At 42.8% G+C, this 72,089-nt stretch overlaps 1 protein-coding gene across 1 annotated transcript; it reads left to right on the forward strand.

Annotated features, from left to right (window-relative positions):
- Positions 1-21,051: 21,051 nt before the first annotated feature.
- UBE2QL1 (ubiquitin conjugating enzyme E2 Q family like 1) lies at positions 21,052-52,922 on the forward strand. The gene is made up of 2 exons (XM_030551668.1): positions 21,052-22,758; positions 51,542-52,922. The coding sequence occupies exons 1-2, from the start codon at positions 21,934-21,936 to the stop codon at positions 51,671-51,673; spliced, it is 957 nt and encodes a 318-aa protein (XP_030407528.1). The 5' UTR covers positions 21,052-21,933; the 3' UTR covers positions 51,674-52,922.
- The last annotated feature ends 19,167 nt before the right edge of the window (positions 52,923-72,089 follow it).

A 72,089-nucleotide genomic window follows, 5' to 3' on the forward strand; every position in this document is an offset into this window, starting at 1 on the left:
ATTCACAAAATCTGAATTAGTATCTAGGATCCCTATGCAATTAATTGGAAGAGACAGCCCCCTCAGAATAGGATTGACAAAAGCCAATGTGCTGTAGGCGGCCCCTTGCCTACACTAGCCAATGGGATGTGCCAAGCTGATGGGTATGTGCCAAGTCCAACCCCTCTTTTGAAGATAGCCCCCTAAGTCTGTACTGCAGGGAAACACCTCCTTCTCTTGGTGTTAGGTGCCTATGCCATTTCAGAAGGAAGCTGGGAGGGTCCTCCATCATAACTTTAAGCCCAGTGTTTAGTGTGTTTACCTGAGATGTGGGAGACCCCTGGTTTAAGTCCCCCCTCCACATAGGGGGAAGAAGGGATTTGAACATGGATCTATAACATCACAGATTAGTGCTTTAACCACTGGACAATGGGATAGTCGGATGCAGGGCTTCCTCGGTCTCTCCAGTTGAAGATGTTCCACTTTCAATAAATAATTTTAAAATATTTTAATTGAAACAGTTAGATACATATGGCCTTTTGTGAATGTAGCCTTTGCTGCAAAAAGTTATGAACAATAATAAGATGTATAATTCTTCTGTAAATTAGCACAGGCTTTGAGCATTCTAAATTTATCAAGTAAATAACTTAATATTGAGAAATACTTTTCTTTCTCCTGAAAAAATCAATACTATATAATAATTAGCATCATTTACAAATGCCAGGTAATTATAGTTTGACAATATTCCTGTTTTTTCCTTTTTTGTTATGGATAACACTGTAGCTCTTTGCACTACTTTTACTTTACCTTTTTATTTTTCCTTTGTTATTGTTATTCATATTTTTTTGAATATCTCTGTTTCTCTATTCTACAGAAACTAATGAAAGTAGGAAGCATACAATATAGCTAGTGGCTTCTCTACAATAAAATTTTGCCATTTGAAATGCTGAGAAGTGAAAACTCACTGTTAATTGCTATGACCCCATACAATGGGCTCTGGAGGGAGTGAAAGTTCATGGGGTTATTCTTGTGCAGTTTTCTCTAAATTCTTCCATCAAAAGCAAATATTCTAATTAATTAATTATGTGTGCACCCAGCCCCATCTCAGCCCATCCCACAACCCAACATTTAATTATGCACCTCCACCCCTGACTCCACATCAGCTACCAATTTTGTCCCACAAACACACATCAATTCTGCCTGCCTCAACACCTCTTCTGTCCCACACATCTACTCCTCCTGCAGCTCCTGGGGTTCTTCATCCTGCCCCTCAGCCAGGTCGGGGCAGTACATCTGCAGAAGGTTCCTCTTCTCTGCCTTCCCAGGCCTGAAGGGAGGCAGGCAGCTCCATGGGTTCTTTACTCCCTTCTAAGACTTGGAGTTGCAGGGTTGAATTGGAGAGAAGCAGAAAGGAGCCAGCACATTTTTCACAGGAGGATTGGAGAGAGGAGGGCAAAGAGACACTGGAGCTGCTGGAGTCTCTGTGAAAATGTTCCCTTTCTCTGCCTCTCTCCTCAGGAGCCCACAGTTTTAGGGTAGGATAGGGGACCTGTCTCCTCCAGCAGCTCTGACCAGCTGTTCTTTCCCAGGAAGGCAGCCAATCAGTGGATGTGTTTTGCATAGGTAGGGCTGAAAAATCCCATTTAAACTGGAGCTTCTCACAGCATCATGAAATTGGCTCCAGCGGGGGCTAAAATTGCAACTGAGTCACGAGAGTTGGCAACACCACTCATAGCACAAAAACAAAGTAAAATTCAATTAAATTAAAAGGTGGCAAATTCAACTGATAAAAATAAATACTTTTTTTACACAATGCATCATTAAACAGTGGAACTGATTGCCACAGGATGTTTTAAGGCCAAGAATTTAGCAAGATTCAAAAAGGATTGGACACTGTGAAGGGGTCAACTTACTGCAGGTGCCTCCTTGTTGCTGGGTATAGCATAGTAGCTCTCTCTCTACTGGGGGATCTGCTGGTGGCTGCACCACCTCTGCTGTGGCCTGCCTCTTCATGTGACTTGGCCCTCTGGTCAGGTCACTTCCAAGTCTCTCCCCTTCCAGGGTAGTCCATGAACAAAAAGCAGAAGGAATTAATGCAAATTAACTGAATAAATAAGAGATAGTGGGAAATGACTCCATCTCAGGGTGTATCAGGAACTGGCCCTCCCTTTTCTCAGGGAGAGGCCTTCAGGCAGCCCTTTCCTCAAGCACGGAGGGTTGAAGGTCTGATCTCTTCCCAGGTCTGCTCACAAGTGAGCTGTTCTTCTCCCCTTTTAAGCTTTTCCTCCAGCCTATATATGCTTTCCAGATATGGCGGGGGAAGTGCTGGCTGAACCCAGAGCAGCTCCTTAACCCTTGTTCTCCAGTGTGGGGTTTGTGTACCCATTGCACACTCTCCCCCTTCAGAGGGCATCTGGAAACTGGGGCCAGCCGATTGACCCCTTCCCTCCGTGCTTTCCATGAAATAAATCAGCATTTTGGAGAGCTTTTCTTGCTCTGTGCTGAATTTGAAGGGTGTACAGCTGGAGGGACAGTTACAAGCACATAAACTGGGGGTTCATGTCCTTCATGGCATTTAACCACCTTAAGGGGGCATGATCGGTTTCAAGCTTGAATGGATTTCCCAGGTGAATCCTTCCTTCTCTATCACGGAATATATGCCCACACCTGAGGGAACAGTTTGCAGCTCAAATATAGTTCAGGGTGTTCCTCTCTATTTGTTTTTTTGGGACAATACTGCACCTAGTCCCATTTCTGAGGCTTTGCAAAATGAACTCTTTTGAGTAGCCAGGACTGAACAGGATAGGCTCTTCACACAGATGGGCTTTCAACTTTTGAAATGACTTTTCATGGGCCTTGGACCAGTGAACCTTCTTGGGGCTACTGTCCTTAAAATAGGTATGTGAGGGGGGCTCCTATGGTTGAAAACCCTGGCAGAAATCAGCAGGGGTAACCTATGAGCCCCCAAAAATCTCAAATGTGTTTCTTTGTGGTTGGGGTAGGGCTTTAAGGGCCTGGACTTTGTCCATAGGGCTGTGACTGAAGTACAGCAGCAACTTATACTAGATGTTCCTCCCAACGTTAGCTGTAGATGACCACATTATCTAAATAGACTGCTTCATATAAGCTATGTGGTTGAAGAACTTGATCTATGAGCCATTGTAATATCTCTGGGGCACCACAGAGCCAAAGGGCATAGTATTAAAATGATAGAGGCAAAACAACATGGCAAAGGCAGGTTTCTTTTGTGATTCTGATGTGAATGGGATCTGCCATATTGCCTGGTTAGGTCTAACACGGTGATATATCAGACCTCACCTAGCCGGTCTAGTAGTTCTTCCACGAATATGGAAGGGGCATGGGTGAACATTGAATTTGGAGATGGCTTGACTTTTCTAAAGGCTATGCAAAACTGGGTAGTGCCATCTGGCTTATAACCAGACTTCACCATTTGTTGCAGGATTCTTCAATGGCCTCTGTTTCCAACATCACATGGACCTGGGAGACTGTACACGAGTGCGGCCGGGGCTCAACTCTCTGTGGGGGGATGAGGGGAGCCACGCTGGCCCATTACGCACCGGTGGTCCAGGAAACTAGTCTGGCAGTCCTCGCGGCAATCGCCTGCCCTGTGGGGCAAGGGGCTCAGGCTCTTGGGCAGGGCTAAGCAACAATAACAGTTTAAGGCCCGGCCCTAGGTCAGGGCGGGGCAGCAAACACTGGCTTCGGCCTCGTCAGGCCAGGGAGAGGGGGAGTCTGCCACCTCGGACTGGGGTGGCAGGGGGCACGCAGGCCCTCTCTCTCCACTGCGTCCCAGCCTGGGGCCCTAGCAGCTGCTAATGATCCGCTGCTCAGTCAGTGGGGATCCTGGCTGCAACACACTGACATAGGTTCTGGTAAGTCTGCAGCCAGACTGGGGTCGGCTGCCCCCAGGCTACTTCCAAACTCCCCCTTGGGACCTACCTGGGTCCTAATGTCAGCCTCTGCAGGGTCCAGGAGCATGGGTTCGTCGCAGCCGGGGCTGGGTGGTAGGTCCAGCAACTCCTCCAGATAGTTGGGCCAGGGCAGCTCTGGAAATTCCTCCGGATAGCAGGCGCGGGACAGCTCCGGAGGCTCCTCCAGGTAGCAGGCACGGGGCAGCTCCGGGGGCTCCTCCGGGTAGCGGGCACGGGGCAGCTCTGGGCAGTCTGGGCGGCCAGCCTGGGCTGCAGGAGTTTCCCAGTTTCGAGCTCCCTGGGGGATGTCTGCTCTTTCCGGCTGCTGGCGCCTGACTGAGCTCTCAGGGCTGGCCTTTATAGTTCCAGGTCAGCGTTTGACCCTTTGAAGGGCGGGCTCAGAGCTCCTTAGCACCGCCCACTCTGGCCTCTGGCTGGGCTCTTCCTCCCCTGGGCCGGAGGTGCCTCACTACAGAGACAAACACTGTTGAGAAGACTTTTACGAGGCTTCTCACTTAGGCCTTCTGTTCTGGGTAGAGGTATTCCCTCATCTGTATAATGTCTGGGTCCAGTGAAGTGGACACCTGGGGACTGGGTCTGACTCAGGGGAACAAGGAGCAATAAATAACTTCTCTTGCTCCTTCTATGGCTTCAGAAGATTAACATGGTAGACCTAGGTTAATTTCCTCTTACTGGGCTGCCTGATTTTGTAGTCTACTGGCCCAAATTGGGGTACTACTTTGTATGGGCTTGCCATTTAGGGCAAGTAACTTAGACTATATACTTGGAAGTAGAAGAAGAACCGATTGCTCAGCTTAAACATGCACCTATACACCCTTTTGTTATAGGTTCGCTCCTAAGACCTTAGGTTGTGCACTAAGGAGGTTTTCTGTGGCAAAGGACCGTAGGATTTCGAGCATCTCCCAAAGTTTCGAAATATACTTTACCACATTCTTCGTCCTAGAAGATTGTTCCTCCCACATCTCTTGGACCAGGTCAAGAATTTCCTGGCATTGTCTCTCATGTAAGAGTTCAAATGGGGAGAATCCAGTAGATTACTGGGGAATTTCTCAAATAACAGAAGAGGGATCAGCTGATCCCAACGTCAGGGATCCTGAGCAATAATTTTTTTTAACATTCTTTTCAGGGTCTGGTTGAATTGTCCAGCCAGACCATCCATTTGTGGGTGATAGACAGACAGACATAAAGACTTTATTGTTAATAGATTGTATACTTTTTTCAGCTCCTAAGATGTAAGGATGGTGCTGTAGGCCATAAGGCCAGTTTACTAGCTTGCTATATTGCACAATGTTTTCTTTTGGTTTGATTCATATTATTTTGTTATCGTATCTTATTATTAGTGAATCGTAGTATTTTCTTGGGTTTTGTTTATGTTGATCTTATGTTGTTCATAAGATTTATCCATAATAGTTGGCTGTAATGCAAGTAGCCTACAGGCCTGTATCCTGTATGATTAGCTAGAGGAAGTTAGTCTAAGTCAGGGGTTGGCAACCTTTCAGAAGTGGTGTGCCAAGTCTTCATTTATTCACTCTAATTTAAGGTTTTGCGTGCTAGTAATACATTTTAAACTTTTTAGAAAGTCTCTTTCTGTAAGTCTATAATATATAACTAATCTATTGTTGTATGTAAAGTAAATAAGGTTTCAAAATGTTTAAGAAGCTTCATTTAAAATTAAAATAAAATGCAGAGCCCCATGGACCTGTGGCGGACCTGTGCCGCCTTCGGCACCCATGCCATAAGTTGCCTACCCCTGGACTAAATATTTGCAACCTTTGGCATAGATAAATGGTCTACCAGACACCTCCCTTTACTTTGGGGAACTGAACGGGGAACTGAACAAAGAACTGAATCTGTTTACCTTAGGTCTGGAGCAGACCGGTAACCGCAGGGCACACTGCAGGACATGGAAGTCATGAGTTAGGCCACGGGTAATAGTTTTGGGAATGAGATGATCAATACTGATATGTATGAGTATATGTCATAATATTCTAACCTATAGAGTAAGTGTACCCGAAGATTTATGTGGGTGAGGAAATAAGATTTGAGCATGGTAGGTTGGGCCTCGATTCTTGCAGTGGGCAGCACTGGGACCCTATAAGAGGGCAAACAACTATGCAGAGTGGTCGCTTTTTCCTATCTTCTATCAAGCTATCAGCTCAGCTTCACAACACACCCTAGCTACTCAACACTCGAACCTAATCCCTACCAATTTGGGAAGCCTGGACCATCAGTTTCTCAGGCATGCTAGAGATGACGCTGGTCCTCTGTATCCTACTACCAGGTCTTCAGGTATGCTAGATTAATAGTCTTTTAGAATAGATATTTACCACCAGAGGTCATAGAATTGTAATACTTCTTTGTGATTCTGTGTTTTGTAACATTTATTCTTATTTCATTCATTTTAAGAAAGACCTTAACAAGTTGGTATTGTCTTCAGTATAAGTGTCCTTGCCATACATCCCGAGAGACCTCTTACAATATTGAACTCTCTGTGTTCTCTATCCCTGTAGTCTGAATTGGGACAAGAACCTTAAATATCTTCTGATCAGATCAGTGGTGAGCCATAATAAATTAGTCCATAAATTCAGGTCAACAGTACCTTGATTAGTGAGGATCTTCTTAGGTACTCCTACTTTGAGAAAGCCTTTTAGCAGTTCCACTACAATAGTCTTTTAATGGGGTTTGCACAGTTGGATTGCCTCAGGATAGCTGTTAGTGAAAAATCAACTATAACAAATATGTGCTTTTACCTAGCTGCACTTTTTTCTAAAGGCCCAATAATGTCCATCCTGACCATTTCAAATGGAATGCTGACAAAGAGAGTGGGACAAGAGCGACTTTTCTCACTCCGATAGGTCCTATTGGTTGGCATTGGGGTAGGATTTGCAGAAGTCTTTAATTTTTTGTGGAATCCTGGGCCAAAAGAAGTAATTCAGAATCCTGGCCAGGGTTCTATCTGTTTTCCCAGACCCACTTCCGACCGCCTTTGTGGGACCATTTAACACGAATATGGAAGGGGCAGGTCTACCATCACCCACCAGACCCAATGGGATACTGGATCCCCAGGAGCGGGTCATGCAACATCAAACTGAGAACTATCTGCTGCAGTCCCAAGTGGTGCAGCTCCCAGTGGAAAATCAGACACTCCATGAGCAGCTACTATGGTCCCAGGAGGAACTTTCTGTATATCAAGACTGGGCTAAGCCACATCCCTCTGAACTGAACCCTGTGGTATTGAATATTTTGATGGGGACCTCCATGATTTCAGGGAGTTCCTGAACCAATGCTGTCTCCTTTGCCAGTTCTGCCCTCGAATGTATCCCAGGGTAGGATTAGTGATCAGTTTGCTTACTGGAGAAGCTCTGGATTGGGCTTCCCCCTGTTGGAATAAGGCAGTCTAAATAGCTTCTTTTGGCCTGAGTGCACCAGAAAGTTAAAAAGTTTTGCAGTTCCTGCCCTGAATGCCAACTAGTAGGACCAATGCAGGGGATTGGAAGGGAGGAGGGAAGAACCCCTCTCATCCCCTTCCCCATAGTCAACATCCCCTTTGAAAGGATTGGAATAGACATCATTGGCCCCTTGGAAAGAAGTGCAAAGGGGTACAAACACATATTTGTAATAGTCGATTATGCTGCCTTCTATCCTGAAGCAATCCCACTGTGCAACACCAATGTAAAGACGATTTCTGAAGAATTGCTGAAAGTCTTTGCTTGAGTAGAGGTACCAAAGGAGATCCTCATGGATCAAGGCTGCTGAAACAGGTCTGTGATCTTCTAAAAATAAAGAATGTATGCACATTGGTCTATCACCCATAGACTGATGGTCTGGTTGAATCATTCAACTAGACCCTGAAGGAGATGTTAAAAACAGTTTATGTCTTTGGACCTCTGTCATTGAAATCAGCTAATCCCTTCCTCTCTATTTGGGAAGTCCTCCAATTGTCTATTAGGTTCACCCCATTTGAACTCTTGTATGGGAGACAAGCCCAGGGAATTCTTGATCTGGTCTGAGAGATACATGAAGGGCAGGCTCCTTGGACTGAGAATGTTCCACAGTATGTGCTGAAGTTCTGGGAAAGGCTTGAAACCCTCGGAACCTTTGCCAAAGAAAAACTTCTCGATGCTCAGCAGACCCAGGAGTGAGCCCACAACAAAGGGGCATGTGTGCATGTATTTAAACCAAGTGATTTGGTACTCCTTATGCTCCCAAGTGTGGAGTGCAAGTTACTTGAGAAATGGCAACAACCCTATGAAGTGGTTCACCAAGTTGTGCCAGTTAACTATGAGATTAGGCAGCCTGACAAGAGGAAACTCCCACAGATATATCAGGCTCACCTTCTAAAAATCATTGAAAGAGCAAGAAGGCTTATTTCTTGCCCTTTACCCACTAAGCCAGAACTGGGGTCTCACGAGCCCATCTCAATGGCCTCAGACTCTGTACAGATGGAGGAACACTTCTGCACAGAACAGAGGGCCCAGATGAGAAACTTCGTAAAAGCCTTCTCAACAGTGTTCTCCTCCCGGCTGGGGCAGACCCATCTAATGCACCATCACATTCAAATGGAACCCAGGCAGTTTGTCCATGAGAATCCCCCAGCCACTCTCCAAAAAAATGTGAGAGGCAATGAAGCAAGAAGTCCAGGCAATATTGGAGCTGGGCATCCCTGAAGAGACTCACATTGATAAAGCCTGGTCATATTATTCTCAAAGCTGGATGGCACCATCTAGTTTTGCATAGACTTCACAAATATCAATGTGCTCTCCAAATTTGATGCCTACCCCATGCCCTGAGTAGACAAGCTATTAGATTGGTTGGGTGAGACCTGGTATATCACCACATTAGACCTAACAAAGGGGTACTGGCAGATCACACTCACACCAGAATCACATGAAAAAACTGCCTTTTCCACACCATTTGCCCTCTATCAGTTTCTGACTATGCCCTTTGGCCTCCATGGTGCCCCAGCAACATTTCACCAGCTCATAGATCGAGTTCTGCAATCACATGGCTTGACTCTCTTGATTTCCTGTGCTCCTTTACAATTTTTGTGAATTATATGCTTTTTGTTTGTTTGTTTTTGGAGTTTGGGTGTTTTTAGCGTTCAAGTGACATATACACACTGTTCAAATTTTGTTCTTATGACATAAGTATCCCAAGGCTGCCTACATTATGCCCAAGGCATAATTGAGTCCCTGCAACTGTCCATCATTGGCAGGACACAAAGTTAGTACATCCCAACAAAGTTAGTGCATCCCAACCCTTGGACTGTACCTTCTGTGTTGTGCCATGTAGAAGCATAGCACAGGATCTTAGCCTCGAGGGTATGTCTACTCTACAAGGTAGGGTTGTGATTCCCCTACTTCTCATGTACATGTTTTTGCACCAGCTCTCATTGAGCTAGCACAAGTATAAAGAGCTGTGTAGCCATAGTAGCACTGGTCACGGCAGTGTAGGCACAGCTGAGCCATGCTGCATACATACCGGTTTCAGGCAGGTTTGTACTTGGCATGGCTCAGCTGTGCCTACACTGCTGCTACCAGCGCTACCATGGCTGCACTGCTAATTGTATTCATGCTAATTTGAGCTAGTAGGAGTATGTATACACAAAAGTAGGGGAATCAAACCCCTAGCTCATAGCCCTAGAGTATGTCTGCACTGTAATCTGAGGTATGAATGCAGCATGTCCTAGCTTTATCTGCTCTAGCACAGCTTAAAATAGATACCGTAGCATGGACTTCAGTGCAGGCTGTAGAAGCCCACTGAGGACTCTGAATAGTACATACAGGTCTGTTGCATCTTATGCGGATTTAACATGCAGTAAGATGAGACAGACCTGTACTCATATAAATAGCCTGTGCTGAAACTTGTGATCTTATGTCGATACTGCTGTTCTTAGTCATGCTAGCACAGATAAAGCTAGTGTGAATATATTTACCTGTCCTTTAATCACACCTCATATTTTAGTGTACACATACCCTTAGTGTATACTGTGCAGAAGAAGTAGTATGGGAGGAACAACCCTGGAGGGGCTTGAAGAAGCAGATAAGAATCAAATCAAGACCAGCTTGGATCTGTGAAACCAAGGGTCCAGATCTATTTCCTTCCAGAAAAGAGTGGATTTACGACCTGATCCTGTAAGGTGCTAATCAGCTCCTCAGAAGTAGTTAATGCCTTCCATTACTATTAACTTCAATGGGCACTTTTAGGGCACTCTGCACCTCCAGGATTTGATCACATCTTTTAAGATTGAGCCTTTAAAGTCAGCTTTATATGTCTCTAGACAGTTTGTGTGTGATTGTGTGTGTGAGAGAGAGCGATAAGGTCCTTAAGCCTCTTATATGCTACTCTTGTTGATGGAGAGGTCATGTGAGTGCAGGTTGTGTAAGCTGAGTGTCAAAGAAGGGCTAATTAAGTGCAGGCGATGGGCAGGTTGCATGGTGGTTTGTGACAAAGTGGGTTGGTGAAAGGGAGGTTTGTGACTGTACATGTTAGTTTTAAAGTGATTTGTAAAATAAAATACAATTTGCTGTACCCCAGTGGTATGCACTGGGGAATTTCCACATATATGTGGCACAAACCAGTGTTTAAAATGAAATAATTAACATGCTGGCATGTTCTCCTTTCTCCTCAGCGCTCCAAACTGCCTGAAGATTTTCTAGCCACTTGCTCAGCTCTGAAGTCAGGATTGGTTATTTCCTCCCTTCCAGCTCTCCTTTTCTGCCTGAGATACCCAATACAATGGAGGAACCTAAATGAGTTAAATAAAACTTTAAAAAATGTATTTATTATTTTTGCTTTTGAAATATATGTATTACTTTTGCTGCCCCCACCCCATCTTTTTCCATTTCTTTCTTTCTTTTCCTCTTTCAGGAACTTGCAGAGGGGAAGTCATGCCCTGATTGGCCACAAGGGGGCACTACCTAAACAATTCATTTACAAATTTGCTGGTGAATGCAGGCATCAGCCTACTCCCTGTGGAAGGGAGCAGGTCAGGACTTTAAAAAAGTATCGCCTCCCCAGCAGTATGGATATGGAGCAACTGTCGAAATGGATGATGCAGCAGAAGGTTCAACTCAGCAGCAGCAGCTACAGCAACTCCTCCAGCAGATGGTCACCCAGTACCAGCAGTTGATCCAAGATTTAGTTGTTCAGTAGCAACAGCAACAACAGCTGGTGCAGCAGGTGGTGACCATATTGCAGCCTCCCAGAATAGTCGGTCTTCCGGCACAGATCTGACAGAGGCCCCAGTACCAGTCAAACTAACAAAAATGAAACCTGAAGATGATCCAGAGGCCTTTCTCAGAAGGTCTGAATGAGTGGCAGTGGCAACATGGTGGCCACATGAGTAATGGGCAATCTTACTATCCCCATGCTTGACTGGAATTGCACAAAAGGCCTGTTGTGGGTTAGACTCAGTAATATCATAGGATTATGCATGAGTCTATGAGTCAAACTGGCCATTTTAGATTAGTTGGTTATCTCAGAGGAAACATTGAGACAGTAATTTTGGGAGGAACAATATCCTTTGAGTGCCCAGCCCCACATGATGGCATTGAAACTGGAAGACTGATGTTGGCAGTGGCACAGACCCAAGACAATGGTAGGGGTTCAAGTAGTGGAAATGATTCTGCTCAAACAGTTTACACAGGTATTCCCTGCCAGGGAAGGAGGCTGGGTGTTACACCACTAGCTTGAGACAATAACTGAAGCAATCCAGCTAATGGAGATCTCTATGGTGGCTAGGACAGCAATACCCAGAAAGGGACCCTCTTGGGCCAAGGGATAAGCTCTGGTGAACAAGAATCCTGGCCAAGGGGATCTGTGTCCTGAAGGACTCTACCTACCCAGGGCCTCCCTAGCCAGGATTTAGGAAGCCAAGGAAGTTGCGCAAGTCATGAACAACTCAAACTAAGGAACTGGAATAGTCTAGCTGAGGGTCAGCTCAAGAATCCTCCAACTCTCCCCAGTCTCAAAAAAGGGAAGTCCTGGGGTCAGGCACAGGGAAGGCCCATGCAAAAGAGATTACTGAGAAATGAGTGGGAGGCCTCCATACCAGCAACAAGGTCCAGGATGTTTATTTTATGTGTGGCCTCCCCTGGCACTGGTACCAAGGCTGCCTGTTTATGGAATGCAGTTTTGGCAAGTCTGGACTGCATAGGGCCAAACAGGTTGGCTAGGGCCAGCTAAACTAACCATCCTGGTTAAACAGATAGAAGTAATGGGCCTTGTGGTCTCAGGGACACAGAGGGGCCAGACCCTCATGAAGAAATCATCAGTACCAGCTCCAGGATTGCCCCACAGCACCATCTACTTACAGTGTTTGCATGAGAATGTAAAGCCATATCCCCACACTCAATTTCTGCTATCCACGGGGGAGCATACAAGACCCCTAATGGCCAGCCTCATGACATCACTCAGTTATCCAGTCATTATTGACAGAGACTGGGAAATTTGGGGGACCTCCAAATGGCATTCTTGGGATCAGCCCAGAACACAGAAGCCTCACTGCTGGCATCCCCTCAGTTGACTTGGGGCCCAATAGGCCTCATTCATATAGCATATAGCTCAGGCCAGAGGGCAAGAGTTCCAAGCAGCTAGTTGCTTCCTTAGGATCCCTGTCATTCCTGCAGCTTATGGTTACCCCCTTATCCAAATCTGAGATCCCCTGATTAGGTTCTACAAAGTTATTGAAGAACAAAGAGGAGATGAGACTTTAAGCTGATCCTATGTACTAGTGGTCATTTTTAATGGGGAGATAGTGGACCCCCTGCTATCTGAAGTATTCTTCCATTTTGAAATTCAGGGTGAGTGGTTGTACCACCTAGAGAGAGATCACCCGAGGAAGTTCAAACCCAGTTCCTGGTGCCCCAGATGCCCCAGTTTTTCTGGCCCAGGATATATAAGAATGTTCCAGACTTCTGCACCTCTTGCCCAGAATGTCAACTAACTGCACCCCAGAGAATGACAAAGGCTATACTAGTCCATCTCCCCTTGGTTGACATACCATTTGTGAGGACTAGGATGGACATGATTGGGCCACTCAAGAAAAATGTGGGCTGGGTATTGCTAAATCTCGGTAATCATGCATTACACTACCCAATATCCTGAGGCCTTACCATTGTGCTCCACAAACACCAAAACCACTGCAGCTGAATTGATGAGGGGTACCTCAGGAGATTCTCACACACTAGGGAACTAAATTTACATCTCAGGTATGAAAAAAACAAAGCTGACTACTGAAGATCAAGTACCTCCTAACCTTCAACTACCATCCCCAAATGACAGATGGTAGAAAGTTTTAATTAGACACTAAAAAAAATAATTTGCCACAGATACTTGTCACTGGGACCTGCTGCTTCCCCACCATCACAATCCTGTTTGTAGTACGCCAGGTACCACAATCATGCACAGTATTCTCCCCATTTGAACTGTTGTATGGGAGGCAACCGTGGGGGATTCTGGATTTAGTACAAGAAATGTGAGAGGAACTGAGTTCCCAAGGTGACAATGTTGTATAAAACATCCTTACCGTTTGCATAAGCCTAAGAGGCGTTAGGAACCACCACACAGGATAATCTCCTAAATTCATAGAGCACCCAAGAAACAACCTATAATAAAGGGGCCCACCTCTGAGTGTTCCAACAGGGAGGAGCTTGTTGCTTCCTAAATCTGATTCTCTAGTTCTGAGTCAAAACTACTGGCCTGCTGGCAGGGTCCTAACAAAATTATTTGCCAGGTAGGGCCAGTGAATTTTGAAATCAGGCAGTCAGTCAAGAGGACGATCAAACAAATTTACCATGTCAATATCCTAAAGCTGGGAGAAGCCAGGGAGGGCATATGTATAGCTTGCTACCCTCTGGAATTAGAGTTAGGGTTGCAGACAGACAGCATCTCAGACTTCCGAAGAGTCCATACTGGGGACAATCTCACTAGAGCAGAAGATTCAAGCCCAACAGCTGCCTTCTCAATGAACTCACCTCACCCCCCATCACATAGCCTGGACACTGTGTCAGGGAAAACTCGCAGCCTTTTCCCCAGAAGTTGAGAGAGATCATGGAACAAGAACTCCAATCTGTGTTGGACCTTGAGGTAACTGAGGAATCTTGTAGTGACTGGGGGAGTCCAATAATATTGGTCCCTAAGCTGGCTGTAACCAACCAATTTTGCATTGACTTTAGAAAAGCCAATGCCATATCAAAGTTACCCCCTGCCATGTGTTGAAAAGCTATTACGTCAGCTGGGTGAAGCCAAATATATCACCACCTTGGATCTTAACCCAAAAGATACTCACAAATTCCATTCACACCAGAATCTCAAAAAAAAAACCCACAACATCCTTTGCCTCCTCCTTCAGCCTGTATCAGTTCTAGACCATGCTGTGGGCCTTACACAGCGCACCAGCAACATTCCAACAGCTAATGGACCACATCCTGCGGTCCATAACCATTATGCCACTGCTTACCTCAACAATGTTGTGATGCATAGCCAGAACTGGGAAGGCCACCTAAAGCAAGTAGCTTCTGTACTTTGGTCCATTGAAGAAGATGGACTGACGGCAAACCCTGCACAATACTGCATAGGCAAAGACAAGGTGGCTTACTCGTGTATACTTTGGGGAAAGGTCAGGTGCAATCTCTTGTGGACAAGGTCCAGGCCTTAAGGGCCTGCCCCACTCTAACTACAAAGAAGCAGATGTTCAGGTTTCTGGGTTTCGTAGGTTACCACCACCAGTTTGTACTGGGGTTCTCATCTATTGTGGCCCTCTCACTATTAAGCTTAAAGAGAGTAGCCCAAAAAAAGATCCACTGGACTGAAGTCTATGAGGCAGTCTTTTAGACCCTAAAAATTTCACCTTTGCAGAATCTTATACATCCTAGATTTCACCAAGAAATTTCTCCTACAAACTGATGCCTCTGAAATTTGAGGTATTGTTGTCTATGATGGTTGATGGTGAGGAACACCCCATCCTCTACCTAATCTGAAAATTGTTCCCAAGAGAAAAGGCACACTCCATGATAGAAGAAGGGCTTATTTGTGAAATGGGCCATGGAGGCACTCAGATGTTACCTCCTTGACAATAAGTTCACTCTAGTCATGAATCATGCCCTGCTACAATGGCTTCATGCCATGGAAGACACCAGCCCCTTAAGCGTGTGGTAAGACCTATCCCTCTTAGTTCTGGATACAGCAGTGGCCTGCAAGTGCTCACCAAAATACAGATTTTTTTTTTCCTCAGGATGGAGGGAAGCTACTTGGGGAGAGCCATAACTTAAGCAATATCCTGAAGGAGAGGGAATGTGATGAGGTAGATAGGCCCCATACTAGCAATGAGGGGGTTAAAGATCCCTTATTCTGCTAAACCTGCAGCCAATATCAGATGTGGAGAGGGAAGTTAAAAGGAGAAGACATAGCCCAGTTCAGATCGACCAGGAAGGAGAGTAGAGCTCTGCTACTTCCTTGACCAGGGAAGCCTGGTTCCAGCCAATAGCCTAAGACAACTTGCTACTTAGATGAGGCATTTGGTATATTTGGGTGGGATGGTTAGGCCCAGGCAAAAGGAAAAGAAGGGACTAGTGCAAAGAGAAAAGCATGAAGCGGAATAGCGCAGTCCCTCCAACACATCCTCGGATGCCCTTGCTTTATTGTTTTCCTTTTTGTTTGGACTCTAACACCCCAGAAGGGATAGACTTCCTAGTGTGCCTTGGTTGGAGGGCTAAGACACTACAACACTGGATCTGTGAGGGGCAACACCCAACCATCAGGGACCCACAGTGGAGAAGTCAGGGCTTTGCAGGCCACAAGGGGGTGCCACCCAGACAACCCAGTTACAAGGAATATTTTGATCTGTCAGTAAACATATCATAAAAAATTGAAGCATATTGCATAAAAGATAAAGCAGTCACCTTTGTCCAGCTTGTCCTCCTCCATCTCTCCATGAACGGAAGTTGATGCCACATCATTCCATTTTGTTGTGAGCATGTTCTTTCCATTTCTGGCCAAAAAGTTTTGTCATGGGATCAGCCCAGCACATTTTTGGTCTGCCCAATAGTTGCTTGTGGTCTACGGGGCTCCAGTCACTGATGCAGGTGGTCCACCTATCGTCTTGCCTGTGGTCTACATGACCCGCCCATCTCCTCTTTGTGTTGTGAATTACCTGCTCTACATCGGTCACCTCTGTATGCCTTCTGATCTCATTCGGTATGTGATCATGGAGTGATATCTTACACATTTGCTTTTCCATTGCTCTCTGGGGGACCGTTAATTTTTCTTCCTCCATTTTTGTTGTTGAGCAGCTTTCCACTTCATATATCATTGCTGGCAGAATAGTGCAATTAAACAGTTCTTTCCTTTTCTTTATGGGCAGTTCACCATCCACTAGAGACGTCTTTATTTTGTTGAAACTTGCCTACCCTGCTTTTTTCCTCCTACTGCTTTCCCCTTTGAATGAGGTGTGTCTGTTCAGCTGCTGACCCTGATAAATATATTTGTCGACCTCCTTGATTAATTTCCTATTTATAGTGATGATTCCTGCTGCACAATGCTCATTCTGCATCCACTTCATCTTTGACACGTTCACTTCCAATCCGATATCATGCAAAAGTGTTTGTAGTTATTGCAATTTGTTCTCCAGTTCTGCTGTGCCCTTTGCCAATATTACACAGTCATCAGTGAAGAGAAGATATGTTAACTGTTCTCCATCAATTCTGATTCCTTTTCTCCATCCAATCTCTTGAACAGTGATTCCAGTATTGCTGCAAACAGATTCGGTGAGATTGTGTCGACTTGTCTTACTCCTCTATGTATAATAATAATGCAGAGGACATTGATAATGTTATCTCTGTCAAACAATTGCAGTTCATTTCTTTCAGCAGGTCAATTTACCTTGGGTCGATTCAGATTTCGTTGAGTGAGTTGAGTACAGCATTAGTCTCCACTGAGTCAAATGCCTTTTGGTAGTCGACAAATGCAATATACAATGGTACTTTGTATTCCTTGCATTTTTCGATGAGCTGCCGAATTGAGTGAATGTGATCAATTGTTGAATACCCTGAGTGGAAACCAGCTTGTTCTCTGCTTTCATGAATTTCAAGATCCTTCTTAATCTGATTGAGTATGACATGGGTGACCTTATACACTGGTGAGAGGAGTGTGATCAGATGGTAGTTGCTCAGTTCTTCTGAATTGCCTTTCTTCATCAACAGTATTGTTTTCAATTTCTTCCATGCATCTAGAACATGCTTGTTATTGATGGAGATGGTGAACCATTGCACCAACGCTTTGAAGAGAGTATCTTCCCCTGCTTTGAGATATTCTGGCCAAATATCATCCACTCCCGGGTTCTTTCCTCTCTTTATGTTATAAACTGCATATTCAATTTCTTCCCACATAACGTCGGGAACTTCTTCTGTTGCCTGCTGCAGCGGTGTATGCTGGACATTGACATACAAGGAACAGAGATCATTGTAGAATTTCGTACATATTCCCTTCATTTTGCTCTTTTCTGATGTCCTTTCACCATTTTAATCTTTCAGCACTGTGGGATAACCTGTTTCAGCCTAACATCTCTTTCGACCTTCTTCAGACACTTGTTCTTTTCAGCCACCTTTCTCAATTTCTTTTTTCTAAAGTCTTTGAGATCTTCTTTGATCTTCACGTGAATTTATTTGCACAGTGTTCTGTATTCTTCACCCATTTTTCCTTCTAATTTCATGCGCACCCTCCTTGCCATCAGATTCAGTTTTCTCACTGATCCTCTGCTTGCATCCCAGCATTTTCAATGCCTTTGCCTTCTTAGCTGGTGAGATTATCTGAGAGATAAACTCTTCATAGTCCTCATTAATGTGCTTGTTGACCTTATACTCAAGGTCCATTTCACTCACTTCCTGTGCAAATGCCTCTTTGTTGAAGTGCCACTTTTGTTTTGGTTTCTGGTTTCTCTTGACTCGGTTTTTGTAGGCATTGTCAATGCATAGTTCTGAGTGCAACATATGATGATCTGAGCCTGTGCAAATAATTCGTTCTCCTATTGTCGCTACATCATTGAAGATTCGTCTGGTATCCGTCAATACATAATCAATCTGATTCAGTGTGACTCCATCCAGGCTTTTCCATGTCCACTGCTGTTATTCTTTTTGAAATACTGTGTTCATTATGTGGAGATGATTTGCCTCTGTGAATGCAAGCAGATGTGTTCCGCAATCATTTCTTACTCCTTTACTGAATTTTTCCATATACTTTTCATTCTCACTCTCCTTTCCACCTATTATTGCATTTAAGTCCCCTTGAATGATTGTATAGGTGGACCATTTCTGCACTGCCTCCACTAGCTCTTTGTAGAAATGTTCCATTTCTTTGTCTTCTGCTTCCTGCGCAGGAGCTTACACCTGAATAATTTTAATCGTTCTCCTTCATTTTATGTGAACCATGGGAACTGCAGTACCACACAATAAATAGTCAATATTTATTCAAGAGACCAGAAATTACCAAGTGCCCAGATTCAGAGGGATATATAATACAAGTATATTTTTCATACTATTTGGTTGTTTACCAATTTGTTAATGCACGCGAGCCGATTTTGCTGGCACACGGCTGCCAGCCGGGGTCACTGCCAGCTGAGTGAATGGAACCCCAGGCTGGCAGAGGCTGAGCGGGGCTGGTGGCCGGGACCCCAGACTGGCAGCAGGCACACACCCCCCCAGCTCCCCCCTCACATGCTCTGGTTCTGCGGCTTTCGGGAGTGTGAGCCACCAGGGCACGGGGCCCTGAGCCTGCTGCGGGAGGGGCAGTGGTGGCGGCTCACACTCCTGGGAGCCGCAGAGCCTGAGCACGGCGAGGGGGGAGCCAGGAGGTGCACGGGGACCACCGCCTGCATGCATCCGCTGCAGGAGCCCCACACCCTGGGCCGCAGCTTGGGCAGGAGGGGTGGGGGGGCACAGCTGCTCCCCACTAGCAGCACCACTGCCTTTGCAGAGCTGCTGCCCCCCTGCAGCATGCTGGCTCCTCCATGGCTGGGGCTCGCTGCTGCTGCAAGCAGGACACTCTGGCTCTCTGGTGCCTCGGGAAGGCGGCTCTTCCCTGCCAAGCTGCTACAGCGGCCCAAGCCTGGCAAAGCCAGTAAGTGGACTTGGGTGGGGGGGCACCTGGGCAGGGTGGGGAGGGCTTGCGGGGGGGCTGTGCTCCCTCCAGGGAGTTCAGGGGGCAGGGAGTGGGGAACCTGGTCTGGGGAGCAGCTCCTGGGCATGGCTCGTTGGGATTTGCCCCTCAATGAACCAATGTGCGGGGGGGGGGCATAAGGTGGAAGTTTCATCTAGGGCACAAAATATGCTTGCACTGGCCCTGCCCCAGGTTAAGAACCACTGCACTAGACTGATAAGATTTGCATTTTAATTTAATTTTAAATGAAGCTTCTTAAACATTTTAAAAAACTTGTTTACTTTACATACAACAATAGTTTATAGAGAGACCCTCTAAAAATGTTAAAATGTAGTACCGACATGCGAAACCTTAAATTAGAGTGAATAAATGAATACTCGGCACACCGCTTCTGAAAGGTTGCCAGCCCCTGGGCTACAATGAGGGGCAGCAGCTGGGGAGTCAGCACACACGCGATGGCAGCCCCACTCCACCCACCACAGGAGAGGCAAGGGGGCTTCCTGGACCTGAGAGGAGCACGTGCAGTGACAGTGGTGTGAGGTGAGTGTGCTGCCAGTGGGGAGAGGGCTGGGAGGGAGTCCTCCTCTCTGGCCCCAGATGGGGGCAGCCTGCCTGCACCCCAAACTCATCCCTGGTCCTGACCCACTCCAGAGCCTGCACGCCCAGCCAGACCCCTCACCCCCCCTGCACCCCAACCCTCTGCCCAAGCCCCTCTGAAACCCCTCAGCCCCAGTCCAGAGCCCTCACATCTTCACATTATTTAAAAATATATATATTGGCTTTCAAGGCAGGTTGAGTTGGGGGCAGGACTTGGACCCGGTCTGGGCACCACCAAAAATTATACAAACCTGCTGCCCCTGTGCACCCCTACTTCCCGTGCCTATGGAGACCTGCTGGCACTCTGCATTGACTTCCCCTGGTTTGGAAAATTCTCTGATTCAGCACTGGTCAGGTCCCAAGGGTGCCAGACTAGAGGGGTTCAACCTGTATAATGCTATCTGTCAATTATTTTTAGGATCTTGATTTCTAAAAGCTCTTTTAAAATTATGGCAAATCAGACTGATGTCATTAATGTTTCTTCTGTTTGTATTCTGCATTTTACATGATATAACTTCAAAAAATGGTTATTGCAACTGGTTGTAACATTCTAAATTGTCACATGCAGTACTGCCTGACAAAACGAGTAACCTGTTAAGTTAATAGGAAGGAGGAAAAAAATAGGGATGAAAAGTAAAGGGCGACTCCAAAATTCCTTAGAGTTGTGTCAGGAAGCAGTTACTCAGATAAAAAAATATGGTTGCTGCCTATAACATACTATGATTTGCACATATTAAAGAAGTCTGCTAAGTTTCCTTCACAGTGTTTCCAAAATGGCTTAAAGGAGTTCACAAATCCCTTCCCATATACAGGCCGCTCTTCCAAACCACAGTGGAGGCCTCCCCAGGGCACACCAAAGGGCAGAGGACATCTCATTCTGTAACAAATTTATTCCTTCATCATATACTGACTTGACATCGATTTTATAGACTATACTAACAGGGACACACACACAAACACACTGGCCATTACTATGTGTTCACTGATGAACAGTTGTATTTATTCTTCAGCCTTTGCCTTCTTCCTCCCCATCTGAAAGTGTTTCTCTCTTCCCTTTTCAGTCTTTGAAGGGGAAAGCGGTTGTATGGATCTAGCACCCAGCGATCACGTTTCTGATACCCTCTGTGCAGTCACAAGCCCATGTGGCCACATTAGCCTGGGCGTTTGGGGGGAGCAGATGGGCTGAGAAATCTGTAATGGGCCGAAAAACCTGTTCGCGTTGAGGGGATGAAGAGGCGGCCGTCCCCAACCAACCCGTCACCATTATTAAAGAACATTTTAATTCTCCTCCAGCCAGTGGCTCCTGCCCCCGTGCGAGCAACAGCCTGGCCACTCCCCAGTGTCCCGCCTCCTCCTCCGCCTGCAGAGCAGCAGACTGAGCAGCCTCTGCAATTTAGCTCCGCAGAAGCGGGGAACCTGCAGAGACAAGGCAGGGCGGGCGTAGTGCGGAGGCAGCTCCCCTCCTCCCCCCGGTGCCAGGACAAGGTAAAGGGAGGGAGGGGGAAGGACGCCTTGGGCTGCGATCGGGGATTCCCTCACCCGCCTTCTCGCTGTATGACTCTGTCAGCCCAAAACAGCCCGGACACACACGCAGCGCCCCGAGCCTGGCTGGAGCGGATTCCACAACAAAGAGCCTGGGCCAAGAGCTGCCCGGCTGCCGCAGCTGAGAGGGAAACGGGGAGGCCGAGGGGGCTACTCGGGAGTCGAACAGATCTCACCGTTCGCAGGGGAAACCTGCAGCCGCCAGACTCGACAGCGACGTTCACGCACCAGCTGGAGGAGGAGGGAAATCTGGTACCTCAGCAGGTCCAAGGCTAGAGAGGGAAGGGAGGGGGCGCGGGGAAGAGGCAGCGAAGGGTAAATCCCGCGGGCAGAGCTCGTGGCGTGGCTCGATATTAGCTGCAGGTTAGTCGGGAAGCAGCCGGCCATCTGCAGGAGAACCACCTCTCCGGGGTGTGTGGAGGGGGTGGCCCCCCTTTCGAGGGGGGTTATGGCCACAGCAGTGGAGCTCTGGTGACTCCAGGAGCAGCGCTAGTGCTGCAATGCTGCCAGCAGGAGCCTCGGTGAAAGGAGGCGTCTGAGCAGAAGCAGCATTGCCTGGCCCATCGTCTTTCTGTCTCTCCCGCCCTCCCAGCTCCCGGCTCAGACGTTTCTGTCTCCTTGCTCACGCCGAGGAGCGCCCTGCTCTCTGCAGAGGGGCCACGCCGGGTCTTGCCAGGCAGCGGCTACAACCGGACCCGCCAAACACAACATGGCCACTCTGCTCCGGAAAATCGGGCTCATCCGGCTGCACAACAGGGACACGGAGGATCCCAAGCACCATCACCACCACCGCAGCAGCAGCAGCCAGCAGGGCTCCTCGCTCCGAGCCAAGGGCAGCCAGAAGAACAGCAGCAACAAGCAGCAGGGCAGCGCCGGCTGCAGCAGCAGCAGCAGCCCCAGCAAGGAGGGCAGCCCAGCGGGCAACAAGGCCAAGAAAGTGCTGGAGCTCTCCAAGCAGCCGCCGCAGCAGCCTGGCTCGGGGGGCCCCAAGGAGAAGCCCCCGCCCCACAGCGCCGGGGAGCCCGGCGCGGGTAAGGAGCCCAAGTCGCAGCTGCTGCCGGGGGGGAGCAGCAGCGGCCGGGCCGGCTCTGCCCAAATGGTGCCACCCCCGTCGGGCTCTGCCCCGCTGGCGCCCCTGGGCAGGCAGCAGCACTGCACGCAGGTGCGGAGCCGGCGGCTGATGAAGGAGCTGCAGGACATCGCCCGGCTGAGCGACCGCTTCATCTCGGTGGAGCTGGTGGACGAGAGCCTGTTCGACTGGAACGTGAAGCTGCACCAGGTGGACAAGGACTCGGTGCTGTGGCAGGACATGAAGGAGACCAACACCGAGTTCATCCTGCTCAACCTCACCTTCCCCGACAACTTCCCCTTCTCGCCGCCCTTCATGAGGGTGCTCAGCCCTCGCCTGGAGAATGGCTACGTGCTGGATGGCGGGGCTATCTGCATGGAGCTGCTCACCCCTCGCGGCTGGTCCAGCGCCTACACCGTGGAGGCGGTCATGAGGCAGTTCGCAGCCAGCCTGGTGAAGGGTCAGGTAAGGGCTGGGCACCCTGGGTTCTGTGCGGTGTCAGCTGTTTCCTTACTTGCAGGGATTTAAGCCCCCATTCCTGCACAGCCTCCTGGGCCAATGGCTCCCGTATGACCTTGGCCAGGTCAAGATACCACGGTGGAGGGTCACCTGCTGTCCCTGTTCCTCAGTGAAATGGGGATAATAACACTTCCCTACTGCACAAGGGCAAGAGCGTCAGTCATGTGGGTCAGGTGATTGGAGAGCTGCTCCTTTCAGTTCTATACAATGGTAACAGGGAGGTGGGGGGAGATCTGAAAGGAATGGCTTCATCCCCGCTTTTCTATACTTTGTCCTGTAGCTAACATTATAATTTGCTAAATATATAGTGAAAACTGCTGGCGGAGCCATCCCCAGTAGACAACCCCTTTGTGTTGAGCAAATTATCTTCCAGATTTCAGGTAACATTTGTTCTATCTTGAATTAAACCCTCCTTCCACTAGTCAGCCTAGACTGGCTGGCCTCCTGCTTTAGACAAGTATCACTGTATAAAGATACACTGCCTTGAACTGCAGCTTCCAGACTTTTGTCTGGCCTCTTCCTGCCCTCCCAAGAATTGCACAGATAAAATATTGGATGGGATAGTGGGCAATTATTGGGACTCCCTCAGCACCTGATTTTTGATAGCTCTAAACAGATTTGTCTCCTTGACATTAGTTACACTCAGGCTACAATTCTTGCTCAGTGCTGAGCTACCAACGTTGCTGTGCAGCTTTAAAATCTTGTTGTCTAAAAAACTAATCAAGTAATTGTTTACTATACATTAGGTTCATAATGGCTAGCCCTGGAAAAGATCTTTTGGGTTCTCCAGCCAGAACAGAATATGTAATTCCTCAATAGAAGATGTATTAGATATCAAATGATGTTTTGCTCTTAGCCAAGAAGAAATACTACTGTTGTACTCCCTTTTCTCTCTCTCCCTTAGAACACCATTGAAAATGAGATTTTCATGAAATATTTATAATGAATGAATATTTTTTTGTGAGATCTCTAGCCAATCCTTCTTTATGTTCATTACAATGTGCAAGTTGTCTGTGTCTATGTAAGGTGGTTTTCCTATCATGTAGTGTGTCCTTGAAATGTTGTCTTTCCACTTAGCCCACACACACAGGTTCATGTCCTCTAGCAATAGTAGACAATGCAAAATGGTGTTCTTTCTTTGAACAAAGGTAAATAAATTCACTGGATATCTTTTGGGTGGGTCATTTGTTTAATAAATAATTACATTATTGTTACAGATTTACTCACATTCACTAATGGGACTGCTTGTATGAGTAACTGCTCATCAGTAGCTTCACAGACTGGCCCATAAAGGAGGTGTTTCATAGAATATCAGGATTGGAAGGGACCTCAAGAGATCATCTAGTCCAACCCCCTGTTCAAAGCAGGACCAATTCCCAGACAGATTTTTGCCCCATATCCTTAAGTGGCCCCCTTAAGGATTGAATTTACAACCCTGGGTTTAGTAGGCCAATGCTCAAATCACTGAGCTATCCTTTCCCCCTTGAACCTTGTCTGACCATTTTGAGAAAGACATTTCCACAGTCCTCACCTCCTCCTTCAGTCTGGCTCTAGGTCTGCTACACTTTTATTCAATTAGTTCATACTGTATGCCTTGTTTCACTTGAAGATGTCAATTTCGATAGGTCATCTTGGAATTCAAAGAAATGTCTACCCATAAAAAAGAGGCTTACTTAATTTATAATAGATCCATGGTTTATTAAACCTCAGTAGTATTTGTTTTGTTATGTCCCATTACTTGTTGTTCATTCTTTTTACAGTGATCATGTTTCTCATTGTGTTTGAATAAGGATTGAGAAGTATTATGTTAAAATCTTTTAAACCAGTTCTTAAACTGTTGTAATATTTTTCTGTGGTTTGTTTCTACCTCTAAACTGAAAAGGGTCAAAGGAAGTTTTAAGGGTATAATTTTGTTTTAAATGTTTTGTTTATTCATATCATGGCTCAATATGAAAAATGTTAAATAAAATACTTAGATTACTAATCAATTAAACATTAGTCTTGAACACACTGTAAAATTTCACAATCTTCTTTTAATCACCAAAAAGATTTCTGAAATAAAATTCTGTTTTCGGTTGCAAAGAAAGGATGGTTTCTTCAAAGAAAAGCTTTTCTTTTTTGTTGAACTAAATCTGTTCAAGCCAAAATTTATTAGAGGACTGCCAGCAGTTTGATCTTAGGTATTTAATATGAAAACGTCATGTATGTATATTGATGTGTATTTGTGAGCTACAGTAAAAACGCTCAATTAAAATTACTGCCAATAATTTAATAGGCAAGTAGCCATAAAAGGGAAATTTGAAAGCCAGGCACTGTGCAATGCAAGTTAATATATATATTAACAGTAATATAATATATACTTGTAAATTATAGCCTGATAATCTGTGATAGATTACTATCCTGTAATAGAACCCATGCACTGTGTAATGAGAGCCATGTTTTTTTGTAATCAGACTCATGTTATATAATCTTGATTCTATTGCATAAGTGCAACAGCTGAAAGTGCAGACACTTTAGAATCCTAATACCATTTTCATATTTTAAACATTATCCTCTCTTGACTATTAGTTTAATGGGAACATATATCTTAAAGTCATAAGAATATAAATGTTGAAAATATGTAACCACTGATCCTGCAAAAATGTACTTGGTTAATTCTTATCATGCTGCAAGTAGTCACATTGACTTCAGTGAAACTAACTGCACAAATAAGGATGATTCATGTCAGATTAATTAACTAATATCTGTACAATGGTTTAGCATATAAAACATTGTGAAAATGCTAAATATCATTATTATTTAAATAAGGGTTTGAAAGAGTAGGCCCTTTCTATAGACTAGAAATGATAGTGCAAGAGTAAATGATAATTACTAGCATACAATTCCACTGAAGGATTATGAAGCTGTCATAAAACATGCCAGAATAATGCAACATCAGAATTCCTCATTTGAATTCCAGCTTGGTAGTCACCACTAGCCTATGCGTTAACCCTTATATTGGGCATTATCTTCAAGGGAATGTCATGCATGGAGCTCTTGTAGGATCTGGCCCAATATGAGCTCAATTCTGCTCCCACAAAATTCAGTGGGAGTCTTCGACTTTAATGGGAGGCGGATATGGCCCACAGAACAATTACAGGATCAGGATCAAAAGTATCACTTCCATTGTTAAGACTTAAGATAATATATATTAAACATTCTAACTATTAAGAATGTAGAGTATTTCACATGAAAGAATTCTAAATATATATGCCCTAGTCCTGTAAGCAGTTAGGAAAGAATGTATCTTTAATAAGACTTCTTATGTGAGCAAAATTACTCAAGTGTGTCAATGCACCATTTGAGATGTTTGCCTACTTTTTTCACTTTCACCAGTTTGAACAATATAACTAGGCTGGTTAGTTTCATTTTTTGTTTCTAGTCAAACCCACTTTTTGATATTTATGTACTATAATGCTGTTCTGTGTTAGTTTCCAACAGTGTAGCGGAAATGCTTACATTTTATGTTGAAAATAAAAATGCCTTTCAATATATTTCTCATATTAGGGTTTTGTCAAAAACAAAAACTAAGCAAGTGAACCCTAACCGTTAAGCCAGACCTATCATGCTTGATAGAGTCCAAATAACACTCATTCACCAATTCCATGAGTTTATATCTTGCTCTAAAAATTTGCCATGGGTTAGAGTTTGCCATACAACATCTCACTGGGAAACATACTTTTGTTTATTTTTACTATCTTCGTGTAAGTTGTTCCAGCCATTTATATATTTTAGAAGTGCCAAAACCAAAAAGGTTGATTGTGTATATGCCCTGATCCTGCACAGTGAGAATTTTACCGTTAACTTCAGTGGGCACAAGATCAAGCCCTGGCTTTCAAAACTCTGGTCCTGCCTAAATGTAAGCACCTGAGTAGTCCCTTTGAAGGATTGGAGCCTTCAGTTCTAACACTACTTTGGGGTTTTGTTTTGTTTTTTCTTTTTATTTTGGAAAAAAAATAAAAGATTTTGTAGGCCACAAAACTAACTAACTAACTAAATAATTACTTGTCTTGTTTAATTTTATTTTACTTGACTAGTTAGGAAAAAGAAATAGACAATCTTTGTATAGGAGGTATAATCCATATCTCAAAGAACACACATGTAAAAATAACTTACTGAGTCAACAAGATTACTACTGTTACCACATAAAAAAGGTCATGATATTGATATTTATAAATCTATCTTTGAAAGCCTTTTTAGTTTGCATATTTAAGGCATGCTCTAAATTCCATTAGATTACTGCATATGTACTATAGAGTATTTAGATTATATAATGTTGATTTTTTAGTATGCAAACTAATCTTAACACAAGAGAAGAGTTATTAAAATGAATCGTGTCATTGAGCTAAAATTGATCAGAGTAGGTCTTTGTTTATACAAAACATTTGTTGCAAATTAATATTAATAGCCTGATTGAATTTCTTTCATTGTGGAATTTACAGTTTTAGATTTATGGACTCCCAACTTTTTACATTGAGTGATAATAGCATATTTGATATGTAAAAGTAATAGGACCCAGTCTTTCCCCCATTGATGTCAATGGTAAAACTTCCATTAACTTCAGAAGGAGCAGAATTGAGCCCTTCCTTAACCACAGTGGTGTGAGTTAATGGCATGAGACCAGTTCCACTGGGAGTTAATGCTGCTTAGCACCTGGCAGGAAGTTCTCAATACCTCAAAGGGTTGGTCCCATATTTTCTGCCTTAACTCTGGATCTCTTTTTAAAAGATTGGGCCATGAGCTGTGTTATTATTATTATATATTTATTATTACTGTTATGTAACTGGTTCCTGATGTACTCATTGCTGACAGTTTGGTAAGCAAAACCTAATGGCTTGTCTACACTTAAAACGCAGTGGCTCCACTGTAGTGCTTCAGTGAAGATGTTACCTACGTTGACAGAAGGGGTTTTCCCATTTTTATAGGTAATCCACCTCGCTGATAAGCAGTAGATACGACAGGAGAATTCTCCCATCAACCTAGTGTTGTGTATACTGCGGGGCTTAAGTCAGTTTAACTGCATTGCTCTGGGTGTGGATCAACCTGATTTCCTAGTGTAAACTAGGCCTAACTGCCTGTACCAGAGTTCAAATCCTGACCCCACTGAAATAAATGACAAAACTCCCATTGACTTTAGTGGGGCTGGGATTTCACCTGAAGAGTTAAGATAGCTTTAGAAGAATACATTTGAATATCATCATCTGACACGGCATCAGGTCCTGGATAGAATATTGTTTGTTGTCTTGGAGCACTCTTGACCCAGCAGAACCTTTTACATCTATGTGGCTAGCCTTAGAGAACTGCACATGTAACTTGTAGCAGATGAAGTGAAGTGCTTTTATTTTTCTTAACAATTTGGTCTTCAGAAATTTGTAAATCATTCTAGAATAGTAAGTATTGTCCTTACAATATTAAATGCTGTTATTCACTGAATAAAGGAAATGGGAGTAGTGCCAGTCATATAACTGTAATAAAAAAGCAGAGAGTCTGCTGTAGCTCACATTTATTTAATAATATGATGCATGACTGAGATCAGTGCATATCCCTTCAAACCCTGATGCTATCTTGTTACTTGCAAACACGCATTCTTCAAAATGTATCCCAAAGCAGTTACTATTGCTATAAAAGTAATTGAACCATTTTATTTGCAGTTTTGCAAACTGGGTAAACACTGTAGATGATAATCGGATAAAATAAAGAACGTCCCTAAGGCTCAACAAGAAAATTTTAAGTCCTTAAATCAACTGAACCAAAACACCCCCATTTTATATTTTGCAGGAAAAAGTCATAACTTATTTTCTTTACTGAACTAATATAGTTTCAAGAGAATTTTTTTCCTATTTGCTACATGTTAAAAAATGTTCTGTTTGAACTGTCAAATGAAACCATGCTGCTTCACTATATAATGCTTGAATCTGTTTTGTTAAAATGATGAAAGAAGTATGGCTGTCAGTGTGGAAATAAGAAATCACAAACCACCCATTTTATTTAAAAATTGCTGAAGTAGCAGGAAAGCATTACCTAATTGTTTCAGGACCCTGGATTAGATTAGTAATACTGGGGGGCTGTCCTGCCTTTAGTCACTGTGTTTCATGTGTTCTCTATCTGGGTGAGGGGACAAAATAGTTTAAGATAATTACTAGCTAAATGATAACTCTGCAGGTTGTGGCATTTGTAAAGCTTCCCTGTTGTAAAGAATATATGCTGCTTGTTTTTGTATCAAATAGGACAAGTATGAGAATGCAGACAGGACCTAATGTCCTAAAAATAGGAAAAAACTAGCTGGGAGTGTTCTCATGTGTTTAAGTGTCTAGAGCTTGATTTAAGCTGATCAGTCCAGGTTTTTGTTTTATTTTTTTAATATGTAACATTTTATAATTCAGGTTATAATGTAAAGTGTACATTCAGGAATTTTCAAAAATAATTTGTTTCAACCGTCTATGGAATGTATACAAGAGTGTATACTTTACAAATAGAGTGTATACTATATAAATTAATTTGTTGCTAATTTATTTTTCCATTTTTAAAAGTGCATCCGTCACAGTTGACTGCGTGTATGAAACTTAAAAACACCACAACATTAGTTAATATCATTTTATTAAAATGAGATTCAATCACAGAATCCATCTGTTAAACATAACCTAAATAGTTCCCACCTTTACCCCCTGAAGCAAAAGCCTGAGCAAACAGACAGACTTTTTGATAGACTCCACCTCTTTCCAATATGAACAGTGGAAATGAATTCCAAATCCATGAGCCTTCACTAACCTCCAGACATTCAATTTAAGGATTGTTAACTTGGACCCATCAGCTAATTTCCACTGCTGCAGTTATCCCTAGGAAACTTGGTAGTCAGAGGCTTGGCGTACACTACAGATAGTTCAATGTAAGGCAGTTTACATTGAACTAACTCTGTAAGTGTCTACACTACAATGTTGCTCCTGCCAGTGTAAGTCGCCCACTACACAGACCTAATAAATGCTTAGGTTGTTGTAGTTAGGGTGACGCAGTGTCTCTGTAAACACTGCATTACTTACATGGCGAGCTGGCTATCAGCCCTGAATGGGCTCACAGCTTGGGCTGTCGGTGTCCCACAGTGATGAGGATGCACACCACTGCACAGGAGGCAAAGTGTAGACATGAATCACCACAGTAATTACTGTGGAGGATGTACGTCAACCTAATTTAGGTCGACTTAATTTTGTAGTGTAGACAAGACCTAAGATAGCCATAACCCAAGCCACACAGAGCTTTATACATTACATTCAGTTTGTGATTGTTTTCTGTTAATTGGTTATGCCTCCTGGGTTTACCCCAACAGAATGACTTCATGCATGGGTGGTGAGGACAAGTGTTTAGAACCATGATTGAGAGCCACGTTTAGTAGTATGCAAGCCTATAAGAAATGACAAAGGTAACAATCATTAAGTAGCAGGCATGTCACATGAAAAGATGTGAACTTTAAGCAGAAAAAATAAGGAATAAGGGCTTGTCTTCACTACCAGGGTAAGTCGACCTAAGTTACGCTACTCCAGCTATGTGAATAACGTAGATGAAATTGATGTCACTTAGGTTGACTTACTGCAGTGTCTTTACTGTGCTGCATCGACAGGATACACTCTCCAGTCGACTTCCCTTATTCTTCTTGGAGAGCTAGAGTACTGGGGTCAACCAGAGAGCACTCTGATGTTGATTTAGAGCGTCTTCACTAGATCCGCTAAATCAGCCCTTGCTGTATTAATTGCAGCAGCGTTGATCTCCCCGTAGTGAAGACAAGCCCTTAGATACATGAAGAAAATCAGGTATGTCGTTAGCAATCTGAGAGCTATTTTAGACTATAATTTATGAAGCTCGGATTTTAAACTTCAACTTTTATTTGCACCATTGAGATACTGGACAGTGATGTATGACCTGACAAAACAACATTGTTCATGTGCATTGTGCTGCTGGCCTGACTATAGAGTGTATTATTATGCAAATTTATTCTGTGGAGTGGGAGTGGAGACACAGGGATTCCAACTCACTGAAATAGAAGATGTCTTAATTCTTTTAAACAGAAGGGAGAAAATAATCTTCACTTTATCCCTTCAAAGTATACACAGCGAAACAATTCTAAAGATTTTTAAAATATTCTAAAGTAGTACCATATTGTTAAAAATAATGATCAAATTAGTGAAATAACTAAAAATGAGAAAAATTACTGTTTTTAAAACATACTTTCTTGGCACATAGAACTAATTCTCCCTTGCAGTACTTGGCTGATACCCTGGATAGATGATTTCTTAAGAAACACCTGCTTTTATCACAACTAATTAGATGCAATTTTGTATGAAGAGCCTGAATCACACAAGTAGTCCCCATTTACTTTAGTGGGGCTGCTCACTTGAGTGAGTTGTGTAGGATTTGCCTTTTTTGTCAAATATTGTAAGGAATCACACTTCTGAAATAAGAATCAAATCTTGAAGGCTTTACTCAGGGCCCAATTGTCCTATCTCACAGGAAAATACGTGGGAGGAGCCACAAGGTGCTATTCTGTAGGACAGGGACAGTTTGGTATGCCTGGACCAGGCTATGGGGCTACCCTCAAACCCTGGAAATCTCCTAGGACTGGAACAAATCCCAAGGGATCTACACAGGGACAGGGACTTCCATGTGGAAGCTCTGTTTCTGCAGTAGTTTTGGCCTTTGCACCATTGGAATCTTATTGCCAGGATCTTGTTTGGCCATGGCTGTCCGAGGGGCACCGCTCAATTGTATTAGTTTTCCAGTATGAGCTCCGCCAGGCTGAGTGAGAGGATGCATACCCCCACCCCGCTCCAACCTACCCACTCTCCCATACAGATCCCAATCAGCAGGATCTGGCAAAGGGGGAACACAGCTATTAGGCAGCCAAGTCCCCTTTACATGTGGAAAGGGGAGATCCAAGCAGAGGGGATCACAAAGGTACAATTCTGACTCTGTTTTTACTTAGGCAAAACGTTCATTAATTTTGGTGAATATTTTGCTTGAGTAAGAACCTAGTAAAGATTGAATGAAGATGTATAGTTTGGTCCAAAATGTATAATAAATGTAATGTACAAAGGATTGAACTGTCATGATTGTTTAATTGAATGCCAGGTTTTTGGTGATCATTATGATACTGCACAGCCTGTGTCCTCTTGGGTCTGGCCTGACACAGGTTTAAGTGGTACTTAAGTATGTGAGTAAAATAATTGCACTCCATGGGCTCATTACTACAAGGCGTCAAACACTTCTGTGCTGTTTTGAGCATCCTCAACTCTCACTGAAGTTTGTGGGAGCTGTGGGCACTCCGCATCTTTCAGGATTGAGCCCCACAGTAGTATAAAAGTAAACAGGCCTGGCTCAGAAAGAGAAATCTCTACCCTGTTCAGGCTTGCTTACCAGGTATCCACCCTTCTGTCATTACTACCATGACAACAGCATGAAAAAAGGGCACATTCTGAGAGGAGAGGGTGCGTCTTGGTGGAAATCAATTTGCACTACACCCCAGCATGCACAAAAAGCACCCATATTTTAGATAGCAAAATTACTACTGTTCTAGGGTAGGATTGAACTCTCTACACAGTTTATACCACTCCAAATAACAGCCAAGCAGTGGGGAAGAGCACACACAAACAAATTGCGCACACATACATGCATATATGCCTGCCCTCAGAAACCTTTGCACTATCATTCCATCTTTTCTCTCTGCTTTGAGGATTTTGTGGTGTTTATTAAGAGTCAGGCTACTTTGATCAAGAAGTCCTGTTCTGTACATGTTCTCAAATATCCATGGAACCTGTACAACCAGTTGCTGATGGAATAGTAGACCTGTGACCCTCTGCAAATCTAAAGTCTAGCAGTGGGTGTGAGGGAGAGAGAGTGAGCATCTCTCCTATTTTACAAAACCACTTAAAGCCTGCACCTTTTTCAAAGTCAGTTTTCCTTAGCCTAGTATGTGGAGCAGAGATGTTACTAAGGCAAAACCTGTAAATAATAGTACTAAATCCCAGATATATTAAAGAGTGCAATGTGATCAACCTAGTTTGTGGCCATTAAAATCAAAGGTTTGAATAACCACAGAGAAGAAAATGATATTCATCTAATCGAACAACTGCTTTATGACATTTGTAGAACCATTATATTTAAGATGTATGCATTTTGTAAGTAGATAGGAGAGAAGGATATTTTTGTGGTTAAGAAACTAGCCTGGGATCAGATGATCTAGTTTCAGTTCTGAGCTTTGACACAGTTTTTCTGTGTGACCTTTGCCAAGTCGGTTATACTCTGTGTTTCAGTTTGCCTTCTGTAAACTGAGGATTGTATTTCCTTCCTCTGAGTGGATTTGTGAAGATAAGTCCATTAATGTTTGTTAGGTGTTCAGATACTATGGAAGTGAGGACTGTCTACATAACTGCATAGATAGATAGATAGATAGATAGATAGATAGATAGATAGATAGATATGTATTTTTTTATTTTCAAAGTCAATTTTTGAGCAGCTGAATATACTCTTATGCATACAGCAAAGAAAAGGCAAGGAGAAAGAGGAAGCACATTCGTCTGTGGTCCTGATCCTGCCATCCATACATAAGAAAGTATTTTACTGTCATCAGTGGGAGATTTTCCTGTACAACTACTGCAAGATCAAGTCCAAAATCTTAATCCCACGGGCTGTAAATCCCTGACAAGAAATAAATGTAATATACAAAAATAAACTGATGACAAGAATAATCTATTTTAACCTTTGTGCAATGTGACATCCCGAGTCTACTGGTGGAACATGTTTTCTATTTCACTTTGCTGATATCACCATTGCAGCCAGTGAGGAACAAAATACTTTTGAGGACACCTATTGGTGGTTACATTTTTAAGTTAGATTATTCTGGAGCCATTTAATTTGTAATTGCTATATTTAATACAATTATATAAACTGTGTTTAATTTAGTGCTTGTGAAAGTGAAGGACTAGTAGCACTGGCCTTGAGCAAAACATAGTGCAGGAAGGTGATATGCAAACTTCCCAACAATCAGCTCTGCCAAGGTATCTCCAATGCCAACCTGCAAATGGAACAGTACTACTGTTTCTGTCAGAGGACTCTTTCTTTGTTTACAAAGATTGTTTATTAAAGTTTTAAAGTGATTATATATGGAACAAAGATTTTCCATAATAGGAAATGTGAGTGGGTGCCTGGGATGCGCCACACTGAGAATGCCACACACTGAGCATACTGCAAGAAACAGGATAGACGATCCCCCCGAACTGGTGATTTATTCTATAATTAGATTCACTAAACCAGTAACAAAGGAGCAGCACCACCACACTGATTAACCAGAAGCCAAACACAGTCCCTTTTAGGCATTCCAGCCCTTGGCTCCCATCGAAACAAACAGGTCTAATATAGTGAGAGGTTATTGAAACCCAATTCCCCATATATGAGAATCTACCAATCTGACACCCCCAGGTCAATACGTATCTCAGATCTTACCCAACTATCAGGCTGTCAGCCAGTCCTTAGTAAACTAAAGATTTTGTTAAGAAAAGAAGACAGTTACTGAATGGTTAAGGAATCAGATACATGCAAGTGATTTTCAGTGTTCATAGATCAGGATCATAGCAGTGATGGAATAGACTGCTGGCAGTAAAAGTCTCTCTGGTAGCTTCCAAAAGACTGGAAGATCCTCAGTCCATTGTTCAAAATACTCCTTTTAGTTGTAACTCCACAGTCCAAAGAATTGAAGCAGGAATGAGGCATAATGATGTCTCAAGTGTCTTTTATATCCTCTGCCATGTGCATGGAAATTTACTATCCAAACAAAGCCCAAAGCCCCTGTGTATGGAAGGTTACTGACAAAGATGAAATCTGAGGTTACATGTCCATATCACATTCCTTTACATGTTTTGCTAAATCATGGGGGGTGGCCATTGGTTCCTTGCTCTCTGAGGCATTCTCACAAGGAGCTATTTGGAGAGCTGATTCTTCTTACTGACCTATCAAGCCTGAATAGTTCATTCACAATGGGCTGGTGAGACTAGATGTAAACTACTTTGTGGGTCTCCCCAAGATCAATCACATCTAAGATACAAATACATAGCCAGTATTCATAATTTCAGATACAGTTATGATAAATGGATTTAACAAGGATAATCCTACTTGACAGACAGTATCTTTTCCATTGACACCTTAGATGGTAAGATTTGTATAACAGTGGCAGCAACAATGACAGAAATGGTCATCTTCAATCATGCAGTGTCAAAGCAAGAAAAATAATTTATGTCAAATATTGATATTAGAAATAATGTATTTTTAGAAAACTGAACAAATGTGATATATGCTATAGGTTATATGACCAGTGATTACTATAATATCCTGGGAATAATTTTAGAGTAATTTTTCTACTGGCAGTTATACATGAGAATATAGAGACCCTATTTTCCATAAACATCTGTGGCATTTAGCATTTCAACAATCCTGCAATTATTGCTTTCCCGAAATCTGCCATTGAAATTGGTGAGGAATGCAGGATCAAGCCCATAGGTTCTGCACCCTGCTCATGCAAATATCAGTTCTGCAATATCTTAGTATTGTAGAGGTCAATAGGATAGTCACCCTGATGACCTTCAACTATACTGAAACCCAGGCTGATAATGCCATTAGCCTAGTACTAGTGGAGGGGGTGGCATAGTTCAGCATTCTGTAGCTATGAGAAAGGGATTAGGGGAAATAAGGTGCTCCTGAACCACACTCAACTTTTATTGTTCTGAAATTAAGCAGATCTTCACAGCTATTTATATTAAGAGCTACTGCATATATACTACTGACTGTTAACAAATGTCCTATTGGAACCCTGTGTTTAAAGGGGGGTAGGCAAAGAACACTCACCTCCCCAAAAGGAATAATTCAAGGGAAATGCCACAATCTGAAATTTACTGAGTTTGTATTTGCTTCCATGGGCTATTCCCATATAGGGAGAATGGGGCCAAAGATGCATAGAAAAATTACTGCTGAAATTATAGAGCTGCAAATAACTATTCTTAATAATATTGCTCAGAATTTGCTTGTGCTGCAGCTATTCACTTACAATATTTATACATCAGGTTTGTGATACTATTAACCATATCTCATAAGCAGATACTTTAAAGTAGATTTAAAAGCCTGCAATTGGGAGAAGTAAACATTTGTGTACTAAAATGTGACATGAAAAATTGTGCAATTAGTTATTGTGATGATGCCATGGTCCGAAACCCAGCAGAGCACTTAAGCAAACTTTTAACTTCAGATATATAAGTATTTCTTTGAAGTTAATGAGAATATTTTACCTGCTATAAGGTAAGCGCATGTTTAAATGTTCTGCTGAATAAAGGTCATGGTGAACATTTCCTACAAAGACATAGGAATTTTATACTTTCATTTAATTTACCATTATTATTTAGGAAAGCCTGGGCTTCCAAAGACATTGGTCAATGCTTTCTAGCTGTACATTTGTCAGTGTGACTATATATGAGCTAGATCATCATTTTGTTGTCTTTCCCAGTGTAAGGGGCCACACGTTATTGTGGTGTCCAAGGAATAGACCGAAGGGAGATTGTGGCTACGTCTTCACTACCCGCCATATCGGCGGGTAGCAGTCGATTTCTCGGGGATCGATATATTGCGTCTCATCTAGACACGATATAGCTGTCCCTGAACGTGCTCCTGTCGACTCCGGAAATCCACCGGAGCGAGCGGCGGTAGCGGAGTTGACGGGGAAGCCGCAGACGTCAATCCCGCGCCGTGAGGATGGTAGGTAATTTGATCTAAGATACTTCGACTTCAGCTACGTTATTCACGTAGCTGAAGTTGCATATCTTAGATCGATCCCCTCCCCTAGTGTAGACCAGCCGTGTGACTCTGGGAGTTACAATGGCCTGAATGCACAAAAGGAGTCACTGGCATACCACCTAACTTTTAGGTCCCTAGAGAAATCACTGTGATTCACAAAGTGTGATTTAGATGCTTAGACTCCTATATATATTGAATGGAGAGAGAGAGGCACTTCAGAATGCGATTCCCAAAAGCCGGAACACTAGGCAGGTAGCCACCTAAGGGTATGTCTATACTACCCAGCGATCAATCCAGCGGGAGTCGATTTATCACATCTGATATATTGACACCCGAGTGCTCTCCCGCTGACTCCAGTACTCCACTGAAACGAGAGGCACAGGCGGAGTCAACGGGGAAGTGTCAGCAGTCGACTCACTGCAGTGAAGACTCCGTGGTGAGTAGATCTAAGTACATCAACTTCAGCTACGATATTCATGTAGTTGAAGTTGCATAACTTAGATTGATTCCCCTCCCACATCCACCCAGTGTAGACCAAGCCTAAGATAGTCAGTAGGAGATGCTGATTAGTGTGGTGTGTGTTAAGCCCTGTCACTGTCTCAGAGATAGGTACTCAAGTCTGGGCTCTGAGGGAGGCATCTATCACTGCCTGGGATTCCACATTCAAAACTCTGATTCATTTCAATACAAGGAAATCAGGATTGAGATGTTGATATCAAATCCTGTTACAGGCTGCAATAACCTAATATTAAAATGGAAACGAGCAATCCTTATAAGATAAAATTTCATGCCTTTTTTCTTAAAAGTTTATTCCAGTTGTTTGACAGAGAAACTGAGTAAGTTATCATGTTTACTTGGGTTGTTGCTGCTACTATTACAGTTTGTAATGAGAGGATTTGGTTACGCAATTGTAGAATTCTGGAAGATGATCTGAGGCTCCTTTATTACTCTAACTGAATTTTGCAACAGCATAACTACTGGGCAACACAATAAGTCTGTTGCGGAGAAATCAACATAATATTGTATAGTGGCCTAGATGCTGAAAATGTTTTCCCTATGCATAATTTCACAGAGTTTAAAGCCTGAAGGGACCATTAGATCATCTAGTCTGACTTCTGGTTTATCACAGGCCACTACATTTCACCAATACTCCTATAGTGAGCTCAATACCTTGAGTTAGACTAAAGCATTTCAGTCCTCAAGAGATTAAATTGTTGGGTGCCACAGGCAGAGAATAGGAGAGATGAAAGACCCATCAATGCCCAAGATATGTTCAGATGATCTTAATCCATGCCTCAGGCTCCAGTGGAACCCCTAAGATCCCTGCCATTCTGACCTGGGAGTAAATGCCTTCCAAATCCTAAATCATGATTATGACTCTGAGCACATGAACAAAGACACACCAGCCAAGCACGTACGAAAGAAGATTCTATGCACCATCCCAGAGCACTAGTGTAATGGCTAGGGCATAGGCAGCCAGCCTAGTAGCATCTACCCGGCAAGAGTCAAAGGCAGGAGTCAGGACTAGTTAGTAAGCCAAATAAAGAGAGGGGACCAAGGTCAAGCCAGGTCAAGGTCAAAGTCAGGAGCAAGCCTGGGCAAAAGACAAGGTCAGTAACAATCTGCATTTTTGCTCAGATTGCTCTGTAGACCAACTTCCTGGTGTGGACCAATCAGACAGCTCTATTGCTCTGGCCTCTTCAGGCAATACTTTTTGCAGTGCCTAACTCTCCAGTAATTGTTGGATGCTATTCTGCATGACTTTCCAGTGGCAGTAAAGAGGTGTCAGTTCCCTAAGTAGCCTAGCATGCTATGTTCCAGATGTATAGATCCATACAGTTAGGCCATCTTGTCCTGCTTTTAGCTGTGGCGAGTCTCTGATACTTCAGAGAATGGTGCAAAGCAAAACCCAGACTACAGCTGTCCAGTTGTGCACTGAGGGGAAAAATGCCTTCCTGAAGCATGAGATTCTATTTCAGTCATAATGCAGAGCTGCAAGTGTTCTGAGTAAGCTGAGGACAAAATGCAGAGATTCCTGTTCTCCCCTTGGCCCAAGAAGGAAGAGGATGAACAGGGGGATTCATAGATTCACAAATCCAAGACCAGACAGGACCCCTACTGTAACAGAGTTCTGGCTCCACTACCCCACTGTGCCCAGCCCCACACTGCTATATGCCTCTCCCCATGGAGTGTGGGGGAAAAGTTAGAAAGCAGTGTGGGGGCTCGGCTAGAGGGCCAGGCTGACAAGGGAGACTCTGCAGTTTAGGACTACACCACTGAGTATGTCCATCCAGTCCACCCCATTCCCTGCCCCTTCACACATAACCTATAGGTATACAATTTCTCTCAGAAGGTGGATATCAGCATATCTTTTAGAAATAGACCTAATATCATTTTAAAGACTCCAAGTGATGGCGAGTTCCCAGGTGAGCTGTTCCAATATTTAATCACCCTCACTTCTAGGAATTACATCTTATTTCAAGGTTGGATTGGTCTAACTTAAGTGTCTAGCCATTGGTCTTGTTATGCCTTTGTCTGCAAAGTTGAAAAACACACTTGCACCACTACCCTGTCCCCTCCTTCCCATATCAGATATCTTTTCCATGTGTAGGAACCTAGACACAGAGCTCAAGTTACCCTTCAGCTGCCTCTTTGCTAAGCTGAATAAGTTGAGCTCCTTAAGCCTCAAAAAGTAAAGCCTGTTTTCTAGCCAATGGATCATTTTTTGTGGCCCTCCTTAGAATTCTCTACAATATTTCCACATCCTTCTTGAAATGTAGACTCCAGAACTGGACACAGGGTTTTAGTCAGAGTCTTATCACTGCTGTATACAGAGGCAAGGTTTCTTCCTTGCTTCTACTTGATATTCCCCTTTTTATACACCTAAAGAGTGCATTAACCCTTTTTGCCACAGCATTGCTCTGAGAGCTCATGATGTAGTGTTTATCTACAATTCTTCTCTGAGTCAGTGCTTTCCAAGGCAGTCCCCAATCCTGTAGATTTAATTTACATTCTTTATTCCCAGATGCATTGCTTTGCATTTGCCTGTATTAAAACTCACTTTGTTGGATTGTAACCAGGTGATTCAGATCACTCTGTAACAATAATGGGCTGGATTCACAAAGTGATTTGGTTACCTAACTGCCACTGTAGGTACCTAAATCTGGAATTTACAGAATCCCTCTGTTCAGCTGCTGCCAAACCATGTAGACTCCTAAACTCACTCCGGCCATGTCTACATCTAAAATTTTGCAGCGCTGGTTGTTACAGCTGTATTAGTACAGCTGTATAGGGCCAGCGCTGCAGAGCGGCCACACTTACAGCAACCAGCGCTGCAAGTGGTGTTAGATGTGGCCACACTGCAGCGCTGTTGGGCGGCTTCAAGGGGGGTTCCGGGAACGCGAGAGCAAACCGGGAAAGGAGACCAGCTTCGCCGCGGTTTGCTCTCGCGTTCCCGGAGCCACCCTGCAAACCGCAGGGAAGGAGACCTGCTTGCTCGGGGTTCCGGGAACGAGAGAGCAAACCGGGAAAGGAGACCAGCTTCGCCGCGGTTTGCTCTCGCGTTCCCCAAAGCACCCTGCAAACCGCAGGGAAGGAGACCTGCTTGCTCGGGGTTCCGGGAACGAGAGAGCAAACCGGGAAAGGAGACCAGCTTCGCCGCGGTTTGCTCTCGCGTTCCCGGAGCCACCCTGCAAACCGCAGGGAAGGAGACCTGCTTGCTCGGGGTTCCGGGAACAAGAGAGCAAACCGGGAAAGGAGACCAGCTTGATTACCAGAGGCTTCCTCCTTCCACGGAGGTCAAGAAAAGCGCTGGTAAGTGTCTACATTGGATTACCAGCGCTGGATCACCAGCGCTGGATCCTCTACACCCGAGACAAAACGGGAGTACGGCCAGCGCTGCAAACAGGGAGTTGCAGCGCTGGTGATGCCCTGCAGATGTGTACACCTTCAAAGTTGCAGCACTGTAACTCCCTCACCAGCGCTGCAACTTTCTGATGTAGACAAGCCCTCCGAATTTAAGATTTTGCAGTAAAAGATTTCTAGTCACTTCGCCTATAGGCATGCACACTGCTCCCTCATTCTAGGTATCCAGGTGCCTAGAGCACCACTGTGATTCATGAAATGGAGGAAAATAGCCATTCCCCAACCTAACTCGCCTGTGAGGCCCAACCTAAGTTGCCTATGAGGCATGCTCAGAGCATTCCTAATTCCACACTAGACAGCAGTGAGGAAGGGGGACCTCCCTCATAACTTTTAAACTTAATGTACATTGGAGCAGGGGGACTGGATCCTAGGTCTTCCACATATTGCATGTGTGCTATAACCACCAGGTAATAGACTCATTCTTATAAGTCCTTTCTCTCTTGTTCTCACTTAATGATTCTTTAAATATTTATCTAAATTGGAAAGATTGAGGCAGTGTAACAAGTTCAACAGAATATCCCGTAGTCCAGTGGTTATAGCACTCACCTGTAATGTGGCCTTCTCACCTGTTTGAATGCCTTCTCTTTTTGAAGCTGTGGGGAGGCAGGGTGGGGGGAGAGAAGAGGAGGGCTTGAACCAGATGGTCTCCCACATCCCAGGTGAATACCCTAATCACTGGGCTAAAAGTTACAAGGAGATCCTCCTCCAGTGCCTAACTCTTAAGAGAGTATTCACACCTGTGAATTCCAAGCAGACATAGGCCTCCAGCCTGAATTTAGCTGATAAGATTCCTGAGAGGACTGGGATTGAGGACACATCTCTCCCATTGGCCAGTTTAGACAGGGAGCCACCAAGCATGCTGGCTTTCATGAATCCCATTCTTGGACTCTTCTCTCCCTCCATTCATTGTATAGGGAGCTTGAGCACTTGACTCAGGCCTCATGAATCCCAATGATTTTCTAGGCACTTAAAATTAGGCATTCTGACATTGAGCACTGCAATGCCCAAATCCCTTTGTGAATCTTGCCCAACTTGTCCTCCTCATTATTTACTACCCTACCAATCTTTGTGACATCTGAAAACTTCACCAGCAATGATTTTATAACATCATCTAGATCGTTGATAAAAAATATTGAGTAGTGTTGAACCAAGAACTGATCACTGATGGACCCTGCTAGAAATGGCCCTGCTCATCGATATCCCCCCCCTTTGACAAATATGTTTTGAAATCTGATAGTGAGCCAGTTTTTAATCCATCTAATCTGTGTCCTATTAGTTCCATTTAATGCAATGTTTTAATCAAAATGTCATGGAGAAGTCTACGTATACTATATCAACACAATTGCCTTTATCAACCAAACCTATAACCCTGTCAAAAAAACCCAACAGGTTTGTTTGACAAGACCTACCTTTCATGAAACCATGCTGGCTGCATTAATTACATTTTTAGCCTCTAAATCTTTATGGATAACCTTAGATTAATTGTTCCATTATTTTACCTGTGATCAATATCAGGCTTATTGGTCTATAGTTTCCTGGATTGTCCCCTTTAACCTTTATAAATATTGGAATTACATTGGCAGTCCTCTCATCCTTTGGAATTTCCCATTTTCCAATATTTGTTAAAAATTAACATTAATGGTTCATAGAGCTCCTCAGGTAGCTCCTTTAAAAATCTTGAGTATAAGCTATCGAGGCCTGTTGATTTGAAAATCTTTAATTGTGTCAGATGCTTCCTCTCATTTTCTATTGTTACAGATGGTAAAGTTTCTCTTGCATCCACAACATTATATGGGATGGATACAGACTCCCCACTTCATTCCAAATATAGAACATTAATGTCTATTAAGCTTTTCTGCATTTTCTACATCACTATTTACAGATTTACCATCTGCATCTAGCAGTGGACCTATACCTGACCTAGGTTTTTTATTGTTTGTTTTTGTTCCTAACATGTTTTTAAAATGTTTCTTATTGTCTTTAATCCTATTGGCCATTGTTATATCATTGGTTCCTTTAGATTCCATTATCAGTCACCTATATATTTAACTTATTTTATTCTTGAACAATTCCCAGTTGACATTAACACTTCCTTCTTTAAACGTATATTCTCAGTCAGTTATGCAGACAATTGCTTTATATTTTGGAAATGCGGTCCTTTTACAGTTCCAAATATATATATTATTAGTTGGTGCCATATTCTGTTTGTTCAATGTAAAGGTAGTCAGATCATGATCACTGGTATGCAGACAGTGGCTAATTTTTAGGTTAGCAATCCATTTCTTTGTCCATTAGAATGAGACTAATATTGAGTCACCCCATGTTGGGTGCAGGATATTTTGTGTTCAATTTGTGTTCTAAATTATTTTTAGAAATTCTGACAAAGTTTTCGTACTGGCTGCATGAGATGTCCAACAAATGTCTCCCTAGTTGAAGTCACTCATAACAACCCAGTTTTTCTTTCTACACGTTACGAACAGATGCTTAAGGAGCAGTTTGTCCAGTTCTCTAGTGAGATTTGGAAGTCTGTAACATATGGCCACCAGTACCTTATATTTAGTTTTACTAGTTACAACTTTAATCCATAAAGCATTTGGGGTCCTGTGATTCTGAATTGTCTATGACTCTGTAACCAGTGATAGTGTCTTTGATTAAATGTACAATCCCTATCCTTATGAAACAAGTTGCAACCATCAATTTTAATGTTCCTGTCATATGACCTGCCCCACCAAATTTCAGTAATATCAGCTGTATCATATTTCTTCTCATTCACAAGTATCTCCAACTATTCTTTATTATCTAGGCTGCTATCATTAGTATATAGACAATTACATTTTTTTATTCCTTACATGCCTCCTAGTGCTTGGATTTGTCATGTGCATGACATCTTGAGGTTGGTCTACATATTTGGGTGTTTGTACCATGGTTGTCCTATTATTACCCTCACTCTTCATGATTATGCACTCCTGATACTCTAGATAATCTACAGGGGGTCCCCGGTATATGTCTCCCCCTTGCCTGTCATTTTGCATATCCATCGCTCATCAATAGGGCTACATGTTACAACTCATGTTGGTCCTGATCCACATATCCGTCACTTGCAACTTACTCACTTCACCTTTTGCATTGCTTTTTTGTGGGTGCTTAGCATCTATGAGTGGCACGGCAGGCCACCAATCAACTCCTCCCCCTCCCTCCCAGCGGCTCCTGCATGCGGCAAAACAGATGTTCAGTGGCATGCAGGAGGCACTGGGAGGGAGAGGAAGGAGCGTGGGGACAGGGCACGCTCGGAGGAAGGGGTGGAACTGGGTGGGAACTGGGCCATTATTTCCTGTGGGGAAAAATTCCCTGGTATCCATTGTTTTGGTATCCATAGCCCTTTTTCAAGAATGCAACCCTGACGTATACCAGGGACCCCCTGTATCACTCGAAATTAGTAACCCTGCTACTGAGCTAGAGGATATCAGAACCATACAGCTACCTCTGTCCATAATAGGAGCCTCAATGTTCCACAAAACCAAAGCCTTTGCCCCTACACCATTTACTTAACTACGGATCCTGTGAACAAATTAGATATTTTCAAAACATGAGATAAAAGTGAAAGGCTTCAATACAAAACAAATCATTTGCTAAAGTTTTCTGTTTGACATGACAGTCTTCCATAGCCAAAGTACCAGTCAGTACTAATTTTCTCAAAGTACCCATAGCATGACATAGAAGTGAAAAATTATTCCATAAAGCTGGTAATATGGGCTAGCTTAGTAATGGTTTATGTGAAATGCTGCTAATATTTAAATATTTTTATGTAACTTTTGAATATCTTTTTTAAAGGCTTGGTCCTGCTCCCTGAAGTCAGTGGGTGTTTTGCTTTTGGCTTCAGTGGGAGCAGCACCTACATCTGATTTCTGAGTGGTGGATGGGCAGTTCCTGCTTGCCTTTTTCCTGTGTAGCCACAGAGACGTCAATTGGGCTGTTCATCTGAGTAAGGCAAATAGAATTTGACTTGTGTTTAAAAATACTAATTTTTTTTAAAGAAGCATTTAGTTGTTCAAAGTTCTGCTTAGATAAATAAATGGTGATAGAAAACTGAAGTGTTGTTGTCCTCTATAGTTCTTTATTTTAACCTCAATTAGCTCATTATGAAAAGGACTTCACCAGTCCTTAAAAAAGATTCATTCATACTTTAGTAGTGCATGGAAATAGCTGATGGCACTTTTTGGAGTTACATTTGTTTTAAATGCCTTTATGAAAAGCTTCCTTTTTTCTGTTGCTTTTAAGTTTTATAGAACATTTTGATCAAGTCAACTCAGAACTGGTCTTTTATGAATTAGGGCCTGATACTTCAGATCTTCAGTCATGCACTTAGTCCTTGCTCATGGGAGCAATAACTATTCATGTGCTTTAGAGTTTACAGGATGGCACCCTTGTTTAGTTTAGTTTTACCAACCCTGAACAGGGAAGTGGCAAGAAAAAAGATGACCCTAGTTTAGATAAAACATTGATATGTGCAATCAAGATACAGCCAGTGCTGTCCATTTACGATGTTCAATTGCCAAAAGGCTCCTGCAAAGGTTAGGACTGCTACATTTTCAAATAATAAGCTTTAAAATATATTATAGGTGGGGCTGGTAGCATCACCTATTAAGAAGTTGCCTGATACTTTCCATTATAAACATGTGTGAGTCATAGGCAATGCCAGCATCCCTTGGCTTGAAGTGGTTTCCATCATACACAGGGTTTCCAATTTTATTCAATGGCTTTTAGCACCCCCACTATAAAATATGTTCCAACACCCTTGGTATGAATTGCCATTTTCAAAGGCTTATAACTTGGCAAATGTGGGTGGATTTTCACAGATATAGCAAAAGGAACTCCCTGACACTAAGGCCATGCCCCCCGCCAAACAAATGTCATGTTCCTGCTCCAATGCATGGAGATACTAGAGCATTTCAAAGAAAAGATCTCAATAATTTTTTAACATGAGGGAAACAAACATTTTTCCCTAGCCTCGTTCTTGGAAACAGCTCTACCAGTTAGCTGAAATTTAAAATTAAAAAAAAAAAATAGAGCCAGAGGCAGATATCTGACATAGAAAATGGAAAATTTCAGTCAGAATGCTGAAAGTTTTTCAACGTTATAAGTGAGTGGGAAATTTGGGGCAACTGTAATAATAGTTGGTGCTACCAACCCCTCAGATAGATAGAGCAGGGCCAGAAAGCAGCAGGAGAGTGATCTTACTGGGTGCTGGAAAGTCTCCCCCTCAGCTTGGGGAGCAGCTATTGAGCCCAGAACTCAGCTAAAGTCGGGGGACAACACAGGAAAAAAACAGGAACAGGCATGAGGGTCAAAGGGCCGAAACTAGGGAATCTGAAGGGGACACCAAGCGGAGAATCCTGGACAGTGCTCAGTGCTCCTCAAAGGTATCCAGGGAGCCAGTGGATGCCACTCAGAAGAACTCTGCCTGGATGCGTGAGGGAACACAGGAATGAAAACAGGCCTCACAGTTGCAGAGCCCTCTTTCAGCCAATCTCCTCTCCCTGGTGTTATAAAAGGCCATCTTGGCCATAGCTAGGAGAAGGCTGATGAGGAGGTCCCTCAACTTCATGGGGCCATGGATGGAGTGAGCATAAATGAACAGATCCGGGGAAAAGTGCAGCCAGAATCTCAATAAGAGTTTCTGGAGGAGCCGGAAGAGGGACTGCAACCTGTACAGGAGAGTGATCCTGTTGGTATCCAGGAAGGGGGCAAAGAGAGCCCGCCCACTGCTAAAGACCTCCCCCCAGCCTAGAAGGAGGATCCATATGTCCGTGATACCAAATAATTGTGGAGGACAACTAATGAGATAACAGGAATGGACGTGAGGTCACAGGATGATCAGAGCCTTATTACCTGTGGACTAAGGAGAGGTTACTACAGTGTAATTAGGGCACCTGAAGCCATTTAAGGCCCTGCCTGAGACCTAATAAAACCAGCTGCTTCAGTCAGACATGGGAGGGGAAGGTTAGTTGACTAGAGTTGGAGGCGGACTGGTGTTAACCAGAATACCAGAATACTAGGGGAAGGGAAAACCTGCCCAAGCAAAAAGAGGGTAAGCAGCCCACAAAGCTGGCACCTGGAGTAGGGGGCGGACCTTCCCTGCTCTTCTCCCTCCCCCACTGGGACACGAACAGAGCCCACAACACCCAAGAATAGGGGCAAGGGGCAGCACCGTGACCAATCACACTAAGGAAAAGCGTGGGACCCACCACAGTAGTGTTGGCCATTTGCCACAACATATACATATATATTCCTTTGAGACATTTATATCAAATCAATTTGAAATAATTTCATTTAGTATCAGAAGGGATTTCAGAATTTATATCTTATATATATATATATATATTTGTATTGCATACTGTATAGCTTGTTTGCTGTAGAGAAAAGATGACATATGTTCTCCCCAAAAATTCTATTTCTAGGCATCTCTAGAATGGTAATAGCTGCATCTCTGGAAATTAAAGAGTGGACAAAATGTGTCAGGTTCCAAAAACTTTCAGTTGATGAGACTTTTAAAACATGCCTAACTAGATCAGTTCCTGTGGGAGTTTAAGTGGATGCTGTTGGACTCATTTTCTGATATTATTTTTCCTTTTTCTCATGTGTCTATGCATGTTTAGTTTAGGATAAAAAGGAGAAAATATTTAATATAAAAACAAACAAATCCAGAATGTTACCTCAGCTGAATTAACCATTCAGAATGTGTTATTGTTTCCATTAAATCAATCTGATTAGTGTTTCTTGAAAAAAGAGGACAGTAGATTTTGTACCCGTGAGCATTTGAAAAGATGCTGAGAGTTATTAAATGCATTTATATATTACTTTTCTCAAACTGAAAATGAATATTTTCTGGGAAAATGTATTTACACAAATGTATGTGTTCATACAATTTTAAAAGGTAAACTTTAAAATTCTCAGTTATACCATAACAATTGTAACAAAAGCCCTATCACTTGAGATATTTTAAAGTAAACACTGGAAAATATACTGTATTGGGGAAAATTCCACATTGGTAGAGGAGTGAGAAAGATGACTTAATAGAGCTTTTCCATCTCTAATTTCTAAGGTTTTATTACATGAATTTAATGTCATTTTAATAGTAACTAGTTTACTAACTTCTAATAGTGATTAGTAATAGGAAACATTTCTGTACTATATTGTGATGTCTTTCTAGAAAAAGAAAACCTGTCCTGACCCTTTTCAAATAACCCTCTATTTTATCCTCATTCCTTTCAGTTTACAGTCCTGACTAGTTTGTTTGTTTTCTGCCCTGGTCAGTTTATTTAATATTGTGGACATTGTGATAAAATTGAATTAAGTGAAACATCATGCATAGGCATCTGCATTTTTTTCAGCTATAGGCCCAATTTGCATATGTGAAATTAGAAGTTAAATGCTAGCATTATTCTCAAGTAACGTCAGAGGTCCCAGACAAAACCACACAATTCAGAAAAAGATATTTTGTCCCACGCTTTTTTTTTTAAAGAGTGATTTGCACATGAAAAACATATTAACGCATGCAAACATTCACAACTGAGTACAACTATAGCCTCTAGTTCTGGTGAATAGTGGGGCCCTGGTCTACAATTAGGATCTCTAAGTGATGCCACAGTAGAAATAATCAATAATCCTAATATAATAAGCCAAGCCCTCTCATGAAAATAAATGGCAAAACTCACAATGATTTCAACTGAAGTAGGTTCAGCAGCACTATTTATTGCCTGATTTATGTCTCTTTGTCTATGATGGAGGGCTCCAATTTTTTTCATAGCATAGATCACATTTTAATAGAGATTGTCCACATGAGCATGAATTAGAGGGGAGGTGGCTCATAAGACAATCTCCTTATTTGCTATCCTATACTATCCCTGTGGAAACTACAGAAATTGTTTAAATTGAAAATTAATAGTAGGAACAGTGTTTAATGTATTTTTAGTTGCCTTTTAGTGCATTTTAGCAGCTGGAAATAAGGAAAAGGAACATGATCAACCAGTTTTTTGGTATCCACTTGCAAGTGCCCTGTGGACCACAAGTTGTCAGCCAGTCACAATTTGAGAACATCTAGTCTGTGACTATTAAAACACCTTTAACAGTTTCTAGAGTGTAGGTCTCAGGAGGGAAGGGGTATTTGTTCCATTTTGACTTTTATACTCTTGTTTTTAACTCCAAACTCAATTGCTTGTTCAGAGTAATCAGTTGCATGTAATTAGAGATGGCAATTTTCAGTTCAAATTACTTAGCTATTGTTAAAAGTCAACAAGAAATGCAGACTTACCAATAAAAGAACATTAATTCCCTGCTACCAATCTCCATTTTCCTGTCTATCAACTGAGTGTCACAGGGTTAACAGATCAGGAGCAAAATATGGGAATCAAAAATTGTGACCTGTATCTGATTTTCAGCAAAGTGTAGAAGAATAGGATATATTATTTGGTTACTTCTAAGTGTAACACTGTTGCACAAGAGCAACCACTTATCAGATCATTTTTGTTCTGTCTAACAAAGGCTTTCAAATCAGACTGTCAGATAATTATGAGAAACTGGTAGTTTAATAATCTAAATAAATTTTTACTTATTGGATATATGCTGGGGTGGGTAAACTTTTTGGCCCCAGGACCACATCTGAGTGGGGAAATTGTATGCAGGGCCATGAATGTAGGGCTCGGGCAGGGGGTTGGGGTGCAAGAGGGAGTGCAGGGTATGGGAGGGGGTGTGGTGTGCAGGAAGGAGCTCAGGGCAAGGGGTTGGAGTGCAGGAGGGATGTGGGATACAGGGAAGGGGGTTGGGGTGTGGGGTGTGGCAGGGGGCTCAGGGAAGAGGGTAGGGAGTTGGGGTGTGGGAGGGGGTGCGAAGTGTGGGAGCGGGCTCAGGGCAGGAGGCTCAAGGCAGGGGGTTGGGGTGCGGGCTCCAGCCCGACACTGCTCCTGAAAGTGGCCAGCACATCCAGCAGTGGCTCCCGGGGGTGAGGTGGGGTAGATGGCTCTGCCGTGCTCTGCCCTCGCCTGGGTACCACCCCCGAAGCGCCCATTGGTCCCGGTTCCCCATTCCCGGCCAATGGGAGCTGCGGGGGGCGGTGCCTGAAGGTGAGGACAGCGCACGGAGCCCTCTGCCTACTCCCCTGCCAGGGGCTGCAGGTATGTGGTGCCAGCTGCTTCTGGGAGGGGTGCCAGGCCAGGGCAGGCAGGGAGCCTGCCTTAGCCCTGCTGCACCACAGGGCTGGCAGTCCCGCAGGCCAGATTGAAAGCCCTGACAGGCCAGATCTGGCCTGCGGGCTGTAGTTTGCCCTCTCCTGATATATGCAATACAAATTAGCATTTTTAAGAGCAGTATTAGTATATAGTGGAATAAATTTGCAGCTATATTATTGTCTAGTGTCTGTGTAGTCTGCTGATTTCACAAATAATTTAATTCATACTCTCACCAAATGTGCAAAATTATTCTACAACTATTATATGTGATAAACTGTTAACAACCTATTACTTGGGTGTCATGTCAAACATGCATTTGATATAGTGTCCTGTCATACATTTCATACCCATATTTAATTCTGACCTAATGAAGATGCAAGGAGTTTGAATTTTTAGATTTTCATTTATCATAAAATTCATGGTATGCATGAATCATAAAAATAGAAATGGGCTGGTTGGTCTTTTTAATCCAATTTGAAATATTACTCTGTCTGTTCTTATATTGAAGAAAGAATATGATTGGGTGTTGGTCCATTTATTTTTTGCAGTTCAGATTATCAGAGGAAAACTATGTTGAATCAGCAGGAAAAGTGTCCTGTTGTTTAGTGATGTTACCATGCTATCACTGGGACAATTTACCATGTTGGCAGTTTCCTCTGGAGAATATCTTTGAGTATTTTAGTTATGAATTATTCATGGTGGACTGGATCATTCAGAGCATTATTAATGGACAACACAAGACTTTTTTCAGGATGCACAGAAGGCATGGATTTCATGATATTCATGTTTTTTATTAGGACTGGCACTTACTACCCTACATAAATTCCTTACTACACATGGTAATAAATCACAATATTCCAGAGAAGTGCAGGATTGGGCTGTTTATTGGTAAATTGCACACTTATATTAAAACTGAATTTATATGGAGAAGGTCTGATTAAATAAAAATTAACAGTAGATAACTGAGAATCGTGTGCTTTGTAGCATTTGGGTATAATATAGGATACACTTAGAAGCACATTCATATTGCAAGCTAGTTTTTACATTGGAAACAGCATTTAATCAACTATGAAAAATAAAATTTTTCTATTCAGAGAGGAAAAGAAGAGCATTAGTAACCTCAGTAAGAATATCATTCATTAATACTCCTTGATTTGTCTGTAAGTTGTAATTAGTGACAATAATCATGTATGGCACTATTTGAGCTTTTACACAATCTTGGGTCCTTAAGAAAGCATTTTCTGACCCCTGGGGTTGACATGCCTTAGAGAGGCACCAGACTAAGTTGGTGGGGGGGGAATTGGGAAGGGCAAAGGAGAAGGTTAGTATCGGTGGTGGGGAAAGCTGCAGAACTTGAGCCTCTCACTTTGCAAATGTGCTTTTACATCTATATAGTGGTAGGAGATTCCCTGAAAGCCATCCACCTTCCTCCTCGTTCCCATTATTCAACAATTAGATATTATATAATAAAGGGCTACTTTTGTGCGTCTGCCTGTCTTCTAACAATGTTGAGTGTCGTTGTTCTCCGCTGGGTGGACCTTCAGACCTGCTCAAGCCTTTGTGATGAGACAGAAGGCATAAAGGTCTAATACTAATACAAATGGAGTGTTTTATGGTATACCATTTGTGAATGCTTATTGTTTTTACTTGTTCAGTGCTTAAATTTGAATGGACCTATGTGTTCACATGTTTAATGAATGTTTTCTCTTTCTTTGATGCAGGGCCGTATCTGCAGAAAAGCTGGCAAATCAAAAAAGTCCTTCAGTCGTAAGGAAGCTGAAGCAACGTTTAAGAGTTTAGTGAAGACCCATGAAAAATATGGGTGGGTCACTCCTCCTGTCTCTGATGGCTGATATTTGCAACCTGCACATCAATGCTAAACAAAACAACAAAACCAAGTACTATGCCATCTCCTCAGTGCTGTACACCACCCATCCTTTTCTACTTCAGCTTCTGTTAGATACCATGAATGTCAAGGAGACATTTAAATAATTTGATCTGTTTACATAGGGAGAGAAAACAAATGCTGTTTAGGATTATGTTTTAAGACTGGCGAATGGTCATCTTTAAGTCACTTTAGAGCGGATGTTATGATTGTGTCATTTGCCCCATGCAGGTCATATTATCTTCATCTTCTTTCCATGACAGCAGCACCAGACATTAGTACTGGAAATTGCATCCATTACTGCTCAGTTCATTTAAATGTAAATGAAGCAGTTAATATTTAATAGGGAAGCAGTGCATTGCAGGTACATGTTTGCTGTGCTGTTTGTCTTTGTTTCCTAGCAGGTCAATATAACTTGAAGATGTGTCTTTATGTGGAGCTGTGGTCTGCTGTGACTACATTTAGACCTCATGTGTGCTCTATATATGACCTTTAATTCATAAAAGCAGAATTATAACAATGAAAGATTCTGGTGTTGAAAAACTGTTAAATGAAATCACCCAATTGGTCAAATTGTACTATCTATGCTGGTATTGTGGTATGCTGTTGTTCAGAGATAAACCAGTGTGATTAGATCAGGTGATATGGTGATATTTCAGATACCAGATGCACCCACTATAGGGCTCAAAGTGGTTGATTGTAGAATAGTTTTTATCTTGCCGTACAATGCAGTACTCCAACAACAGCATGGTTGCCTGTTAGCTTTTCAACGGCAATACGAAAACCAAAAAGCATAAATGAACCTTTAAAACTTATGAGTCATTTTAAAATGATGTACCAGTAACAAAGTAAAAGTCAGATTTTTCAAAGAAAGTGGAACAATTGGTTTGTAAGATGATTTGCATGGTTGAATTTTTTATTTTTACTCAATAGGCATTGTATGTACTTTGAGCCCAGTATCTGAGAAAACCCACTGATGTATATAAATGTCCTGTTATTTAATCATTAAGATTTAATTTTTCTCTTTTGTTCAATAATTTAAAACTTTCTAAGACTCCATGAAATTTGGAGATAATGTTTATAATAATATAATGAAAAAGCTTAAAAATGTGGAATCCAAATGGAAAATCGTACTGGACACATTCTGAATAAAATCACCAGTCCCGTTTCATTGCCTCAAGAATTCAATCATTTTAGGCTACTTTTGTTTTCAAATTATTAGATGTATTACTGTGAAACACTAGAAATCTTATTGATATATTATGCCTGCTCTGGCAGCATTTTCAATTAAAAGCAGGACATTATTGATTGTAAAATGCAGTCCAGAAAAAAATATATTATGTGTTTTTAGAGAACTGTCCATTACATGCTTAACACAAGATTAGGCCACTGCTTTTTATCAAAATGGCTGAACAGTCTCTGGCTACATTTTAACAGCACTGAAGAAATCTTTTATTCTAACTATTTATGTGCTTTGTGGGGTTTCAGCTTGCTTTAAAACTAAACAGAATAGAAAAGACCAAATGGATTAACTACAAATCAGAGTGTTGTAGGGCTAGTATAGAACAGTACTTCTGCAAGAGCATGTTTGCCTGTCATCTCTTAATTGGAGAAGCAAAAATTCATTAATCAACTTTAAAAGTATCTGACTCATTTTACAAATGAATTTCATTGTGTTTCCTTCACCACCTCCACTGCTTCACCAATGCTGCCAGCCTCCATTGCCCCCTTGTCCAGTTCTCCCAGAAGCATCTATGTGCTTTCTTCTGCCCCATGTCTTCTTCCTCCAATTATTCCATAACGCCATTACCCTCTCCTCCAAATCTCTCTTCTGCAAGACCCACTTCTTCAAGCATCCTATAGGAAACTGACAGTTGGTAGTTCCTAAGTAGATGGTATGAAGGGACTTCTGATTGTTTTGTTTTGTTTTTGTTAGTTTATTTATCTATATTTTGGCAAAATGACAACCTCAGAGCCATTTAGTTGTTTACATAGCTAGCCTATGAAAACATGTTCTTATTATGGTTTCCCTCACCCTTCCTCCTTCATTTGTTACAAACATTTGGTATGTCTTGCCTTAAGTAAACACTAATTACAGACAGGACTGTCTCTTACTCTATTTTGGATACAGACTGGCAAAACTTTATCTGATCCTGATTTGTGACTTAGGGTGCTACCATGATACAAATATGTAAATAAGAATTTCTCGCTCGGGCCTATGTATCATCTCCGTTCAGTGATGAGTCACACACAGCATTCAAGGGCAGAATGTAGAGCTTAACAAAATTTATAGTCATCTATTGGTTTGATTTATTTATTTTTGTAACCTTGATCTATTTTTTTTTTATTTGTTTGTTTCCGTTGAGGAAAAAGAAGCTAGTATATTTTTTTAGGCATCAGTGGTTACTAAGTGCTAGAAACATAGAGCACTAAAAGGAGTGAGAGAGATTTTCTTGCTAATGGGTTATTTCTTAAGAGCACTTACTTCACACAGCATATCAGAATTCTGTTAAAAGCAATGTTAATGCTGACGTAACTCCACTGGGGAATGTTACTATCTCTATGATTTATTCTCTGTCTTTTTTTCCCTATCAACTCATTCTTTTAAACATGATAAATGGTGACCATTCTTCCTGAGAGTCATGTATTTCATGTTTAATTAAAGGGTTCTGTGAAATAAAACAGTGTAGAGGATAGGTGCCTCACACCTATTTATAAAAGCAGCAAAGAATCCTGTGGCACCTTAGAGACTAACAGACGTTTTGAAGCATGAGCTTTCATGAGTGAATACCCACTTCGTCAGATGCATGTAGTGGAAATTTCCAGGGGCAGGTATATATATGCAAGCAAGCTAGAGATAATGAGGTCAGTTCAATCAGGGAGGATGAGGCCCTGTTCTAGCAGTTGAGGTGTGAAAACCAAGGGAGGAGAAACTGGTTCTCTAGTTGGCAAGCCATTCACAGTCTTTGTTTAATCCTGAGCTGATGGTGTCAAATTTGCAGATGAATTGAAGCTCAGCAGTTTCTCTTTGAAATCTGGTCCTGAAGTTTTTTTGCTGCAGGATGGCCACCTTTAGATTTGCTATTGTGTGTTCAGGGAGATTGAAGTGTTCTCCTACAGGTTTTTGTATATTGCCATTCCTAATATCTGATTTGTGTCCATTTATCCTTTCCCATAGAGACTGTCCAGTTTGGCCGATGTACATAGCAGAGGGGCATTGCTGGCATATGATGGCGTATATTATGTTGGTGGACGTGCAGGTGAATGAACCGGTGATGGTGTGGCTGATCTGGTTAGGTCCTGTGATGGTGTCGCTGGTGTAGATATGTGGGCAGAGTTGGCATCGAGGTTTGTTGCATGGATTGGTTCCTGAGCTAGAGTTACTATGGTGCGGTGTGCAGTTACTGGTGAGAATATGTTTCAGGCTAGCAGGTTGTCTGTGGGCGAGGACTGGCCTGCCACCCAAGGCCTGTGAAAGTGTGGGATCATTGTCCAGGATGGGTTGTAGATCCCTGATGATGCGTTAGAGGGGTTTTAGCTGGGGACTGTATGTGATGGCCAGTGGAGTCCTGTTGGTTTCTTTCTTGAGTTTGTCTTGCAGTAGGAGGCTTCTGGGTACACGTCTGGTTCTGTTGATCTGTTTCCTTATTTCCTCGTGCGGGTATTGTAGTTTTGAGAATGCTTGGTGGAGATTTTGTAGGGCTTGGTCTCTGTCTGAGGGGTTAGAGCAGATGCGGTTGTACCTCAGTCCTTGACTGTAGACAATGGATCATGTGATGTGCCTGGGATGGAAGCTGGAGGCATGAAGGTAGGCATAGCGGTCGGTAGGTTTTCGGTATAGGGTGGTGTTAATGTGACCATCACTTATTTGCACTGTGGTGTCTAGGAAATGGACCTCCCGTGTATATTGGTCCAGGCTGAGGTTGATGGTGGGGTAGAAGCTGTTGAAATCGTGGTGGAATTTTTCCAGAGTCTCCTTCCCACGGGTCCAGATGATGAAGATGTCATCAATGTAGCATAGATAGAGAAGGGGCGTGGGTGGACGAGAGCTGAGGAAGCGTTGTTCCAGGTCGGCCATAAAAATATTGGCGTATTGTGGGGCCATGCGGATACCCATAGCGGTGCCACTGATCTGGAGATATATATTGTCATCAGATTTGAAATAGTTGTGTGTGAGGATAAAGGCACAGAGCTTAGCAGCCAGTTGTGCTGTGGCATCATCAGGGATACTGTTCCTGACAGCTTGTATTCCATCTGTGTGTGGGATGTTTGTGTAGAGAGCCTCTACATCCATGGTGGCTAGGATGGTGTTTTCTGGAAGGTCACCAGTGTATTGTAGTTTCCTCAGGAAATCAGTGGTGTCACGGAGATAGCTGGGAGTGCTGGTGGCATAGGGTCTGAGTAGAGAGTCCACATATCCAGACAGTCCTTCAGTGAGAGCGCCAATGCCTGAGATGATGGGGCATCCAGGATTTCCGGGTTTGTGGATCTTGGGTAGTAGATAGAATAACCGTGGTCGGGCTCTGAGGGTATGTTGGTTTGTTCTGGTGTTAGTGTAGGGAATGTCCTGAGTAGATGGTGCAGTTTCTTAGTGTATTCCTCAGTGGGTTCTGAGGGAAGTGGCCTGTAGAATTTGGTATTGGAGAGTTGTCTGGCGGCCTCCCTTTGGTAGTCAGACCTGTTCATGATGACAACAGCACCTCCTTTATCAGCCTCTTTGATGATGATGTCAGGGTGGTTTCTGAGGCTGTGGATGCCATTGTGTTCTGCACGACTTAGATTATGAGGCAAGCGATGTTGTTTTTCCACAATTTCTGCCTGTGCACGTCAGCAGAAGCATTCAATGTATAGGTCCAGACTGTCATTTCGACCCTCGGGAGGAGTCCATGTGGAGTTCTTCTTCTTGTGCTGTTGGTGGGAGGGTACCTGTGTATCAGTGCGCTGTTCCGTGTTGTCCTGAAATTAGTCTTTGAGTCGGAGAGGGCAAAAGTAGGCTTCCAGAGCGCTGCAGAACTGTATCATGTTGGTGGTGGTGGCAGGGCAGAAAGAGAGTCCCTGAGCTAGGACAGACTTTTCTTCTGGGCTGAATGTGTGGTTGGATAGATTGACGATATTGCTGGGTGTGTTGGGGGTACCACGGTTGTGGCCCCATGTGGCAGGTAGGAGTTTAGGCAGCTTACAGTCCTTTTTCCTTTGTAGAGAGGTGAAGTGAGTAATGTAGATCTCCTGTCTTATTTTAGTGAAGTCCGTTTGTATGGAAGTTAGGTTATTAATGAGAGTCTCCAGGTTGGAGAGTCATGAACATATGTACATCGGCCAAACTGGACAGTCTCTACGGGAAAGGATAAATGGACACAAATCAGATATTAGGAATGGCAATATACAAAAACCTGTAGGAGAACACTTCAATCTCCCTGAACACACAATAGCAAATCTAAAGGTGGCCATCCTGCAGCAAAAAAACTTCAGGACCAGATTTCAAAGAGAAACTGCTGAGCTTCAGTTCATCTGCAAATTTGACACCATCAGCTCAGGATTAAACAAAGACTGTGAATGGCTTGCCAACTACAGAACCAGTTTCTCCTCCCTTGGTTTTCACACCTCAACTGCTAGAACAGCGCATCATCCTCCCTGGTTGAACTAACCTCATTATCTCTAGCTTGCTTGCATATATATATCTGCCCCTGGAAATTTCCACTACATGCATCTGACGAAGTGGGTATTCACCCACGAAAGCTCATGCTTCAAAAACATCTGTTAGTCTATAAGGTGGCACAGGATTCTTTGCTGCTTTTACAAATAGGTATGAGGCACCTATCCTCTACACTGTTTTATTTCACAGAACCCTTTAATTAAACATGAAATACATGACTCTCAGGAAGAATGGTCACCATTTATCATGTTTAAAAGAATGAGTTGATAGGGAAAAAAGACAGAGAATAAATCACAGGATTCTTTGCTGCTTTTATAGATCCAGACTAACATGGCTACCCCTCTGATACTTGACACCTATTTATATATTTTTTAAAAAATATATATATACTTCAAAATGTAAATTGTAAATAGTTGGCAAAACAAGGGGCATTGCTGCTTAAAATCATACTCCCATAACTAGAAGGCAGCTATCTCCACATCAATCAGATCTGTAGAGCAGAAGAAGCAGTGGACCAGGGCTCTGCAGTGCTTCATACAACGCTAAGCCCTTGAAACGATCGGAGAGAGCAGTGCTGCTTGGCTGCAGCAGTGGGGAAGCGGGGAAGGGTTGGATGACAACATACAGAAGCGGAGACTGTGGGATGGGGAAAAAGGAAAGGTGCAGTGTCCAAACAAGGCAGGGTGAACTGGCTCCCAAACTGCAAAGAGAGGAACAGTCCTGATAGAGGAAAAGCTGAAAGAGAGAGGACACAGCAAAGGGAATAATGGGGAACTTTAGGGACAGCACTTAAGACTGAAGGGAAAGGGAGAGGGCTAGGGAACTAGGAAGGTTAATAAGATATACAGAAAGAGGGGATGTCTACAGTAGGAATAATGTTGTGATGCCTTAGGGGTTCACCCAGACCAGTAAAGAGTTCTGTCACTGCCTGACCTGTAACTTTGTGTTTTTTGTCTGTGCAGCTTTGGCTCAGAGTCCTGACACCAGCAGCCTGCTCACAGCACAAAGGTTAAAAGCTATTCCATCCACCCAGTTACTCCATGTAGGGTGATCCCAACAATCCTTCTTGTCTCAAATCTCCCTAAACCATCTCTACTGCAGTGTCCAGTCCCTCTTAGGGCATGTCTGCACATACAGTGGTGAAGATGCTCTATGCCAGTGGGAGCGCTCCCACCTCCATGAGCGGTATTTGCTATTTTGGGGGGAGAAGCTCTCCTGCCAACATAGTGCAGTTCACACCAGCACTTATGTCAGTGTAACTTGCGTCGCTCAGAGGAGGGGGGGTTATTCATGCTCCTGAGCAACGTAAGTTATGCCGACATAAGCTGTAGTGTAGACATAGTATAAGTGGACATTCACAGAGGTAACACTAAGTTCACTGCCTCCAAAGAGCCTGTACACACAACGGCTTGTTAGCTCAGCTGGGGTGGTACACTCCACCTTAATGCTGAGATGGTTTGTAATAAAACAAGAATAAGTGATTTTAAGCACCAGTGAAAGAGATATGAAAGGGTTACAAATAAAAATAAACTAAACAAAAATAACACATTTTCTACTGTTTAAAACTTAATTCTAGCAAGATGCAGCTTTGCCTAAACTAGTATCTTACTTACACAAAGTTCAGCATTCGCCAGCATGGCTGGCTGTTCCAGACAGGATCCTACCCTCACAGAATAATGCTGGTTTCTTTGTTCCCTCAAGAGATGGATGCCCCCAGTGTCTTTCAGCAGTTCCTTATAGGGTGACCAGACAGCAAATGTGAAATATTGGGACAGGGTGGGGGGTCATAGGAGCCTGTATAAGAAAAAGGCCCCAAAATTGGGACTGTCCCTATAAAATTAGAACATCTTGTCATCCTAGTTCCTTATATCCCCAAAATATATCTTTAATTTCAAAGTCAAAAAGCCCTCCTGGGGTTTCAGCTTTGCTCAGCTCTCTGTGTTCAACAAGAGACAACACCAGGTTAATTTTGCAGTCTCCTGGATTTTACAGCGCAAATGATCTTCCTGCAATCTCTGATGCAAGTGAGTAGTCCATTATCCTTGTTTATGATCACACCTTGCTTGGTTTGCAACTGAACCAAAGAGGTTTTTGCCTTCCCCTTTGTCTGGAAAAAACTTGTTTCTTCCTTTGCCTGTTTCCAAATCATAATATCAGAGAGTATCAATAATATAACATACAGCGTTTACATAAATTTCACAGTGATATTAATGAGCAGTGTATTAGTTTTCAAACGATATATTACAAGACACCTTTTAAATAAATATCGTAACAATGGTGTGTGAGGTGTATTGAACTGATCAGGCCAGCTGAGATTTACTGTTACATATCAGGGAGCCCTTTACTATATCATACTAGGGTGCTCTTAGTGACACAGGTATATCTTGATAGAAAAACATATGACCTCTGACTACAATAACACTTATGCTATTTATAGCAATATTATGTGTACACTGTTGCTGAAGAACAGATATAAATTTTCCTACTCTAGACAAGGCCAGAAGGAGAATAAAGAGGAAGAGAAAACTGGCAAACAGAGATGGAAGAAGAACAGGAGAACTGAGAGAGAGGTAATATGAAGTGGAACCCAGAATAAAAATGGACAGCAAATGCAGAAAAAAAGTTTATAGGGGAAAAAATGAACAAGATGGAAAAAAAAGAGAGAAAATGACAAAACAGTGAGAAAATGGACGAAAAGGAGGTTAAGAAAACTTGTCTATGCCAGACTCTGGCATGGGAGACTATCATGGGGGTTGCCTAAGTGCTAATATATTACACAGAAGGGACTCCAATAAAAACTCACAGTCCTAAAAAGTCAGTTTTCTTTGTGTCCTTCTCTTGGGAAATGAAAAGAGACACTCCTTTGCTTTGTCCTTTTTGTGACAGCTGTGACAGCCAAAGATCTTGGTATACGAAGGGTGTTCAAAAAGTTAAAACCATTCCATTGAAAGTGATGCAGTCTATCAGCCCCCTTTTATTTTGTCCCTACAGGCATGTATCTGTCACAGATGTTGAGGTGGTCCAAGGAGACCTTACTACTAGGATTGGCCATTTCTGCCCCTTTCTGTCTAAGTTTCAGGATATCAAAGAGATTTCTTCTGCACAATGGAGAGCTCAACACCTAGTTCCTGCATATTCTAACGTAAGAGCTCCTGGAAGCACTTCTAAATAGGCTTGGAAGGATTAGATTTTTGATCTGTAAATGTCTACTTCGGCCTACACACACAAACCAACAAAAAATATTTCTATTGACAATAATTGAAATGTACAGATAGGAAAAGTAAGAAAAATGCTGCTTTAGAACTTCTAAGAGTTTGATTTACAACTATTTACTTTGTATACTTTGACATATGAAATTGACAATTTGTGGTTTAATGGTTATAAAGCTTTAACTTTTTTTTAAATTTCTGTCATTAAATATTTATTGTCTGACCCTCCATTGTCTGACCCCCCCACATAATTTCTCCACGTGTGAAAATTTAAATAGAGAAAACTAAACAAGCCAAAAAATAAACATTGATATTATTCTTCAAAATTATAAATAAATAAAAATTGATTTCTGCAAAGCCTTCTTGTAAATCACCAGATAATTGAACTTCCTGTAGCACCATTTGGTGAAGAGGAAGATGGAGCAGCCTGTTCAGGAATATTCTTTTCCATCTATCCTTCCAAAACCAGATGGGCATTCAGAAACCATATCTCCTAAGGAAGATGGAAGTTTGAAGATGGGGTTTAGCTCTAAGCAGATTGACTCAAGGATTGAGAATGCCACAAAACTGCATATGGACATTGGGTAAAGAGACAATAAGGTTAATGGAGAGGACTCTCAATGAAATCCTACACAACTGGAGAAATGGCAGAAGTAATAGTGGAGACACATTTCTAGAAGCCATCTTGTCCTTGTTCTCTGGGCATCTAGAAATAGATCTCAGCTACTCAGAAGCCTCATGGATTAAAGGATTCTCAGAATTTGCCTCAAGCACCACTCTAGAGGGAATGAGTCTATTCAGGGAGCACCCAGATCCAAAATTTCAGTTTCCACAGAGATGATCTCCTGGTGTATCTTTCTTGTAATCCAGTGTAACTACAAATAGTATCACACTTAATGCTTACTCCCCTAGGTAATCCCATTGAAGCTAATTGTTATGTTTAGAACAGTGGGGGGTTCCAAAGAGGATGGAACTAGGCTGTTCTCAGTGGTGGCATAACAGAACAAGAAGCAATGGTCTCAAGTTGCAGTGGGGGAGCTCTAGGTTGGATATTAGGAAAAACTATTTCACTAGGAGGGTGGAGAAGCACTGGAATGAGTTACCTAGGGAGGTGGTGGAATTGACAAAACCCTGGCTGAGATGATTTAGTTGGGGTTGGATTAGATGACCTCCTGAGGTCTCCTCCAACCTTAATCTTCTATGATTCCTGACCAGGGTTTCGTTTTGCAGCATAGATGGGATATTAAATGTGTCCCTGCATTGTGGGTTTTAACACAGTTTAGGGACACAACTTTGTATTCACTACAAACTGGAATGGTTTTCAAACTAGGTCAAAGGACAAATAGGTTGAAAGTAAGTCACCCTCTACTATCAACACAGCTGTAGTGGAGAAGGGCTGTAGACTGGTGTAATTTATTCATCAAAGGGTGCAGAAGGGAGGTGTTGCAGCAGGAACAGTGGCCTGAAGGACATTGGAAGAAATTATAAAATAAAGAAGATATAGAATATTTAATTATCTTACATTTTCCTATTAGCATCTTCTATATTCTACACATGACACCATGTGTAACTTGTATCTCCATATGTCACCTCTGAATTTGACCATATGAGTAATACACTAATATTCTAAAGACCCATTGTAATGTCATTTAAATTCATTTTAAAAATCCTGAATTTTCTTCTACAGCACTCAAATAATATACTGTCATGTGTCATATTCCGTAGAAGCATAAGTGCTTTCTTATATCACCAAGCCTCAGGCCAATCAATGATGACACAAAGCAAAATTAGAAACAATATAGTTCGGCTATCTGGTTTGTTCTTTTTCCTGCTTGCTTTATCTTCTGATCTCCAAAATGTAACACCATAATGACAGCAGCACAGTGATGACATTACCAGCAGCTGGTATCTTGATTAATTTTTAGTGATATCTTTAGTCTATGTTATCCAGAGGTGAAAGTAAGCCAGTCTGGTCTGGTACGGTGTACCGGCAAGAGCCAGTACACTGCGCTGGACCGCACCGGCTTCCACGGCGGAGATTGAAAGGGCTCTGGGCTGCCCGGGGCTGCAGGCAGCCCAGAGCCCTTGAAATCCTGGCCACGGCTCCGGTGGCCAGGCTGGGGCTGGGATTTAAGGGGCTCAGAGCTCCTCGTGGCTGGGGGCAGCCCAGAGCCCTTTAAATCCCGGCCGCGGCTGAGATTTAAAGGGCTCAGAGCTCCCCGAGGCTGCGGGCAGCCCAAAGCCCTTTGAATCCCAGCCACGATTCTGGCGGCCGGACAGGGGCCAGGATTTAAAGGGCTCAAAGCTCCCCGCAGCTGCGGAAAGCCCAGAGCCCTTTGAATCCCGGCCGTGGCTCCAATGGCTGGGCTGAGCCCAGGATTTAAAGGGCTCAGAGCTCCCCGCAGCTGCGGGCAGCCCAGAGCCCTTTGAATCCCTGCCACAGCTCTGGCGGCCTGGCTGGGACCAGGATTTAAAGAGCTCGGGGCTCCCCTCAGTGGCAGGAGCTCTGGGCCCTTTAAATCCATGCCCCAGCCCCTCAAAGCTTGGTGTTCCTCCTGGCAGCCAGAGCCCTGGGCCATTTAATTTGCTCCTGAGCCCTGGGGGGCTCCCAGCCGCCTCTTCAACTGGTGCCCCAAGGCCTTTAAACCTTGAGAGGCCACGCCTCTTCTGGTTGAGGCCATGCCTCTTCCGGATGAGGCCACACCCCCTCAGGACTCCGGCAGTACCAGTAAGTCCTGTAAATTACTTTCACCCCTGATGTTATTACAAAAATTACCATCTAAGGAATTCTATTCCTATCAGCTGAGGTGGCAAGTAAATTTTAATGTAGAAGAAGCATATACATTGTGGATGTGTTCCACAAAGTGAGAATTATCTCTTCACCCTATAAAAAACTTACTGGTCTAATCTCAGCAGTTGCCATTCTATTAACATTAAAATCTTATATTATCAACTATTCTGTGTTTTTTTATTCTATGATCTTTTGTGCTTTAAATTATTTGTGGTTCGCTAAATGAAGTCTTTAAGGCATGTCACGAGTATTCTCCATAAAAATCAATGAAATGTAACTGAACCAAATCTAATTAAGTGTCTGTGTGATTTAAAAGACTTCTCCTTGAGCTGTCATTTGCATTAAAAAGATTTGTAGACTTGTTTGCTACAGATTCACCCTCAAAGTTTCTCAACATAGCTACAACTGTGAATTGAGCTCAATACCCATAATATAATGTATTAGTACATTGAAAGTGAGCAACGCCTAAAGAAGTAACAATTCTTCATATATGTTGGAATCTTGTAATTCTGATAACATGGTAACATAACAAGCTCATATTATTCCTTAATTTGGACGTAATTTCCATTGTTGTTATAAAATTACTTCTTCTATAAGAGTATGTTGGGATAACTATTGTACTTTCATTATGAAAATTGTTTGTAGTAATATGTTCAGGTGTAATGAACTGGCTCATATGCAGATAGTTACACAAATTGTTTCCTTTGGAAGAATCTTTCTGCATTATTTTAAAACTTATTTTGATATATTATAATGAAATCGTTAAAATAGATGAAAACTGCTTTTTCCCTAACACAGTAGACTTTATTCTTGGGAAATAATTAAGATAATGTCACCCTTAATCAAAAACATAGCTGAGTCTAGGAGTGAACTATACTCACAAACTTTACATGCACAGAAATTAAAAAGTAGTGGAAGGATGTTTTCCTCCCTTTGTGCTGAGGGAGGGGAGATAAAGCTATGGGGATTGGGAGAGGATACAGGAGGTGCGGAGTGCTGATCAGTGTTTATTTACACTCTTCCCCCAAGTTGCAAAAGCCCCTCCTATCTATATGGTGAGGCTAAAATTATAGAGGGTGAAAAGGAGTAGAACTGGGCAGCTGCTGATGTGTGTGGTATCCTCTGCTCTATGCCCAGTGCATTACCAAGTGACAATCTCTGGTGCAAGCCGCACTCTGTATTGTTGCAGCATGTCTTCATTAGGATTTACACCAATGCACTAGCTACAGCAATACAGTTACAAATCCAAGTGCAAATCTCCTTAATGTACAGTGGGCTTGAGAAAAGTAGGATTTAATTCTAATTTCTCTTCAGAAGGTAGAGCACAATGGGCTTTCCAGACTCTACCCCTCCTCCCAATATGAGATTGAAAAGTCTTCCCTCCTCCTAGAGAGAATGGACAGAGACTGCTTCATGAACCACCTGGAGATCACATGTGGTGTTCTTCTCCAGGAGTGGGCAATTAGCTCTCTAAATGCTGAATTACAAGCACTTTACAGATGTCACCACATATTGTGAGTGACACAAACATCATGGTCATCCCTTACAGTCAGATGCTCTCCATCTATTTAGTTACCTATGCGTTTATATGGCCTTCATCTGAGCACCTCCCAAAATTAAAACAACAAACAAAATTCCGAAATTCACAATATCCCATTTCAATTATTAAAAATTCCAGTGGTGTAACTACAATGGTGCAAGTATGCAGTCACACCAGGGCCCAGAAGAATATTGGGGCCCAACAAGAGGGGCCACCAGGGGAGAGTGGGGCTTGCTGGCCACACCCAGGGTAGGGGTGGTTGAGATATGGGACCCCTCTAGCTGGGGCTACTCTGGACTCTGAGTGTGAGCAGCCAGCAACAATGCACGGAGGTAGTCAGGGGAATCACAGCACTGGAGAATGTGCGAGGATGTGGGGGTGGGGAAGAGAGACCAGACATGCCCCTCCTCTAGAGACTGAGACCAAAGTAAAAGCAGCTGCTTTGTATGGTGCACCAGGACCCTTTGTGGACTTTTTACAGCACTAAAATACTCTACTGGAGGCACCAAGTAAAGAGTTTTGATTTGAAAGAATGTAATTAACATTAACATGTCCTCTGTGCTTTAAGAGGTGTGTAAATAGACATAAATCCTCAATGTTGGCTAGAGAAATGCTTCTCTGCACAAGAGCTGTGTGAATGATTTACAAATATTTATCAAATATCTATTCAACACATTTGACAAAATTTCTAATCAAATATATGACAAATAGTATTTTTCATTATTCACCCCAACTCTGCTTGCAAATATGGTCATAGTGACACTATACCCCATATTCTTCATAGAAATATTGTTATAATATGATTATAGCATAACTATGATATGTTTTGTGCAAGATAAAGCATGTGAGATATCACTGGAAAGGTTATGATTATCCTATTTCTCTGCATGAATCATTTCTGTATCTGAAGTTAGGAATACTATGTATCAATTATAAGTGGATTTACATCTGGGGAATTCCCAGCACACACAATGAAATCAGTCCAGTAGGCAACAATAAGTCTTTGAAGATGCTAATCTCCCACCTTCCTGAGAAGTTTCCAGGGATGCTGCTTTTGATTGATAGCTACTTTGATATTGCAGGGCCATGTGATCATGACACCTGGTACTGAACTCTATGATAGAATACCAGTATTTTTCCACTGGTGGCGGGGTGGCGGTGGGGGACCACACTGAAAAACAAAAGGTTCCTGCCATATGTAAAACCTATAAGGCCACGTAGAGAGCCATGGAGGCAGAAGCAGCCAGGCAAACAGCTGCCCTGGAACTGAGAAACAAAGAAATGAAGGCCCAGAAGCTAGCCATGGAGGAGAAGGAAAAAGAGAGACAGGAGGAACTGGCCTTGATTCACAGGCAGAACCAGAACCCCACACCAGGGGGCCCCACCTCTCCAAAAATCCACAAATGGGAGTGGTTGTGTCCTGCATACAGCGAGACAGAAGACATTGCTGAATATCTCACAAAACTGGGCGACGAGGCAACAAAATGGCAGATACAATTTAATGTTGATAAATGCAAAGTAATACACTTTGGGAAACATAATCCTAACTATATATATATATATATATACAATGATGGGATCTAAATTGGCTGTTACCACTCAAGAAAGAGATATTGGAGTCATTGTGGATAGTTCTCTGAAAACATCCACTCAATGTGCAGCTGCAGTCAAAAAACTGAACAGAATGTTTGGAATCATCAAGAAAGGGATAGATAATAAGACAGAAAATATCATATTGCCTCTATATAAATACATCGTGCGCCCACACCTTGAATACTGCTTGCCGATGTGGTCGCCCCATCTCAAAAAAGATATATTGGAATTGGAAAAGGTTCAGAAAAGGGCAACAAAAATGATTAGGGGAATAGAATGGCTTCCAAATGAGGAGAGATTAACAAGACTGGGACTTTTCAGCTTGGAAAAGAGGCAACTAAGGGGGCATATGATCGAGGTCTATAAAATCATGAGTGGTATAGAGAAAGTAAATAAGGAAGTGTTATTTACTCCTTCATAATACAAGAACAAGGGGCCACCAAATGAAATTAATAGGTAGCTGGTTTAAAATAAACACAAGAAAGTATTTTTTCACGCAACATACTGTCAACCTCTGGAACTCCTTGCCAGAGGATGTTGTGAAGACCAATGCTATAACAGGATTCAAAAGGGAGCTAGATAGATTCATGGAAGATAGGTCCATCAATGGCTATTAGCCAGGATAGGTAGGAATAATGTCCCGAGCCTCTGTTTGCCAGAATCTGGGATTGGGTGACAGGGCATGGATCACTTCATGATAACCTGTTTGTTTATTCTCTTTGGGGCACCTGTCATTGGCCACTGTCAGAGGATAGGATACTGGGCTTTATGGACCTTTGGTCTGACCCAGTATGACCGTTCTTATGTTTTTATTTCATCACCTTTCAGAGGCTGTGTGTGCACCATGCGATTCCTGAGGATCAAAAGATGACCACTTTGGTTACAAAGTTGTCTTAGAGAACTTTGGGTATATTCAATAAGATGCTAATGGGTGATGCTTCAGATTATTGTAAATTGAAGGAAATAGTTTTAAAACAGTTTCAAGTTACACCAGAAACATATAGAGTGAAAAATAGATGTCTTAAGAGAGGGGCTGGAATGAGTAATGTAACATATGTAAACCTAATGAGAGATGTACTGGATAAGTGGGTAGAGGGAAAAAGTATTACGAACTTTGAAGAAATGTTTTGCTCAGGAACATTTATTGAATATGTGTAGTGCTGATGTGAAACAGTGTCCATGGAACAAAAAAGTGAAAACTATTGAGCAGCTTGGTACTTTTGCAGATGAATTTGAGCAGTCTCAAGCATCCACTAGAAATAAATCACAGGCAGAGGGGTTTAAGTTTGGTAGGACGCAGAATTCCTGGTTTACCCCTGGGAAAAAAGATGGTGTATGGGAGGCTGGACACTCACCTCCTCAAGTGCATTCCTCCAGCCCTCCCAAATCTCCTGTAAAAACAGAAGAGCTCAGAAGGTGCTATCATTGTCATTCCATTGAGCACCTGAGAAATAAATGCCCTGTTCTGAGTGGGAACAGGCAACAAGCAACTCATGTAAATGCTGCTATCCAGGGCACAGAGACACTTCAGGCAATTGCCACTTATCATACAGGGTTTGTAAAGGTAGCCACTGCACAGCCAGGGAGAAAGCACATAAAGACTGTCAGAGTAAACGACAAAGAACTCCCTGGGTGGAGAGATACAGGGGCAGAAATTTCTGTGATCAAGAGAGACCTTGTTCAGGAGAAAGACATACAGCCAGGACAGATGGCAGAGCTTTTGTTAGGAAGAGGTCACAAAATTCTTGTGCTTTGGCTAAAGTGCACGTGGACACTGAGGATTTGTAAGCTGAATTAACAGTTGCTGCTGTTCCTCATAACACAACCCAAATATTATTGGGAAACAAATTTTTCAGTGCAGCTCAGGCTGTCCAGGGGTCTGTCAGCAGCAAAGAGGAATCTTGTGCTGAAGCCCCAGAGGGAAAGAGTGAAGTCTCAGGAACTGCTAGGGGAATGGGAGAGTGTGTCTTTAATTCCTCTGCAGCAATGGAAAACTCTCTGTTACCAGGGTGAGTGTGGTTGAGACTACCTCCTACTGCCTGGTGGCTAAATGCAGCTTTTCCTCAGGGGAGGGGAATGTTTTGCCTGTCTGTGGGAAGACTGTCCAGGTTGCGGGCTGCCAGCAGATTGCAGCCAAGAAAGGGATGGACCTCACTCTAGAATACATAGGCAGATGTGTCCTAGAGGGAATCCCAGAGGAGGGGGATGAAATCCCAGAGACCACTGTGGTGGGTGAGGGTTCCTGCACTCTATACCTGGAGGCAAACCCAATTAAAAGAGGGAGGAGGGTGCAGTGCTTACCAGTGAAAGGATCGTTCTGGCTGTTAGCTATGAGCCCACAGCTGAACAGGGGATAGATCCCACTCTAAAGAGCACAGAGGTGTGAGCCTTAGTGGGGGGCCCAGAGAAGGAAGTTAAGAAGGGATGTGAGGGAGTAAAGGAATGTTTCCTCACTGATTACATGGGAGGGCTTGTCCAGGAGAAATTTGCTGGATTTGCTGGGCTCCCAGGCACCCCACCTGTGGCTCCGGTTTTAAGGAGGAAATCTGTAACTGACCACCTGGAGGGGAGCAGTCATACAACTGATCTCTTAAGAACAGAGAGAGGCATGACAGAGGGTACCCCAATCCAGGTCCCATTTTTGCTAAATGTTGTTCGTAATGTACTTTTGAAAACTAACTTTGTCTCTTTAAGGCAGGAGGAGCGTCTTTCTAACAACTTGGGTGTCAATGAAAATGTTAATGACCCACTTGAGAAAGGGGAGGAGGATGCACTCTCTCAGGCAGGAAACTCTTCCCAGCAGCTAGGCAACAACAGCTGAGAAAAGGAGTGGGGAAGATTCCAACTCTAAGAGTAAGAATTACAAAAAATCCCAGGGGGGAGGGACAGAGGGATTTTTTGTATGGACATAACACTGGAGATGGGATGCAGCTCCACCGGAGGCTGGCCAGTAACATGCAAGGTCTCCTCACACCATTTCCTTGCCAAAGCCCCAAAGACAGACATGAATTGAGAACCTTTCCTAAAGGGGAAGAAAGACCAGTATCAGAACACTTACTGTGGTTCAGAAAGGGGTTAAGAAAAACAATGACTATTGAACAAACCAGACTATCTAAACAGAAGGCATGGTATACTTGGAAATGCCTCCCTGGCATGAAGTTGCTGGTACTGTTGAACCTTATACTATACAACTTATTGGTCATGACAAAGAATTTGGTACTGATAGTAAATCCTTTAAAAATGTGTAACCTGCACCCAGGGAGGTGGTGGAATCTCCCTCCTTAGAGTTTTTTAAGGCCCAGCTTGACAAAGCTCTGGCTGAGATGATTTAGTTGGTGTTGGTCCTGCTTTGGACAGGGGGTTGGACTAAATGACCTCCTGAGGTCTCTTCCAACTCTGATATTCTATGATTCTATGGTGTTTGGAAGAAACTTTTGAACATGCCAAGAGTGGTAACAAAGAAGTCCTATAAGAATACTACTTCTCAGCTAGCACCGGTAACAAGGCTTACAGCTTGGCACAGCAGAGAAAACATAACAAACCTAGGCTGCTGTGTGGAAGGGGAAACTGAGGCACACTGCCTTATGGCATTGGTGGCTAAATGCCAAGACACCTCCACATTAAAAGATATTGATATCTACATTGTGTTAATAATGCCGCACACTAGAATGCTTTCAGGCAACCTGGAAAAAGAAACCCATTTAAAAAAAAAACATCTAGGAATAACACTTCCGTTTTTGGTAACACTCGCCAGTTGGATACCCAAGACTTAAAGAGAATTTTAGGAACACTACCTTTGCATTAGTTAGTGACTAACCCTATGGCAGTAATCTCAGGGGGAAGGTGTGACACTATGCCTTGTATTCTTCACAGAAATATTGATGTTATATAATTATCGCATACCTATGATATATTTTGTGCAAGAGAAGACATGCAAGATATCACTGGAAAGGTTATGATTTACTGAATATTATTATCCTTTTTGTACATATGTATCTTTTTTTAATCCAAAGTTAGGAATATTGACTATGTATCAATTACAAGTGGGTTTATACCTGGGGAATGCCCACCAGATAGAATGCAATCAGTCTGGATGGGCCATTAGGGAGAACAATAGGTCTTTGAAGATGCTAATCTCTCACTTTCCTAAAAAGTTTCCTGAGATGCTACAAACAACCTTTGTCTCATGGCTGCTTTGACACTGCAGGGTCATGTGATCATGTTACCTGGTACTGGACTCCATAATAAAATGCCAGTATTTTTCTCCTGGGGGTCAGGAACCACACTGGAAAAGGGTTTCCACCATAGGTAAAACCTATTTACATATGTGACTTAATCAGGGTTCATTTTGCACTGAATCCTGGCCCAGGATGACTGCTGGAAACATATAAGAAATGAAGACAAAAGTGGGGGAAGGGAGAGCTGAGCTCAGGCTGGAAAAGGCATCCGACCTGTGAAAGAAATGCCTAAAACAATATTTAGGGTGAGAAATTACTACTTGTAACCAGATTCTTTAGTGTATTAACTTAGTTTGCATGTTTGTTTTATTTGTTTGGTAATCTGCTTTGATCTGTTTGCTATCCCTTATAATCACTTAACAGCTATTTGGTAATAAACTTGTTTTTGTTTTCTCTAAAACCAGTTTGTAGAATTCATAACAGGGGGAGGGGAAAAGCTGTGCATATCTTCCTCCACATTGAGGGAGGGGGTGAATTTCATGGGCTTTCACTCTGCAGTTCTCTGTGCAGCGCAAGACAATACAATTTTGGGTTAGCACTCCAGAGGGTTTGTGCACTTGAGGGCTGGACAATTCCCTAGCTGAGTCTTTCCATGCAGAGCTGATTTCAGTGTCTATGTCTTTCTGCAGTTGGGTGTGTCCCTACCTGTGTGTGTGTACAGGACAGTGTAAGGGAGCCCGGGCTGGCGGAACAGGCAGGTTCAGTGGTACACCAGTACATCAGGTGGCACCCTAGAGTGAGAGGGAACCCATCACATTGACATTCATTTTTTAATGCAAAAGAATATTTGTGAATTAGATTTTGTACTGTTGGCTCATCTTCTCCATTACTGCTAGGTTACTGTTTGTCATGGTATAATTCCCCAATCTGAATTTTAGAGTCCAAAAGATGGGGTACCAGCATGCATTTCTCTAAGCTTAATTACCAGCTTAGATCTGATAGGCTGCCACCACCCAAAAATATAGTGTTTTGGGGCACTCTGCTCCCCCCAAAAACCTTCCCTGGGGACCCCAAGACACAAATTCCTTGAGTCTCACAACAAAGGGGAATAAACCATTTCCCCTCCCCCTCCTTTCTTCCTCCCAGATCTTTCCCGCCCTGGGTACACTAGGAGATCACCGTGATTCAAACTCCTTGAATCACAACACAGAGAAATCAGGTTTTTTCTCTCCGCTTCTCTCCCCCTCCCAGGCTTTCCCTTCCTGGGCTATCCTGGAGAGATAGACAGATTCAAGCTCCATGAATCTAAAGCATAGAGGAAATTCACCTTTCCTCCCCCACTCCTCTTTCCCTTCTCCCACCAATTCCCTGGTGAGTACAGACTCAGTTCCTTTGAGCCTTAACAAGGAAAAATTAATCA

Source organism: Gopherus evgoodei, chromosome 2 (genome assembly GCF_007399415.2).
Source record: "Gopherus evgoodei ecotype Sinaloan lineage chromosome 2, rGopEvg1_v1.p, whole genome shotgun sequence".
Taxonomy (NCBI): domain Eukaryota; kingdom Metazoa; phylum Chordata; order Testudines; family Testudinidae; genus Gopherus; species Gopherus evgoodei.

Coding starts and splice junctions, on each gene's coding strand:
- UBE2QL1 (XM_030551668.1), top strand. CDS start 21,934: ATGGCCACTCTGCTCCGGAAAATCGGGCTCATCCGGCTGCACAACAGG. Junction 22,759..51,541: donor CCAGCCTGGTGAAGGGTCAG/GTAAGGGCTGGG, acceptor TCTTTGATGCAG/GGCCGTATCTGCAGAAAAGC.